This window comes from Nicotiana sylvestris, chromosome 12 (genome assembly GCF_000393655.2).
Source record: "Nicotiana sylvestris chromosome 12, ASM39365v2, whole genome shotgun sequence".
Classification (NCBI taxonomy): domain Eukaryota; kingdom Viridiplantae; phylum Streptophyta; class Magnoliopsida; order Solanales; family Solanaceae; genus Nicotiana; species Nicotiana sylvestris.
In genome coordinates, this window is record NC_091068.1 from 165,609,108 (window position 1) to 165,681,196 (window position 72,089).

The 72,089-nt window shown below is 37.3% G+C and overlaps 5 protein-coding genes, 1 non-coding gene and 1 pseudogene across 16 annotated transcripts; 1 reads left to right on the forward strand and 6 right to left on the reverse strand.

Moving 5' to 3' along the window:
* Positions 1–5,881: 5,881 nt before the first annotated feature.
* Positions 5,882–6,541, reverse strand: LOC104249622 (calmodulin-binding protein 25-like). The gene has a single exon (XM_009806091.2). It carries the CDS (start codon positions 6,539–6,541, stop codon positions 5,882–5,884), a length of 660 nt encoding a protein of 219 aa, XP_009804393.1.
* Positions 6,542–16,239: 9,698 nt separating this feature from the next.
* On the reverse strand, positions 16,240–19,136 carry LOC104249621 (transcription factor IIIA-like). Its single transcript, XM_009806090.2, has 6 exons — positions 18,972–19,136; positions 18,236–18,379; positions 17,483–17,768; positions 17,137–17,372; positions 16,767–16,910; positions 16,240–16,660 (listed from the first exon to the last, which is right to left on the reverse strand). The coding sequence occupies exons 1-6, from the start codon at positions 19,113–19,115 to the stop codon at positions 16,472–16,474; spliced, it is 1,143 nt and encodes a 380-aa protein (XP_009804392.1). The 5' UTR covers positions 19,116–19,136; the 3' UTR covers positions 16,240–16,471.
* Positions 19,137–19,388: 252 nt separating this feature from the next.
* Positions 19,389–19,489, reverse strand: LOC138884503 (U6 spliceosomal RNA). The gene has a single exon (XR_011404684.1). It is a non-coding gene; the product is annotated as a U6 spliceosomal RNA (small nuclear RNA).
* A 742-nt stretch (positions 19,490–20,231) lies between these two features.
* LOC104249619 (mitochondrial import inner membrane translocase subunit TIM22-4-like) lies at positions 20,232–26,847 on the reverse strand (annotated as a pseudogene).
* A 12-nt stretch (positions 26,848–26,859) lies between these two features.
* On the reverse strand, positions 26,860–28,236 carry LOC104249620 (protein ROOT PRIMORDIUM DEFECTIVE 1). Its single transcript, XM_070164810.1, has one exon. The coding sequence runs from the start codon at positions 28,234–28,236 to the stop codon at positions 26,860–26,862; it is 1,377 nt and encodes a 458-aa protein (XP_070020911.1).
* Positions 28,237–30,746: 2,510 nt separating this feature from the next.
* On the forward strand, positions 30,747–32,620 carry LOC104249618 (large ribosomal subunit protein cL37 alpha-like). Its single transcript, XM_009806085.2, has 2 exons — positions 30,747–30,956; positions 31,795–32,620. The coding sequence occupies exons 1-2, from the start codon at positions 30,770–30,772 to the stop codon at positions 32,133–32,135; spliced, it is 528 nt and encodes a 175-aa protein (XP_009804387.2). The 5' UTR covers positions 30,747–30,769; the 3' UTR covers positions 32,136–32,620.
* A 728-nt stretch (positions 32,621–33,348) lies between these two features.
* On the reverse strand, positions 33,349–42,952 carry LOC104249616 (alpha-L-arabinofuranosidase 1-like). 11 transcript variants are annotated; one of them, XM_009806078.2, is made up of 20 exons: positions 42,597–42,761; positions 41,484–41,621; positions 40,863–41,071; positions 40,471–40,525; positions 39,798–40,009; positions 39,318–39,439; positions 39,060–39,207; positions 38,482–38,551; positions 37,719–37,864; positions 37,545–37,590; positions 37,384–37,436; positions 36,575–36,719; positions 36,285–36,403; positions 36,104–36,175; positions 35,759–35,862; positions 35,385–35,441; positions 35,097–35,295; positions 34,336–34,482; positions 34,061–34,230; positions 33,349–33,917 (listed from the first exon to the last, which is right to left on the reverse strand). In XM_009806078.2, the coding sequence occupies exons 2-19, from the start codon at positions 41,488–41,490 to the stop codon at positions 34,081–34,083; spliced, it is 2,061 nt and encodes a 686-aa protein (XP_009804380.1). In that variant the 5' UTR covers positions 41,491–41,621; positions 42,597–42,761; the 3' UTR covers positions 33,349–33,917; positions 34,061–34,080. The 11 variants fall into 11 exon arrangements, with proteins under 11 accessions (XP_009804380.1, XP_009804378.1, XP_070021670.1 ...); XM_009806076.2 differs by having other exon boundaries at positions 33,896–34,230; XM_070165569.1 differs by having other exon boundaries at positions 33,896–34,230; positions 40,863–41,080.
* Positions 42,953–72,089: the final 29,137 nt, after the last annotated feature.

Below are 72,089 nucleotides of genomic sequence, written 5' to 3' on the forward strand. Positions count from 1 at the left end.
AGTCATACGGATCCTTCCTAGGTGTTAGCCTGATAGGAGGAACCTGCTTTGATACCAAATATTAGTTTATATGAGTCCACCAAACTATAGAGTACGTGGTCCTCTATGAGTTTTTACTGAGAATGCTAATGAAATTATAAGTAAATAAGACACGGGATTTTAACGTGGAAAAATCCCAATTCAAGGGGACAAAAACCACTACCTACACTTGTAGGCTTTCAATAATCACTAACTTGTAAACATACTATTACAAGCCACTTTGTAATGACTCAATTACAAAGATTTCAACTCAACTAACTTGTGATACTCTTACCACAAGCCACTTTGTCACTCACTAATTACAAAGACTTTAACTTATGATTAACTCTAGTCACAACACAAACTCAGAAAGTTTATGGTTTTACAAAGGGGTTCCTAATCAACGCTTCTAGCTAAGAAATTTAGGAATTACAATAAGAACAATCACAAAGTTACAACTCAACTAAGGACAACAAAATACTAGATTTAGGAATTGGTCTGTAGTAGCGTTTAACTTTGTTCTTCAAGCTCTTGAGAATTAAGTTCACTGTTTTGCAAAAAGCTTGAATGCTTGAAGTAAAAATTTCAAGTGTTCAAGTGATTTTTTGTTATAATGATTTTGTTAATACACCTTGATGACATCACTTGAATGATGTAAGCACTTGGATGGTCAAAGGACAAGTGATCGCTGGAAACAGTGCAGTGCAGGCAAAAATAGTGCAGGCAGTCGCATCGCTTTCCAGTTGTGCCCAATTGACTTTGTACTGTTGTGAGGAAACCACAAGGGTATCAGGTCCTTTGTTTGGTACTCTATCTCCTGAAACTATAGTAGTTCACATTTAGCTGGAGTCCGTTGATTTGTAATGTAGACCAAGTGTGTCAGGTTCCTTATCTGGTTCTTGAGAGTAAGTTTGTTGAATCATCAAAACATAAGACTAAGACATTGAAAATCCATCAATTCCGATATGATTGGGTTTTCTAATTGCTTGATATATACCTCTATATGCTTCATACGACGTTGTTAGCTTTCCTCTAACTCTTACTTGTTACTTGGCCCTTATTTGCCTTAATTGAAGTGATTGTCCTCCTTATTGTTTTGTTATTTCTTAATTGTAAATTCCTCTATGACTACGTGCATATATGCTATGTGTACAAATTGTTGTGGTTGCCAGTGTAGTTATCACGTACCTTATATGTCTTGTTATTTTTCCAAAGGTTATTGTGCTTATTGGTTTTTCTGTGATTCTCTTGTTGTCGTATACTCATACTCTGGGTGGTAGAAATCTTTGTGATTGGATTGTTAAATTGTTGTTGTTATTGATTTTAAACTATGTCTGGTTGTTGATATGTTGCAGAGGAATAAGGGAGAATCGATGTTGCCTGGTGGGATCGGGTTGCACGCCGCAACAAGGAGTAATAAGGATAGACAGGTGGGATCGGGTTGCACGCAGCAACAGGAGGAATGATGGTGATATATATTGAGAAGTAATAAAGGTGGACAGGTGGGATTGGGTTGCACGCCAGAACAAGGAGTAATAAGGGTGAATGATCATGTTGTTACTGATATGGTGATATATATACTATTTACTTTTATTGTAATTATTACGGAGGAATAGGGGAGGATTGATGGGATCAGGATGCGCGCCGCATCAATATGCTTATGTATTCCTCTTTGACTGTACAAGTTATTCTGTGGTTTTACATTTCATTTAGGATTCGGTTATAGCTGAATACTGAGAAGACCCTGGTTCATTAATTTAAGACTTGACAATTTGTATTTCGGGTTTCACTGCGTTGTGAGGATCGGGTTATTGGCATTGAGTTGTTGACTTGCCGTTGTTCCTTGAATTCTTCCCTTGAAACTATTATTCTAGTGAATTAATTTTTAAAGTAAATTTACTACGTTGAATCATTTCCTCTTATCCTGTTAAGTTATTAGTAATATCATGATTTAAAATAAAGGAAATAGTACTATGCTGCTATATATGACTTTTAAATTTAAACTCGCCATGTATATATACACCTTCCAATAATTCAAATTTCTATAAATGTTATGTTTTATTTCCATTAGTTTCTCAATTAAATTTTCTTAACCCGGAGATACTGAATCTTACTTAAAAAGGAATTTCTACTAAGTTTTAATTTATTTAATCCTATATTAAAGGTAATAATTCATTTGATGTTGGATTTTATTTGAAAAGGGTATTTTCTTTTTTAAAATAATTTCTAAAAATAACTTCATCTTTTCTTGTTGATTTCCAAATTAGTTTAGAAGTTGTAATCTACTTGATGTGATATAAATGAGACATTTTGAACATCTTAATTGAGTAGCATGAGGATGACGTTGTGCAAAGTGAGATAGAAATATGTGGGCACACGATGTCGTGTGTGCTAAAGGCTTGGAAATTGAGGTTATGATATGAGACATCGAGTTTTCAGATGGTTGGAATTGTGCATCAGAATGGATGTGATTGATTGAGTTAACATCGCCTTCCTTATTTGAGTACATTTTAATTGTATGTGTCCCAGCTGTGTTGGTGTTAATTTACTTGGCTATCTTACATTACCATTCGTGTTCCCTTTTATTGTCTCTGCTATTTGTAGTTTGATTTCTCCGTGTTATCGGTATTATTTTGTTGCATTTACCATTGTCAGTTTATTACTATATCATATTTAATTTATTAGACCAGTAGGTGTCTTGATTGTCCCTCGTCACTACCCCACCGAGGTTAGTCTTGATACTTACTAGGCACCACTGTGGTATGCTCATTCTACACTTCTGTATATTTTTTGTACAGGTATTTGATCGGTAGTAGCTGTGCGGATCGTCGCGGTGGAGACTCAAGGTAAACCTGTTGCTGTGTTCGCAGGCCTCGGAGTCACCTTCGTTTGTACTTATTTCCATTTGTTCCTTTTGTTCTGGAATAGTGACGTATTTATTTTGTATAACTACTCCTAGAAAGGATTATGACTTGTACTACCGGTTTTGGGAATTGTAATTTGTTCAAAGTTATCTAATTTGAAGTTAGAGAATATCAATATTATTTCTGTAAATGCTAGGTTTACCTAGTTTAGAGACTAAGTGCCATCACGACACCTTCGGAGGGATTTTGGGTCGTGACACTGAAATAAACCCATAATTAAAATATGTAGTACCAAAAATTTCCTCCAAAAAATAGACTATTTTGACTTTTTATATTCTTCCGGTGAGTTCTTTGAGTTAAAGGGGTTATCGTTATCATTCAAAAGATGAACGTAGTATTGTTTCCCAACCCTTAAGGGTCGTTTGGTTGAATACAAGTTATATTGCGATTAGTTATATCAGGGTTAGTTATAAAGAAATTAGTTATCTTGATATTATTTCATATTTGATTGTTTAGTATGTTGTATAAATTTTAAGATTGTCAATTTTACTGCTTTATCTTGTGATAACTTATTACATGATTAATAACCAAACAAAGGAGAAGAAGACACTAAATTTTTATCCTAAGATTATTTTTACTTATCCATCATACCATGACGTCTCTTGGAGGTCAAGAGGGTAAAGTGTATTTAACATTTTTTGTAAAACTAACAATTTTTTCCTTGTTGTTGATATTTACTCGTTCCTATACTTCCTCTCGGGGCGAGGGTCTTTCGGCTTCTCGACCTCCCCTGGGTTCTATAGTTCTGCATATACATTACTCTCCTCAGACCTCACTTGTGGGATTCCGTTGGATTGTTGTTATAAACCTAACAATTTTGCAAATATTAAAACTAATGTATTTTGCCATTTTACTTAAAATTAAATCCTAAAATAAATGTAGCATCATGCGGTGATAAGCTTGACGTCACGATTGACAGATTACAAAAGTGGAAAAAAGCTACAGTAAACGTCGTTATTAATAATTGGATTGTAATTGACAAAGACTAAAGTAAGTCGACACGTCACTGTTCTGCTAAAAGACACTCATTTTAGTCATAGGTCAACAACGCCCAACACTTCATATTTAAGACTTAAATTCAAGATTTTTAATTAAGGGTTAAGAAGTATTTATCACTTTACAACAACATTCCCTCTCATTTATTTTCCAAGTAAAAGTCTGTTTTATTTCAAATTTCATTAATAACACTAGTGCTTTCTATTTTACGTTATTAAATTTTATTACATATGAAGTTTGGGATATTAAATTTATTTATGTCATATATGAGGCAAAAGAAGCACCTAATGCTATTTATTTTCCTTAAAATAGAAATATGCAAATGTAAGTATCTAAAGTCTCTTTAAAAATGTGTCAGCAGCACTTCATGCCTATGTCACTTATATTTATAAATTGCATTTATTGGTATTAATAATATTTCTTGGTGCGACTTCAGAGAATATGCTCTATGACCAAGTCTAACAGTTCTAGACAATATACTCGAATTTCAAGTGAAAATAATAATATATAAAACAATTAAATATTAATCTAATAAAAGATTAAAGATACAGTAACACAAAGCAAAGACCAAAGTCAGCCGCAGAGACCTAACATATTAACATGTCAGAGTATTATTTCTTCTCAATTTGCAGTAACCTTTTGACTTGGGTAAGTAAGAATTTTCACCAATATTTCTTTCTTAATTATTAAGATTAATGTTTAATACCACCAAATGATATAGTGCAGCGGATGGGATTATTCTTCTCTTAACAAGAAATCTCAAGCTCGAGCCCTAAGTATGTAAAATCTTTGGTAGGGAGCGCTTCTCCCCAATGAGGCCCTATGTAGCGCGAATCCGGATATAATCGTGCTTCAATGCGAGTTTCGAACATCGGGTGGGAAACCAAAAAAAAGATTAAAATTTAATCATTAAACTATTCTAGAGCTGATAATTTAAAATGAAATTTACTAAGACTCCAGTCTATTTCTGAAAAAAGTATAATCTAGTGGTAATAGTTATTTGATAATATCATAAGATTATACTATGGGAAATTATTTTCAAGATCAGATCATCAGATGGGGCTAACGCGTTTTGTTGTCTGCATCTAAATTGAACTTTATTATGGATTACACCACAAGTTGGGCAGCTTTAGTGGGTCCTCTTGAACCTTTACATTACAATAAATAGGGTTTTGATTTTCAAGAATTTGAATTTTTGTAATTGTACATAGCTTTCTACTCCGTCAATTTTACTTTATATGATAATTTTCTAATCGGTTAAGAAAAATGACATTCTCATATTTAAAAGCTCTTATAAGTTTGAATTTATTCATTTTACCTATAAAATGTGCTCTTATAATCATAAAGACTAGTACATCATGCAACAACAACGACCCAGTATAATCCTACAAGTGGGGTCTGGGGAGGGTAATATGTACGCAGACCTTACCCCTACCCGAAGGATAGAGAGACAGGGGCATATACAAAAGCTTTTTTTCTCACCAAAAAGAAAATACTCCCTCCGTTTCAATTTATGTAAACTCATTTGACTGGACACGGAATTTAAGAAAAGAGAGAAGACCAAAAAGGAAATAGGTTCACATAAATTGAAATGGGAGTATATGTGAAGATGAACAAGCTACCCATCAGACCTGTCTATATAAGTGTCAAAAAACTTAATTTTAATTCCATGTGTAGTTAATTGTGTCATTTGAATTGGCTTAGATTGTGTCATTTTACATTTAAGATATCGACATTGAACCATGAAAATGGAAGGATGTGACATTATGATGGGAACATCATACATGAAAATAATTCCTTCATCTCCTTAAATCAAAAAGATTTCAAAAAAGAAAAAAAAGGAGATTAGCTTAAACTATGAACAAGATGTTTCCCATTTTACCCTTCCCTTACTTCTCCTAATCTAAACCCTTGGGTGAAATTACAAAAAAGGGCCTGGTACATCACACTACATTGCTTTCCATGAAAGACTCAAGGGTTGGAAACCCAGAAAAAGAGCCAAAATCAAAGCCACATGAACCACCGTCAACCACCACATCAGACGGCGGAGTAGGGGCGGCGACTGACCCGATTGCTGAAGTGGGGTCCACTATCTGCTGTTGTTGAGTGACGTGGTCCAATAAGAAAGCTGACGTGTCAAGAGTTGGCAAAAAACAGCTACCATGTTGTAGCCGGTTAACAACACGCTGAGGTTCAGGTTTCAGAACATGAGCGACCGCCAGCTGCCCGTTCCCGCCGAACTGAACACCAGTCACCTGCTGCACCATATCCCGGAAATTATCCACGTCAGCAGTTATATACGTCGTCGTATTGCGCCTTGAAGCACGTGACTTCCTCTTTGATATCTTCCCGCTTACCCCAACTTTACTCCGCCGGTTCGAACCGGTTGTCTCGTTTTCAGACCCGCCCGAAACGGTCCGTCCTGATCCGGTCGAAGTCTGAACCGGGGCCGTCTCCGGCGTTTGGGTGGACAGAGATTTTTGGAGCAATTTGGTTAACGTACTTTCAGTTTCTCTGGAAAATACGTCGGAAAACCAAGAATCAGCAAAAGCTGAACGAAAAGCCCATGGCTCCATAGTCATTAAATTATCAGATGCGGCCATTTTTCAAGATTTTCAGTACAGAAAATTTCCAAAATTAACTAAAACTAGTAGGGCTAAAGCTATAAAGATTCCAACTTTGAGTAATAAAACTTGTTCTAAAGCATTTTCTTTAGGGTAGATCGACTGGGTTAGGAGTTGCAGAGTGAAGTCAAAAAAAGCAGAAGATATGAACAAGTATGAAAGGAGGAGGTAGTAATGGTTGAAGAGAGGGTATATATAACGGGGAGCTTAGAGCAGGAAGGAAGAAACCGCGTTTTTTGGGGACACGTGTCAGCTTATGTGTACGGACAGTAATGACTCGAAAGAGTACAGACAAACTTGGGTTATCATTTTATTTTGACGGTCGAGGAGAAAAAAGGTCCATTTTTCTAATACTAGTAGTATGATTTAAAATTGAAAAACTGTCTTAACTTACTTTGTTACCGGGAAAAAGTTTTAATTTTTTCTAAATATTAATAGAGGTCCAACTTAAAAATAGTTTTAAACTTCAATCATAAGTTAAGGAGTAAATATAAACTTTTTTCTTTGAAAATTTTTGACACGTAGATCTTACACATTTCACGTTGGAGTTACATTAATAGTAAGGATAAAAAAAAAAGGAATTTGCTTATGAACTGGTTGGAGTCTAACATATAATAAAATTAAGCAATTTTGAATAATAAAAAGATAAATTTTGACATTTTTTCCTAAATAAATTTAGAGAATGAAAGTTTAGTCACTTAATTTTATTTCCTTTTGTTCTAGTACCTTTACTTAGGTCTTATTTGAGTCTTTAATTTAATTTACAAAAGAACTTCAATCCATTAACATACGTAAGATGTTGCAGCAGGGGAGGCAATCGTATAGTGGTGCTTTGATTTTGATTAATGGTAGGATTAAAGTCTTTTTGGGATGGATAAGTACTAACTTTTTCTCAATTAAATCTTTTTATTTTAATCTTAGTAGTGCTTGGATTAGTCAGTTTTATCAATTAAGTCAGTAATAATAAGTATCTTCCACTTAAAAGCCACATAAATTGGCTTTTCTATTAATGGCCATTGATGACTGCTTAAGAATTACTACAATTGTTGAAGGAAAAGGGGCAGCCAAAAAAGTCATAAAATGTCAAAAAAGAATAGGAAAGAAAAGCTTATATTAAAATGACATAAGACACAAGTTTTTTCATGGAGTGTCTAACATGTAATTAGATTTTTAGTATGTAGTGATTATTTTATTATCAGTTTATCGAGGACATGATCCTTGATTGGACAGTGTGAAGATCAAGAATTACGATAGGAGGGTAGTGGATAGTCAAGCATTCTTATTTTCCATACCAGGCCAGTAGTGCTAATATGCATTCTCTTATTTTCCTATTCTTAGTTTTTGGTACTACGTGTTATTTTTTTCTCTTCGGTCATCTTACTATTTGGTTTTCGTATTTCTTTTTCATTAATATTGTGATTATGCTTTTCTTGAGTCAGGAATCTATTGAAAACATCTCTATCTTGACAAGGATAGAAGTAAGGTCTGTCTACATACTACCATCTCTGGACCCACTATATAGGATTAGTTATTGTTGTAGTGACGTGACATTTTGACAAGTTAATGAACCTGATAGAGCAATTGATGTTCAATTTATTATATTCATCATATATTATTGTTCCATTTATAATTAATTCGATAAAATGTTTTATGTGCACACCTGTTAATGAGTTGTACTCTATAAATATAGATATGCATTTAAGTTAGACTATGACGTATTAAATATGTATATATTTTTTTTTGCCCAATGAAACACTTTCATATAAATTGAAAGGAATGACAAATTGACTTATTAAAATAAAAATAGCATGGAAATATGTTGTAGTGGTCACAATTGAGGGAACACACAAGAGAATTAGGTAAGGAAGTCAAATAATCAAATATATAAAGTACAGCCCTCAAGCTGTTGAAAATGACAACTAAAACCAATGAGCTAAAAAAGTAAAAAGGGCAAAAGATAAAAAAGCAATCCTACCATAGATTAGATAGATATAAATTGAATTACTATAATAGGGCCAAAGACACATCTCTAGAAGGTTAAAATTCAAATATATAAACATAAAAACTTTAAAAATTAAAGACTAACTTAGAGGGTCCCACTTATGACGCCATGCAGACGAGATCATTGCGTTTGGATTATGTCACTTAAAATATTTTGTAGCTCGGCATAATTGAGCGGTTTTTATACCGTTGCCGCCCAATAAATGCATTTTAATTTGGTCCGCTTTGTGTTTGTGTTGCCAAGTGGACAAAACAAAAATAAAAATGATTTTGAGATTATTAGTTTTTAAGACATTTGGTAAATGAAATATTAATTTCAACTAGTAATATATTCCTGTTAAATTTCAATTATAACATAAAACTAACTAATCAAATGCAATCGTACATTACTAGTGTATTATAAACTGCTGCTACTCGACTATACAAGGGCCCAAACCTAGGAAGCCAAAAGTACTTTTTTCCCTCAAAAAAGTAATTTTTTAAAAATTTAAGCTGTTTGACCAAGATAAAGAAGTACTTTTGGCCATCAGCAAAAGCAGTTTTTCTGCTTTTGGGAAGAAGCAGAAAATTCTAGCTTCTTCCAAGAAGCAGAAGCAAAAAATTAATTTATTTAAGACAAAATTATCCTCACCCTAAAATTTATACTTTTCAAATTATTCCTTACTAATTTAAGTTTTTTTTCATATTTGTTTCTGATTTTTATCATTCTCTTAAATTTAAAGATATCATATACATGAATCATATTGCAACTTTCCAAATTCTTTATTGAATTTTTTTTTTTTGGTATAATGTCTTGTAACTTTTTAAATTATCTTCTTCTTTCTTCACACTAAAGCAAATTATCCACCTTCTTCTTTGGATTATCAATTTTCTTCCAACAAATAATCATTTATAATTTTTTCTGTTATAGGCTATTAGTTCTCGAATCTTTAAAACAGTTATCAAATCTAATTTGTGCAAATTACCTACAAATAGGTAATAAATTTACAATTTCATCGAATAATCTATCTATATATTATTAAAAGATGAAGAAAAATATTCACATTAAGCCAAGTGGCAGTTTCACAATAGGCCGCTAGGCAATTTACGACAAAGTTGGTTATGTTAGGTAATAATTAGTTTCTAATTTAAATTCAAAAAAAAATTAAATTATACATTATGTGTTGCTAATAATTAGTTACTCTTTAAAATTATTTTTATTTTACACTCAATGCCACATTTCAAGTTTGTCACTCAGAATCATCTACTTACAACTTACAACTACCATGACTATATATAATTTTATCCGACAATATTCTTCTACCAATAAGGAATTCAACTATTATGCTAATGAAGACATTACTACAAAGACTGAGAAAGGAGATGGGTCTTCTGTGTAGCACCCCGGAAAATTTCGAAGTACTTAAGTGCTATTAAGAAAGTTGATGTGTGCTAATTACATTATTTGCTTGCGGATGAGGACTATTAATATGATGGATATTAATTGAATATAATAATAAGTGTACGAGGTATATTATAAGTGATGTGGGGTCTAAGGATAGCCCTAAGTCCAAGTCAAATTAGAAATTACATAGTAGACTAAAGTTCCAAATAAGTACGCACAAGACCTAATTTTGGACGAGCATATCTACATATATATAAAGAGTTATGTGATTGACAGCCTATCAAATGAAAGGTCTTTGAGTCTAGTCTAACGCTTCAAACCGTTTGTCATTTAGATATTCCTACAAGAAGTTATGACCAAATTACCAAAGGCTGGCATAGGAGCCTGCGGATGCGACGCGTCCGAAAGAAAGGCTGGCAATGAAGTGCTGCCATAGCATCCAGATCGCTTCCGAAGCCCAGAAATCTGGGCCTATAAATACCAAGTCGGGGGAGAGAGTATTTTAAGTGTTGGGGGTTAGGGTTCTTGAGGTGAAGGGACGATTTTGAGCTCAAATCAAGTCCAAATCAACCGAGGTAAGTTTTTAATGATGTTTTGAGTTGATATTACTCAATATACATGAGTTCTAATATCCAAATTCTAAATTTCATTATCAAATCTTCAAGAACATAAAAATCACCAAAGTTGTAATTTTTCAAGATTGATCTACTAGAGGTAATTCCAATGCTTCAAACTCGTTTATTATGGGTAGTTAGAAGTATTTGAAGTATTTGTTACAAGTTTTATTGGTTGAAAGATTGGATTGTAAAAATCTAGTTCATGACATGAATAGTACTTTTAAGAAAATAAGAGAGAAGATGAATGGTGAATCTTGGGGATGAAATTGATTGAATACAATGAACCTATGGAATTATTGTTAGCAAAATATGGAAGTGATCAACTAAACAATCATCCGAATTATATATGGTGCAAGTTTTGATTATGGAAGATAATGAATAGTAACTTGGTGGCACTGGACAATAAATGTAGTAACATTAATGACTTCGAATGCGTATTAGAATATAAGGATGAAGTTGAATGGTATAGCTTACAAATTTTTTTGGCGATTTGAGTTGTTGGAGGCTTGTAGCCACTTTATGAGACATATATGGATATTGCTTAATATCTTAGGTCATATTTTGATGTAATTAGGATATCGACTTGTTGGTGATGTTGAGCTTTTTAATCAACATTGGAATGATGGAAGAGGATTGAAAGCTTGTGAATATTAATAAAGAGAAAGCGGAGTAAGTTGATTAAAACTTACTCTTCTTGAGAGACTTTCTCTAAAAGCATGTTTCAAGTTAATACTTAAGTTGTTTACAAATGTACTTTCGTGCTTGTGGAGACAAACAAGTACGGATGTCTCTATATACTAATACTATGTTGCATATGTAGTGTCATGTCGTTTTGTAAGATTTTATTTTAAATCTTGTTGGCAAGATGACACTCAAGGTAAATGTTATAAGTTTTTATCAAAACTTACGTATTGACAAGAATATACATATTTGAGTGCCAGAGATAAGATTTCATGGAAAGTGTTTCTTTTGGAGTTTGATGTTAAATTGCTAAAGGCTTTAGCATGAAAAAGGTTGTTTATTAAAGTTTTGTTCAAATGATTTGGAGTTTCTATAAATGCTTGATTTGATTAAAAAATAGATCATTTGAAGCTACTATGCTATGAATTTATTTTTGAAGTATCAAATATTTTGGGAGTTACTTGTGTTCATCGAGATTGATTTCGGATATATTGTGTTCGTCGTCATGAAACTACACGTGTCGGTGTAGGCGTAGATGGTCATTTTGTGGTATAGACTACGGCAGAGTGCTCTCCCTCGAGAGAGTACTATTTTGTGCTATTATTAGCATGGTTGAGTCGATTCGTATGGCACGACGATGAGACGACCTGAGCAAGTAGGGTATATGATACTTGCCGCTAGGTACATAACCTAGTTGACTTTATTATGTCGGTAATGGTATGGTACTCCCAGTTAAAGGTAAGGATGATTTTCTTATGTTTAGGCCTAAGGAGCCGAAAGCGATTTCGATGACTTAAAGCATATGAAATGATTTTGTACGATTTATCCAAAATCTTGGATTGATGTAAATGATTTAAAAGTTTATATTGCGAGTTATATTTCACTTGATTGTTGTTTAAAATAACAAGGGTCATGAATTGATAAAATTTCTTATCGTTTTATATCAAATATTGCATTAATTTTTTATAAAGTTTGTCCCAAGAACTTAAGTAGAGAAAGTTTATGACACTTATTTAGTATCGTTGTGGTGTACTCAGCTCTTAGGGGCTCCTCTCCAAAGCCCTGCTCACTTTACATGTTTCAGGATTATGTATGATGCATGACATGCGGTCAGGCCAGGATGACTCTCTTTCCAAGGTATTATGAAACACCACCTTTATTTCGTGGTAGCTATCATGTTCTTCCTTATTTTATTTTGTTGGAATTTCTCCAACTATTGGTTCTATTCTTTGTTATAGAGGCTCCATAGATGGTTGTGAAAGGTTGTAGTAACGGGGTTGTACATGACATTCATGAAAGTATATTTATTTTACTTACTCTTATTGTTATTATCATGAAAGGGCGTCATTTGTGATTTTGAATTGGAAAATATTTTATCATTTAACTTGAAAATATATATGGTTTTCGAGGAGCTTCCACAGTTAAATTGGTTTTCATGCATATGATTTGGGTGCATCATATGGGTTGGTTCGCTCGGGTCTGGTAGTGTACCGGGTGTCGGTCACATAGATTTGGGTTGTGACATTCTGATATTCCTTTAGAAATGCAAGGCAAGTCGACTACTAATATGGAGGCATTATGTGATAGAAACAGAGATAGAATTGTTGGAAAATATTATCATGTGTGAGTGATTTTACTTATTATTTCATGGTAGATTATAAGTATATAGTAATTTGTGGAATAGACTACTAATTCATGCGAAATGATATATTTGATTATTCAAATCATTGTGTAATAATAAGTAATTATACTAGATAATATTATATACTTTGGTATAACTATATATGAAAAAAATGAGTTAAATCTTTATTATGTTTGTTTACTTTATATTTTATATTTTAGTTAAGTAAAATAAAAAATAATAAAAGTCTCTTACAATAAATATTTAAGTTCATTTTTCTCTTTAAAATAATTATAAGACCTTGATACTATCCTTTTTGGTAATTTGATACTCAAAGGCACTTTTTAGAAAGATTTGCCAAACACAATTTGTTTACTAAATGTTGCAAAAAGTACTTCTTAAGTGAATTGGCCAAACACAAAATGTTTTTTTTTCAAAAGTACTTCTGGAAAAAAATACTTTTTAAAATAAGCAGATTTTGGCAGTTTGGCCAAACGGGCTCTAGGTATTAGAAATTTTGATTTGGCTTCAGGTATTACTTCATTTCACTAAGCTTCAAATATACTCATCTTTTTTTTTTTCTTTTTTTCTTTTTTTTTTTTTTGTAATTTGAAGACTCTATAATCTAGTCTACTTATGCAGCTTTGTGCTGCATAGGTCAATATATTAACTATTTTTTTTTTTTTTTTTGAAATTCTGGATTTGCTAAGTCAAGTTTTTGAAGTCCCTATTTTGCATTTGTTGCAAATTATAGAATCAACTTCAAAGGTCAAGCTTGCATAAGAACAATGCAAATTTGTGATGCATTTGTTGATGAAAGGATGTACAATAACATCTTATATTCAAATATGTTTTTTATTACCACCGGAGCGTATAGACACAGTACAACTTTTAGTATATGATTGTTCAAATGTGTTTTTGTTTAGGATTTTGAGCATATTGACTCAATAATTTCAGTGATGTATTCATTGGCTTTAAAGAAATACAAAAACGCAGTTAACCAACGCGATTTATTGAACTTACAAATTCACAACGCTTTATCGGATAGAAAATGGATAAGCCGGGTTATGATGTGAGAAGGTCCAGCAAAGGGGTGGAGCATAAACCGCATTTGTTGGATTCGATTTATAAGTCGCAGATGATTAGTACGATTGTAAGTCGTACTTGACAAACATGATTAAAATTCATATTTGATGAACGTGATTTACAGGTAGCATTTAGAAAATGCCTTTTGAGGGGAATACGTTCATGCAATAAATACATTTGATGAATATAAACCGCACTTGAAGAACGCTGGACTTGTAAATTGCTATAGATGGAAAGCGACCCTTTCAAAGCGAAATAATAGCTCTTCTAGTTTATTGTGCTTGATCTACATCTTACCTAACTCGATGTTCATAAATGGGAATCACTAAATGCGACTCACAAATTACTCTTTGAATGCGACTTATAAATTGCATTTAAAAATTAAATTTATAAAACGCAATAATTAAATGCTATTTATAATTACAGTTGTGAAACCGGGTTTATAAATCGAGCATGAATGCATTGTATAAATCGCAATTGCTGAATAAGTAGCAATTGGTAAATGCAATTTATAAATAGCATTTAAATGAGATTTATAACGTGATTTATAAGTCAGCAATTATGAATGTGTGCCGAAACGGGGTAAAAATTGCACGGGGCGCCCTATTTGGTCGCCCTCATTTAACCTATACCTATTGTTTTTTAAACTTTTAACTTGTACCCACTTTTTAAATAACTTCAACCCCCTTTCTCCTCCTCCTTCTCCTCCTTCGTTTTCTTCTTCTTTCTTCTGCTGCTGTTGGTGCAGATTATTTTTTAGGTAAAATTTCTTTTAAACTATTGGTGCATAGAAGTTAAACGTTCTTTTGTACCTTTATATGATTAAAAAAGAAATTATTTTCCATAGTTCCTTTTGTGAGTGGAAACTATCAAGATACCATTGTTAAGTGACGACGTCTTTGCATTTTAATCGTATTACGGAGTTTATTATTTGTTCTTGCAATCAGGGATGATTAATTTGCATTTATTTACTTCTTCTTTTTTGGGTTGTTTTGATAAATATTATTAAGGTGAAAGCTGTTTCTTATAAAGCTAAATTGAGTATGTTAGCACATAAAAATTCCTGAGCCCAGTACTAAGATTTTACCCTAAAGATTTTAACAAACTGGCAAGTTGTTTGATGGATGGATCCCCAGCTTATTTGAGCAGATCCTATTCTAAAGCTAGCTTCCAAATAAAGTTCGACAGTTACAAACAAGAACTTCAGCTCGCCAGTTACAAAAACAAAAACTTCAGCTCTAGAGCTGAAGTTCGCTAGTCACAAACAAAAACTTTAGCTCTAGAGCTGAAGTTCGACAGTTACAAAACAAAAACTTCAGTTGTAAAGCTGAAGCTTACAAACAAAAAGCCAGTTACAAACAAAAACTTCAGCTCTAGAGCTGAAGTTCGACAGTTACAAAACAAAAACTTCAGCTCTAGAGCTGAACTTCAGGCCCGGCTACTAGAATGCTTAAGTTTTGCGTGATTGTCTTTGCTACTTCAGCCTCGTATGCTGAAGTTATGCGAAAAAGCAGGTACGCTTGCAATTTTTTTTGCAAAGTGGGCACAAGTTAAAACGTGACACAAAAAGCGGGTATAGATGCAAATGCGGGTTCCTACTTATTCCAGCAAAGGGCGCTTTTGCTCCAATAAGGTTATTAAGAAAAGAAAGTTCCAACGCGAGAGAGATGGCTCTCCATATTGTGTATATACTGTTAAGGGCTAGAATATTTTTCCTTGGTAAAATAGTTGCTGTGACTCGAAAACGTAATTACTGAAGAAACGTGATATTGGCTTTACTAGTACTATTGCACTGTGGCGCATTATAGGTTGGAAGAGTTAGTAGCAATCTATGCGAAGAGCTAACCAAATGTCTAGGTAAAACGTCCCACCTAAGGTATAGCAGTAACTGTATTAAACGTACTAGCAATGACTTTTGAGGAATTATTGATTCAAAACTTTCTATCGCTACACCCGCCTCAGCTTGAGAGCTCCTTTCTACATCAAGATAAACGTTTTTTGAGAAATGAATTACATTCTCCATTTCCTTTTATAAAAGATATGTTACACTTCTGCTTTTCCTTTCATAACGAATGAACATATTTTTGCAACAGAAAGCTCCTTCAGTTTTAACGTCCCCATTTAGTCACTTCTATAGAAATTGACATATCGTGTTAATTACCATTAGCTTCTAAAAGTATTTTGGGTACAATTAGATTTATTTATATCAACAGTTTTTATCAACCTTCATGTTTAATCAAACACCCAGATCAAATGAAACAAAGAGAATGGAAGATTTGCGCAAGAGTAAAAAATTAAGATAATACTTATCCATTAGATTATAGAACAAGCATTGTGCTAAATTTAACTTATGGACAGCATATACTTTTTTCTAGTAAAAACTTATCGACAGCATATACATTAGCTATCTGCTAAGAAACTGTCCAGGAGACGCTCAGAGTTCATCCTCTGATTCTACTGAGAGTAACCATGAGATTTCTGGCCCATGATTTAACGCGCATCTGGCCAAAGAAACAGACTCATAGCTCTTCATCTGATTCTGCTGAGAGTAACCATGAGAGATATTCTGATCCTTGATAGAACACGGGATCTGTACCACAGGGTGGTGTAATCCTTTTCCGCATAATTGCCTCGAAAACAGGAAGCTTCCTCTTCCTACCACCTCTTGGTCTAGAACGGAATTGCTCGTCAGCCTCTACAAAATCACCCTACACAAGACAATCAAAACGCCTCAAGTCACTCTCGTGAATATTAGAAGCAAACTGGCCTGAGTGACAGTGTTGTGCTTTCAAGCAACAAATGCACTCTACTTACTGGAGTATAAACATGGCAGCCTGATTTCTCATGTCTATCTCTCACATGCTTGAAGGCAAATCTCATACCACAACCAGCAATGCCACATGAGAATGGTTTATCCCCCAGGTGCACAGCTTTGACATGCTGAATAAGATTGGATTTCTGTTTTTCAAGCAACAAATATTTCAGTGAGAAGACTATCACTCTGATGCACTTAACTTGACGCAGTGCAGGCTTGGTTGAGGTTAAAAAGTTGTTGGTTTTCTGTATATGACTTTTTGCCTCACAGGAGTTATAAGTCACTGCTATTGCTTTCTAAATTCATCACTACTGTTCCTTTTGACAGAAAGGAGCTTTATTTACATATAAGAAAATGCAGCAGTCTTACAGTGGAGAAAGTGTGCTGACAATCCTGGAATTCACATTTTATTCTCTCCGATGTAGACTCTTCTTCATGCGTCCGGAGATGCCGCTTAATATTCTTCTTCAATTGCTTGGTTCCACATATTTCACACACAATATGCTGGTGGCAACTCTCTATGTGTTCCTTGAGGCATTTCTCATTAGTGAAATGTTTCATACAGCCTGGCTCTAAACAAAGTGCCTCCATCGTCTCCAACTTAACTGCATGGATACATGGCAGATTATGGTGTCATTATTGGAAGTTTTCAAAACCAGAAACATATAAAATATTAGTACTCTACAGATAATTAGAATGTTGAAGTTTGACTTGCCATGAGAATCTTCATGCTTCTTCAATTTGGATGCAAATTTAAACCCCTTCCCACAACGAGGTTCTGAACAGACATACTGCTTTGGAAGATTGGCCTCAGGGGAGGCACGCTGGTCATGCATCTCTTTGACATGCCGAGTCATATTGCCTTGAATACTAAATGCGCGTTTGCAACCATCAACGGGACACTCAAACAACTTCCCTTGGTGCTGCAAGAGATGTCTCGTCAAGTGATCCTTTCTGCGGTAGCTGGACTGGCAGTTATCTATATGGCATACAAATGGCCTCTGTTCATGCAAAAGATGAAGAAAACATTTTAAGAATGTTTCAGTCTGTGGAGGTCCTTGACCAACGTCCACATATGCTAATGGAGAAAAAAGATAAGCTTTTTATATTTGGGAGGAGGGGGGACTGGGATGAGTCTCTAACCACCAAGATTATAAGGCGTGATTGAGGCTCACTTGATGGAGCTTCTCAGGAGGTCCCCCTTCCTGATACTGATCCAGTCAAGGAAAGATACCTGCCTCTTGCATTTTGGAGTTCTTTTTTTTTTTGGGATCCAATGCTTCACACCTTCACATAATTCCACAGTGTTTCTCAAATTACCTCAATCTGCAAAGTCGTTAAATATCAAATGTATACAAAGACAATATATCAGAAAATATGAAGGCATATTATAACCTCAAAACTGAACTCCCAGTAAATAAATAAGAGCTCATCAACATCACAAACGAAGAAAACACACAAAAGATACCTCGAGTGAATGACTCTGCATATGCTGCTTCAAATGAGCAGGCTTCTGAAAGCTCGCACCACATTCTTCACAAATATTCATTTTTGGGCCTTCCTTTCTCTTTACATCTTCATTTGCCTCATCTTTCCGCCTCTCCATTTCATCCTATTTAAAAAAAACAAGACCCATTTCAATTTCCCTTCCTCTGACCAACCACATCAGCATCTTTCTAAATACACAACTAAAGTTAAGCTCAATCACAAGAAAATCTTCAATTTTGAGTTCACCTATGATTCCGCTGTCCCAATTTATATTACACAACACGCATTAAGGACTCGTTTTGTTTGATGAATAGGTAAAATCAATACACAAAAAACTCTGCTACTAAAATAGCACTTGGTTTCCGATAAAACGAAAAAGAGCACCTAAAAAGACAATAATACTAGTATAACAGTATTGAAATCCAAACATAATTATTTAATGTATTATTATTTGACGCATAACAATCTACGAAATTATAATAATCCTTACATAAGTAGTCAGTGAACCAGAACGACCCTTATTGCATTTCACATTTTATTTCTGGCTATCGAAGCTTCTAATAATTACTGATTGTTAACTTTAGAATACAAGAGAGCTCAAAAAAAATAACCATAACAGTAGATCTATTTGTTGCATTTATGAACAAGTAATACTAGATGGATGCAAAGCAAAACATAAATCCAAAATTAAAAAGAGGAAAGGAAAACAAACGTACATGATGATTGGAGAGGATATGAGAGGAGATGAGGGACTTTTTGGAGCGGCAAATCCCACAAAATTCACAATAATATCGTCTTATGTCTCTGAATATTACTTCTCTCTTCTCTTCTCCCATTTCGCCCAATATCTTCACTGCCATAAAACCCTAGTTCAGGTTGACTGCAACTTCTCCTTCTTTTATAGTTACCGAAAACTTGAAAATTGTTTAAATTCCCCTCCAACTTCTGAAATGTGATACTTCCCCCCACCTCAAGTTTCACCGCTAATCAATATTATTAAGGGAACTTATATAAGGAAAAATATTCACATTTTTGGTAATGAAACAAAAAAAGTTTAAAAATTAAAAGAAATACAATCTTCCTAACCACATCTTTTTTTCTCAATAAACGATATTTGGATACTTTTTTTCCTTCAAAATTTGGACAATTTCTTGATTTGTGTGTCATTCTTGCGCAGAGGTCATACTAATCTTCTCTGTATCATTCCAATTTTATCGGATGTCCTTGAAGGGACATTTTTTGAACACTTAAAAAAATTATTCAGTTTTGGAAAAATCTTTTTTTTTATTAAAGAATATTTTATAAAATAAATTTAAAAAAAGAAACGCATTCGAGACACATCTCTTGTTTTTCTTTAATCAAAAAATAAATAAACTCTTAGCGAACAATTTTTCAATTGAATCATGTGGTGTAAAACTTATAACTTTCAGGCCTTGATCTTTTTAATTGAAGCAGTGAATTCTTTATTTTTTTAATGGTTAGAGCTAATCTAAATATATATTTTTTACATGCTTTGTTATAATAATAATTGTGTGAAGCTTTGAGGTTTCCGGTGAAACCAAAAATGGGGTGGATGGCTAGGAAATAGTTCGCAATGCCATCTTATAACTCTATTGAATAGAGTATTAGAACGAGACCATTAGAAAGTCAACTATAGTCAAACTTTTAATTTCGACCGCTATAATAAAGTGATATTATAGAAAATATATATTATAACATAACACAAAAAATTAATTCCAAAAGAAACTTGACTGTTATATTGAAATGTTATTATACAGGATGACACCCCTTCTGTCTGCTTTATGTCACCATTCTATGGAGTGTACGAAAATGTTCGATGCTTATTTTTGTTGTGTAACATCATCTTACATTAGAAGAAGCTTGTGTTATTCTACAAGTCTTCTCTTAAAAAACAACCATAGATGCATAGTATTTATACCCGTTTAATTTGGTTTAGAAATTTACTTTCGTAAACGTTCTTTAAAAATTGAAAACAACTGTATTCGCATTTAAAAAAGTAGACTTTGTTCTTTGAAAATCAAACCGAAATGCTTTCTAATGACTCAAAACAATCCAAAGAGTTTTAACGAAAAACTAACATGACTTTCCAAAAGTATTTTCTCGAAAGATAATTCAACCAAACAACTCTTTTCAGAAGATCGAGGAACAGATGCAACGACATCAATATCAATGTCATCGTCTTTGTTTTATGAGAAAGGTACATCAACAGCAACGCCTTAGCTCCAAACTAGTTGGGACTGGCCACAATTGTTTCAACCAATGCACTCTTCTTGAATTTTTGGATGCACTCTCGCTTTAAGTAGCCGATACCTCTTTGGGAAAAAGTTTGCAATAAACATTTGATTTTGTCTTTCTTCTTTGTATGGTGTGAGTTACATTTCTGATGACATGACCCTGAAATTTCTTCTTTTGCTTTTTGGTCTGAAACTACTACCCTGCTCGTCTCTATATGAGTCTCACTATCCATGTCGCTCTATCTAAACCAAAACTATATGAATCCAGTAACAGATGCAAGATATGAAAATATATCAAGTCAAGATTTCGTTTGTATATATTTTGCATGGTCAAAGTAACAAATGTTACCTCTAGCAGATAATGCGCCTCCTGTTACACACCCTGCTACTGCTGTATTTGTCATGTCATGCTTTGCTCGTGCCTTTTAACATAATACAAGAAAATGATTACTTATAGCATTTGAGTGTTAGATGAAAAGTACCCGACTCTAATTGTGAGAATGATTTCCAACTTCTTTTCGTTTTTACCAAAATTTAACAGGAAAATTGTAAAAGGGGCACATAGAACCCCATATGGTTATCATCTTCAAGGTCAAATTTACCTTCTCAACGACACATTCAGCAGCAGAGAAAACCATACCCATACAGCAAAAGTTTTGCAGGAACTCCAACTCCTTCGACCCATCTGCTTTGCTTGGTATACAAGTTGTTGCCTCGTAGTCATTTCCTCTTGCATTATTGGTTTATCCAGCGCCCCTAGAACAGACCCATGAACAACCCTAATCCCCCTCCTACAAAACGGAAACCATGCCTCAACAAATGAGCCTAAGAAGTAACCTCACAGCAAAGTCCAAAGCATACACAGAGATATTCCATTTAAGTTACCAGAAAGAATTACCAAATTAGATACAAAGAGAAGCTTTGGAACCAGATTTTGTTCACAAACAACAACAGTTGATAGAGCTTGTAAGCTAACTGGAATGAAGCTCACTTATCCTCTACTACAGGACTACAAGAGAATAACAGTCATTGCAACACGATTAAGATTAAAGACTCTTGTATTACTTTGGCACTTGCAACATAATTATGACATAAAACATAGAAATAGTGTCATCCAATTTTTTCGACATAGACAAGAATTGTCATCCATTATGTTAAGGTATTGCAAGAATGACAATTTGGTCTATCCATTTAAAATAACAATGAACAATAAACAAAAATACCAGCTAATACGTCTCAATCCCAAACAAGTTGAGTCTATATGAATCCTTGTCGACTATGTTATTCCATTTAAACTCATCTCGCTCCAATATTATACAAATATTCTAAATGTATAATCTCTAAAAGGCTAAACCACTCCTAGAATATATTCTCAACTAATATGTATGCACGGGCGGAGCTAGGAGCCGACGCATGGTTTTAGCCAAACCTAGTAGCTTAGTCCAAACTTTGTATTTATATTAAAAATCACTAAATATATACAAAATTAAATTCAGAATCCAGTTACTAACACGTTATGTTGCTATCCTAGAATTTAAAACCCATAAAGTTCAAATCTTGGCTCCGCCTCTGTATTTCTTCTAGTGTGCCCTATATTTTGCTAAGTCTGAATGTCTCCTAGAAATTGTAGGTCAGACAACTTCATTCCATGTGATTTTAATTCTATGTCGTCCTCTTTTAATAATTAATACCTTCACTAGCCATGATTTACACCTACATACTGGTGCATCTGGTGGTCGACGCATGACATGACCAAAAAACTGAACAATATGACACAAAAATTAAATCAAACTAGGAGTGTAATTAAAACATACCCATGACTCCACTAGCAACACTACACACAACACAGTTGTTCCAAATGTCTTGTCCTCTTATTTCCTCCACCGTAGGCATCGAATTGGCTCAATCCGAGGCTTCTGAGCTTGATTGTGCCTCATTTGATTCAATTGCTCGATCACTCATTGCAGCTCTGATAAAATGAAACTGCAATTAATTTAAGACAAATAGATTGAAAAAAGAAAATGTTGCATTGAAAAATTTGAATTTCAAATGATCTTAGGTAAAGAGGAGGCTTGTGGTTGGGCGGCAACCGGCGGCTTTTGTAGGTTTAGTTTCATCATTTATGGCGGGTTACTTTACACAGGTCAGATTCAAAATGGGTTCCCGGGTTTGGAGTCATAACCCGAATATAAATGGGCTTTAAGAGCATATTGGACCGGTGTTGGATCACAGTTTTGATCAGCAATTAAAACCAGAAGTGGAGCCTTAAATTTTCCTTTTCTGTTATTTTCCCATACTTTTAAAGCTTCCCCGGCTAAGGGAAAATACTCTTGGTCCACCATGACAACAGCAGCTGCACTATGGCTCAAAAGAAAAGTAATTGTTTGCGCATTTAGTTGGACATTAACAGCATTTAAAACAGCGCCAGCCATTGGAATTCCAAAATGAGCTTCATACAAAGCGGGGATGTTTGGGGCAATAACTGCAACCTGCCAATGAAGCGGAAAAAATAAGGATGAATAGGGGCATCCACAGGGATACAAGAAATGCATTTCATCAAGAGGATAACAATATTGATGTCCACAACTAACTAATTAAAAGTTTGGGCATTTTTGTTCACTTAATATGGAGAGAAAAAGTGCAACAGGCAACAGAACAAATAAAAGTTGGTGTACATATTACTTAATCGCCTCTTCTTAAATTGAGGATCCAAAGACCCATATATATGTATATATATATATATATATATATATATATTAGCTTCTTGTTTCATCTAACTATCTTTATTCATCTTTTTTTAATTTTAAAAGCCATTAAATAGATTAAAACATGTAGGTTGAGAAGCAGAACCATGCATTATTATATCCTAACATGACGCCATAAATGAAATTGGCAAGCGCATTACAAGAGGAAAAATATGGGAAAGGTACTGCAAAGAATGAAACTCTCGGGATTGTTAGGCAGAAAACTAATTAACATTCCACATACTTATATCGAGAAAACAAAGATCCTCTAGTAAACTCAAAGTTAATATCATTTCTGCTGTCTGATTTGTCACCAGATAGCAGGAATGTTTTCGATGTATACATAGTTTATGCTGTATAATACCAGTAGATGAAAATCTGTGAACCTATCCTTGCTAGCTTAGTTTATTATAGTCTACAACATACTAATTTTTAATTGCCACTTCCTACTTATATGGAGCCCAATTACGTTCTCTCTTCTTCTACCTCTCATGTTCACTCTCTCTCTCAGGCTCACACACATGCAAGCATGCATGCACACCATGTTTCACACTTTCAACCAAGAATCAGACTGAGCCTATTATATATTAGATTCATCTTTCTTTATTCCTTGTTATTGCAGAATCTGCTTGTGGATGACAGCGTAATGGATTGCCTCATGAGAATAGCACAGATCTTACCTATCTATACAAAATCTACTACTTTGATGGTTAGTTCAAGTTATCTTTTGCAGGAAAAGCAAAGAGATTTATAACTGAAGATTTTCATGGGACAGAATGCATAAAACCACTCTGGTTAAGCAGTTCACTGAAATACCAAAATGACATGCAGTGGATAACTCTAACACAATGTTCTAAGGCTAACCGAACAACAATTGCACCAGTAAAAGAGCTAAAGAGCAGATGAAGCCAAAACTAGTTTGAAGAAAACACAGATAATGTAGTGGTACAGTGAGATCAACTGATCAAGTGCCGCGATGCTCTCTCTAATACCAATGCATAATCACTTTAAGGCGCATATTGCATCTCTGAGACACTAAGACTCGCATCAAAGAAAGATAATTTCTTCAGCTAGATTTCGGCTAAAATATAGGGTTCCAAGCACTACTCTTTTAAAATAGATCTCATTAAATGCAGCAGTAGCCTAGAAATGCAATAACACTTGGAAACAGGACAGTGAGATTAAATAAAGTTGGATTATTTCTAAAAGGAAATGACTTCCACCTGTGACAAAAGTCAATTTCCCCATTTCGGTGAAAACATTTTTCTGGAGAAAAAGATTATCCAATATTCAAGGTAACCAGAAAACATTTGCCGACATACCAAACACACTAAGGGAAAAAACAGCCGATGGCTTTACAAGGATCAGATAGTTGACATCAGTTATACGAAAGATCATACTGGTCACATGACAACAACTTTACCAGTTACACAATGGTTCCCCTTCACTGACTATCTTACTAGACAAAAATGTCTTAAACGTGTCTAAATTAATGCTAGATTTTCCCAGTTCTGGGATCAGATTCGCAAACTCAAGGAAGTGAGCAGAGGGCAAATATGAGGTATGAAGTGAGCTGCATGTTTACAACATTGCCCAATATCATTATATCGATATCTTACAGTTGGGGTAAAAAGAATGTGACTATATATATGTAGGTTGGTGTAACTTCCAACTTTCAGGCTGAGAAAAGATCCGAATTGTCTAATTACTCACTAGGATTAGTGATATCTATCCAAGAACTTCTCAATCAGGACCGAAAATGTAGCAAAGCCAGCACAACCTGCACATGCAGCTTTTGGTCCACCTGAAACGAATGCGATTGTATTATAAATTAAAAGAAACTATTAATAGAAAGTATAAGAGAACTAGCACAGTCCAATTACTCGCTTCATCAGGCGCAGAAAAGCTGTAATTCAAACTAACCGACATAGGCTTAATTCTACAAGCAAACTTAGCATCTACTATCATCAAAAGTCAAAAGACAAGCCATAACCAAAGGAGAGAGAGAGAGAGAGAGAGAGAGAGAGAGAGACGACTCCAATTAGAACCCGGGTAGGATAAATTGTCAACTATCTATGCCCCATCTGGGTTAGTATACTTCATATTCCCGGCTAGATTAAGAGAATGCATTAATCTGCAATAAACCCCTCACTCTGGGAACTTGGGTTATGCTGGGAGTCATAAGAGACGAAAAAGGTAGTTATGTGGGTCTCGACATCAAGGTACACCCCAGAAAAGCCCATTTCATGAATGGGATCTCCCAAACTTGAAATCTGGGTAGATAGTATCTTGATAGTTGAAGGATGAAGTTTCTGTTGGACGTTACCTGATGCTCCGGATCAAATGGAATATAAAATACTTGAACTATGATTCTCACTTCGACTATAGGTTATCCTCTAAGAAAACTAAAGTAATCAGAACTCTTTTCCTTAACATCCTTTGAAAGCAGTCCCAATAACCCCCCCCCCCTTTCTTCACCACATATAAATAATGAATTAAGACAAGAATAAGAAACTGGTAGCAGCACTACTACACATAAGAATATGTGTCGCTCCATCTGTATTTGATGTTAAATATCTGTCTCCCACTAAGTAAGATTACTTCATCAAAAATATCCTCACTTTATGTAGCTCCATGTTCTAAGTTAGTTGCTACTTTGAAGAATTACATAGTCATCCAACATATCGCCGGTCCATTCCTCACCATGGACCACTCATGCTTCACTGAAAATGCCATATGTCAACGAGCCTTAGCAGGGCCAAAACTTCAACCTTTCCTTTCTGGTTCAGAAATCAACAGGCACAAAGGTTCATTTGAGTACTAGAGTAGTCTTTTGTAGGACAGATTCAATTCTACAGACAATAATACACTAGTAATGACAAATTTCAATGTCCTCCACTGGAACAAGGGAAAGAAACATGCATTACTGCAAATATATCAAACCTGACACCTTTCTATGCTGCGACACTGTTTCTCCACACTTACCTTTTGAATATGATCTTCAATTATCCCTTAATTATACAAGTCACGAGCATCAAAAAAGTAGTTACAATCTAGTAAACACTGAGCAGCTGGAAATTTATTAAATTGACTTTGGTTCAGTTCTCTAGTTGGCAATCAATAATCAAGCTACCAAAACAAACATATTCCTAAGACAGCTCTACAGAACTAAGTGCCTTACCACAAGGACTATCCTATCTTTCCTTTTTCATAATCGAATAGTCTGAATTGGAAGGAGAAAATTCAAATAACTAAATCTGGTAGATACGGAACTGCAATATGCAATTATCAGATTGAACAGAGTGAGGAAACTGAGTCATAATGCTAGAGATGGAAGAATAATGTTTTGAGCACAAAGCACACCAACAGAAACAACAAAGGTTCCGGGCAAGTCATACTGAGGCTCTGTACAACGGAATAAACTTTCTGAACAATGACAGCAGGAAGCACAAATATGACCGTGTATCCATTTTTTTATAACTCAACTGCCCTTTCATTAATTGTCAGTTTGCAGAAAAATCCAGATTAGAAGACTCACCGAGATCATTATTACTGATTTCCATCTCAGAAAGCCCAATCAGCTCTGCCTCAGATAAGTAACCATTCTAGTTCAAATTGTCATCGCTGTCATGATCAGAAAAACTCTCGAGAATTGGAATAACAAAGTCACCCTCTCTGCTTTCCCATCCATTTTCATCATCTGTCACGTCTCTAATATCATCCGTCAGTTCCCTTTCCGTTCTCAACTCTCCCGTATGACGGTTCCCCAACAAGAGAAGCTCCAATACCTTTCTTCTCAAATCATAAATTGGGTTCAACTCAATCAAACACCCTTTATTATATGCTTCTCTAAGGAAAACAATTTCAGTATTCCCTTTAGTGGATATGTAAAATATCCCAGGATGCTTCAACAACAACTCACGAATATTAACTTCAATGCCGAGGTCCTTCTTATAATGTGCCAACCTTTCGAGGGGCACCAACTTCTCAACAGTCAAGCTCAAAATTTCATGAATAATCGCCACAACTCGCTTCTCATACCGCTCAACCCCTCCAAAACTATGCTTTCCAACTCCCTTTGACCTCGATATCAACTCATCACATCCTAAAGATTGTCCCAAGGGTTCAGATTTTAGTCCATTCAAGTGATACGTGAGTTCTCTTTCGTAAGGCTTAACATAAGGAAGCCTTTGCCAATTTTTCAATTTTTCTCTATAACCTGGTTCTATCTTAAACCCGGTTGGGAAATGAATAGGAAATGCATATTTGACCTCAAATTCACTCAACCATTTCTCAGTATACTCCTTTTGCCTCCAAGATTCAACCTTTGCCACCCCAAAACTCTCATCTGCTCCATTTCTATTAATTAATTCAACAATTTCCAAATCCACCATCCTAAAAACTTCATCATACTTTATTACAACTGAGTCCCTGAAGTTTTCAGGCAAACCCAATTCAGTCCTCATTAGTCTAAGTGCATGCAAATGTATAGTACCATTAACAGACATCATTAAAATCTTCTTTATTCTCATCACATTTTCATGTTCATTTTGTGATATGAAATCTTCTTCTTGCTTAAGCAAAATGACAAATTTCTCCCTAAACCTGCAGCATAAATTACGCTTAATATGATGTGTAAACACCTCAAAAATATGGGGGTATTTCCGGAGAAGATCACCGGCGGTGATGGTGTTAATGCCGGCATGTGGGGCCCACTTGGAAAGTGACTGAACTGAGACATAACGACCGCGTTTTTTAGCAGATACGACGTCGTAGAGGTTGAGGATGAGTTTAAGTCTCCGGTATTGAGCTGTGAGTTTATCGAGATTCGGGTCTCGGGTCCGGTTTTCCAGTCGGGTTTGGGCTGTGTTTGCTGGTTTCTTCCACCGGGTTTGGGTTGTGGAATTGAAAGGGCCGAATGAAAGTGGAGTTTTTGATGATATCTTCGCCGGATTCTTCCACCTGAGTTGTAGAATTCTCATTTCTCAGTCAGACGACGGTGGCCAGTGCTGGGGCGGGGATGGCCGTGAAGGGTGGTGACTTTTAAATCGGAATTTGGTTTGGGAATATTATGAAGAAGGGAAATTGAAATTTCGAAAGAGAAAAAATTGGGGCATAACACTTCCGAAATTTGTTTATAGGGGTGTTACATTAGGGAGTTTGTAGATTTTATACAACAACAACAACAACCACGGTTGAGAGGCTAATATATACGCAGACTTTATCCCTACCCCTCCCCGAGAGGCAGAAAAGCTGTTTCCATGAGACCCTCGGCTCAAAAAGGTAACAAGAGACCATATATTAGTATCATCAATATAATCATAATAAAATAAATCCAATATAAGAAATATGAAATAAATGAAAAATACAATAATAACTAGCAGATAAAGCTCTACATCAGTAGATAACCACTAGCATCCTAGAATTAAATCCTAACTGGCTAGTCTCACTTCGGTGCACCGTATAAATATTCACAATTTCCCCCTAACCTACAACTTTAATGTTCGACCTCCACAATTTCCTGACAAGGGCAATGTCCTCAGTAATCCTAATAATAGTATAGACTCACAAATACATTGTTTTAGTTATATGTATATATTCAACTGCAACCAAATAGTAAATTTAAACATAGTCGACCTCCTCACTTAAAATAAAATTTATATAAAGATCATTTTTCCTTCCTACTCTTAATAGTAAACTAAAGTGAATTTTAGATTATAAAAATAAATATATTATGAAACATATCATTTTGTTGGTCAAGTTTTCTAACGTATATTATTATAGAAAAGTGTGTGAATAATAGAAGCATGTCATTATTTATTAGCTTATTTTTGTAGCTTAGTTTTAGATTTTAGAAACTTTTTTTTCCAGAATATACACATTTTAGCTCAACAATTTCAATGTTAGTATTGTTTAAGGGAATATCCAAAATATGAAAACGTATTTGTACAACTTAAGCATCAACCATGATGAAAGAATAAACCCGTTAGTAATACATACCATCAATCGCATTTACTCTATGCAATTTATTAAACTTACAATTTACCAATTATATGGTACTAATATATCGGCTCATGTTGTTTTTTTTGAGCCGAGGGTCTCCTGGAAACAGTCTCTCTACCCTTCGGGGTAGGGGTAAGGTCTGCGTACATATTACCCTCCCAGACCCCACTTGTGAGATTATACTGGATCGTTGTTTGTTGTTGTTGTTGTTGAACTCTACAACACCCGAGCTTTTTAAAATAAAATAAAATAAACTATGGAAGGAAGGAAGGGTCGGGTTATTGGGTTGATGTGGATCTAGAAAGGGAATGGTTTATAAGTTGCATTGTCGGGAGGCGATGAGAGCATTTATCAATTTATAAATTGAATTAGCTGGAGCGAACTCCTAAACGCGTTGAATGCTTCTTATAAATTGCGTTTAGTCAATACGACTTATAAATCACAATTAGTCAATGTGAATTATAAACCACAGTTACTCATTGAGACTTATAAATCGTGATTCGTGAATGTGACTTCCACCTTCTTTGTATTGATTTTTGTGGGAAATCAGGTCGAAAGGAGCGAAGGGAAAGTGGCCGTCTTGACCGACCTACTTCCGAAATGTCCTTGCTTGGGTCAGTTCTTCGGGGGCACGTCTTTTGATAACTTGATCTAGGGTTACCTTTGTTAGAACTCATTTGGATATGTTTGTTTTAAGTGACTTTTAAGCCAAAATAACTTTTAAGCCATAAGTTAGAAATTCTAATTTTTGGCTTTTGATTTTTTTTGTCATTAAACGAGTGTTTAAAAGCACTTTTGTACTTTATCCAAACATTACAAAATAACTTAAAAGTTATTTTAGCTTAAAAGCACTTAAAACAAGCTAATCCAAACGTGCTCTTTGTCTTTTTGCTTTTTGATGGGTTATAATTTGGAGTTAACACTAAGCAGTCGTTTGGTAGGAGGTATTAGAAAAAATAATGCAAGCATTAGCTCTATGCATTACTAATACCTTGTTTGGTACCTTTTTTCAACTTGTGTATAACTAATACTTGTATTAGTTATATATCATACTTGACATTATCCTATGCATAAGTAATGCATAGAAAATGATGGCATTAGTAATAGCAAGGCTTTAATGCATGCATTAGCATGGTTAAAGACAAAATTGTCCTTAAAGTCCTTTAAAACTAGAGAATATGGAGGGCATTTTTGTAAGCAACTATTTTTAAAAAAAATTATGCAATGCATTATAATTTTAATATATCATACCAAACAATAGATAAGAAATAATATTTGCATAATTAATACTTGCATTACTAATACACATTATTCAGCACTATTATTATACATCCTACCAACGACCCCTAACAATTAAGACTGCCACTTATAAATCCCCAATCATTGAATGTGTCTTATAATTCTCAATGTTGAACGCGACTTATAAATTGCAATTATTGAACGTTGCTTATAAATAATGGTAGGTGTAAACTGTAAAACAAGTGAATGCGACTTATAAGTCGTAATCACTGCATGCGATTATCTGGGAGGAACGTTTTTCTTCTTATTCCAGCAAAAGCCCATTTTGCTCCAATGGTTATTCAGAAAAGAAATTCCAAAGCGGAAGAGATGGCCCTACTGTTCAATACCCCGCCTACTACTACTCCCTCCTCTCATGCATCCTCTAATTCTTCAACTTTTGCTGCTACTTCTTACCCATGTATGTTTCTATCAATCTTTAATTTCTCTGTGTGGTGATTTTTAGTTCTCAGTTGGTTCTAGAGAAAGTATTGTGAGATTCTAAATTCTAGGTGTTTTCTTCTGCTTGTGTTTTATTGAGTTCGCTACTACTCCCTTTCTTGAGCTTTTGAATTGAGTGTAGAAGAGGAGTTATTATGTTATTTTGCTCTTCTTTCTCTGAAATTTAGTTGTTTCCTAGCAAAGTTTGTAACTTTTGGATGAGTTACTGTATTTCGAGTCTTTACCTAAAGTATTCGTATTGTGTTTTTCTTTTTGTTGGGGGTTTGGGGGTTTGGGGGGGGGGGGGTGTTAGCTGATCAAGACCTATCCTTGGGTGGGGTGGGGTGGGTGGTGTGGGGTGAGGGGTAGCTGATCAAGACCTATCCTTTGTGAATGCTGCCACGCCCATGTCGGAGGATCCGACATACACCCGCAATATTTTCGGAGAGTCCGAGCAATATAGTGTTAATGTATCTTTTTTGTGATTGTAGTTGCTGTTTGTTCATCATTTATTAACATGAAATATTTGATCTTCATTATAATGCTTATGCAACTGTATTTTGCTCCTCCACGAATTAGTAGTTATATTTGATAATATGAATTTGGTAACTGGGGCTTTGGCTAAGTAGCTTAAGAACATTAGAGCAATGTTAAAATAAGGGCGTGATATTGAGGAGCTTGTTTTCTAGTAGTAATATATACTGGATCCACAAATATGAGAGAATGACATAAAGTTAAAGCCTGTTCACTATCTTCCTCTTTGCTGTTCATGTTATAAGCCATAAGAAGTTCTAACATTGTAATCCGTTCTGCATTAGTCTTCAGGTTTTGCAACGATCCCATTGCTTTGCAACCAAAGTCATATGTCAATTACTATATTCAAGCACCCTTTATTCTCAAAGGAAGAAGTGCCTTGATTGCTAAGGCAGCTACTGATATTGATAGCGCGGGTTCTGATAATACAGAGAGTGATGAAGAAAGCAAGCTTGTTGGTAACCTGCCATTGGAGTCTAAGCTTCAGCTGAAGCTTGAGCAGAAGATGAAGATGAAGTTGGCAAAGAATATCCGATTAAGAAGGAAGAAACTTGTTAGGAAGCGACGCTTAAGGAAGAAAGGGCGATGGCCACCTTCAAAGTTGAAAAAGAACAAGAATGTTTAGTCTTTACCTCAAGATGTTTGCAGGTTTCTGCTCTCTAGATTTCCTTCTATTATCGCAATTCACCTTTTTGTAGCCTTAAAATCATTTCAATTTGTTGATAGAGTTTTAAGGATTAAACCTTTTGTTCCAGATTAATTTCTTAATTTTTACAGTCTAGATGGTATTTATAGGGAAGGCTCTTTTATTCCTTTCGATGTTGATACCGGTGGTTCTCCATGGAAAGAATGCCTTGACATCTGGACAGTCACAACAATTAGTTGTTGCATTCTGTGCTATCTGAACTTTTCTTTGTTTGCGTTTGCTCACTTTCTTGAGTTCTTCTGGAGGCCAAGGCAGGGGATATAGATGTTTGCTTTAGAGGTTATCAAAGTGAAAACAATTCCCTTTGATATCATTGGTTTTGACATCAATTGGGTTGTTGCCTCTTGTTCGTATTTTTCCAGTGTTTAGGTTCTTGAATAAGAAATGCTAGCTGTAAACTTGTATCTCTGCTCTTTTATAAGTGATCCAATTTCACTCTTATCGCTAAATTAGAGGACAAAATTATATAGCTGTCCTTCAGTATCGCAAAGACCCTACTGACTCTACAGCATCGAAGTCATTTTGTACACCTCACAGGCCAGGAGATTGGTGCTAATTGACACCTTTAATGAACGAATGGAAAAATGGACTGGATTTGTATGATACATTTCAGTAGTTTGTGTATGTTTTGAGGAAGCTCTATGTTCTTTAAGTGGAGTTGGGAACTGAAACTACCATTTTGACAAGAGTCCCTAGACTGATGATAGGCTTGCTTGGTGGATTGACTCCAGAGTTCCAAATACAGTAGTTTGATATCTTACTTTAGGATATATCTTTACCTACATGTATTTGTTTGAAAGGAAAGTGGCATAGCGGTGTATTCTTGTATAGGTTAAGCTAAAAGTTGAGTTGCATAAGTTATCAACTAATCAAAGAATAATCAGAAAACAAACTTGTTTTTGGTAAGTAGTGATAAATACTGATATTGAAAATGAGGTCAGCTACTCATATATATACCAAGGCAAGCTAGGAGGGGAGAGAGGTATATCAAAGGTTTGGTTGTAATGACAAGATACCAAGGATTTTTTTTTTTTTTTTTTTTGCAATCCGCTAGGCAAGCGCCTAGGGCTAGTTTTTTTTTATTTATTAATAAATGAAAATAAAAGTACAACAATTAGGAACAGTACAAATAAGGGGGACAATAGCACCGGTATTGTTACCTATATGCCTTGGCTATATAATCACTCCTCTGCGCCTCACATTGCGTTAAGATGACAGCCTAATGTAGAGGATTCATGGTGTAGCTGCCGGCAATGTCTCACGAGGGCATATAATCTCATAGCCGTGTGGATATTTTTCCAAAGGCATAGGACCAAGGCAACTCAAACCGGGTTAAACCTTACCTTACTAATCCTATTGACATACATCAGAATTTGCCAATTTTACTGTACATTTTGCCAGCAGATATAGCAAAGCAATTAAGAAACTATGTTTCCCCCTTATAACTTTCAACAACTCTTCATCCTGAAAAACAGCACTCGTGATCATTTATGCAGATAGGCTGCCAATATCACACCCTTTTGGGGTGCGGCCCTTCCCCGGACCCTGCATGAATGCGGGATACTTTGTGCACCAGGCTGCCTTTTTTGCCTGACAAAAGGGCACGAGTTGATAGAAAACAAAGATGCTCAGACGATCTTTTCTTATCAATCATTCATCTAGAAGTAGCAGAGACAGAATTGCACAATTGCTTCGTTTTATCTGAAAAGGATAGAGGTGCCAACTGTTTCAAAGAAGTTCTACAACAAACGCCTTAAAAGTGTAACAGAAAAGCGACTAAATGGAAACATCAAGAACTAAAGATACATGAAAATTAGATGAAAATGATATTATTCATTACTGACATTTTCAATGATGCATAGTTTTAGAATGAAGATTCAAGGCCAGAAGCAGTTGTTGTTGTCCTAATGCTGATGGATTTTCTTAACAAATCAAACGAAGTGAAAGAATACGGTGAAAGTACAACATCCATGTTCTCGCTAACTTGTTTGACCAAAGTTTCAACTGGTGACACCTGTAGATAATAAGATTATAAGATTTCAAGGAAAGCAGTCACCAAACTAAAGGGAATAAAACTCTGTTTTGATCAAGTCAAGTATGAAATGGAACATGTTTGTACCTTCTTAGGATCTTCAAAAGAATTCTCATCCATCACATTGGTAGATGTTAATGTAGTTTTTGTTGCCCCAAAGGACTGCAACGAGTTCTGCTCCAATCCACTGATAGAGATTTTAAGAGCAACTGTGCTGCTCCCAAAGTTCACAACCTGGAAATATTATCTTTGACAAATGAGTCGTGTGAAAAAAACGACAAATGAATCATGAAATAACAAATTTAGACTAGGTTGTGTAGCTGCAAAATGAACAACTTTTGATTGTAGCAAGTATGAATGAACTCAGACTGAACACCATATAAATCTATCCTCACTAAAGCAAACCAATGTATGATATTAGAATTCCAAGTACTTATAACCTATGAAATAAGAGTGGTCTTAGTTTGTTTGACACATATAGTTTGTTCACAGCAGAGTCGGATCCAGGATTTAATGTTTATAGGTTCCTGCAACGACTTTGAGTAAATTTTTAATAGTGACTAGGTTCACATTCAAATATTTAAAGATAATTAGTAAATTTTTCGAACACATTGACACTGTTGGGACAAAAGCTATGAGTTCACGTGAACCCGTAGGTTGCAAGGTGGATCCGCCCCTGGTTCACAGAGTGATACATGAAGTTTGAATATAGATAATGTAAGTCTTTAGAGGCGCTAATGATAACAGTCTATATGAAATTATACAACACTAGCTTACTTTTAGCAGTTCAAGAGAAGAAATTATCCAAACCCTTAAATAATCATCAATCAGATCGATAAATTCTCCACCTTTATTCTTAAGTACTCGTTGTCATCAATCTCATTTCGCCAGGTTATGGCAGATGCTATTAGTGAATCTGAAGAATTAGCTTGAAGTGTTGAACTTAGAAGAGTTGCGCCGTTTGACTCTTTGAAAAGGTGTTGCATCCAATAACTAGGGGTTCCATATGCCTGTGAAGAAGTGAAAACAATCGCATCTGCTTTCCACCTAAGTAAAAGAGCATTATTTTACAGAGATGATCCAATTTTGAAGAAAATGAGAAGAAGAAGAGTAAGAGCAGAAGAAATCAAACATACATCCAGTCATTGTTATTAGCGAATAGGGGTGCATAGCTTGCCATTTCAACTGCATCACTGCATGAGAATAAATAATAGGTTATCATCGAGCTAGTGGCAGAGGCAGGATCTCCACGAAGGGGGTTCAAAATTTTTTTTTTGTAACTAGTGGGAATTGAACCCATGACCTTATGTAGATTTTAAACCCCCTTGACCACTAAACTACACTTTTGGATTGTGTTAAGGGTGTTCAAAACTTAATATATAGAGATAAAAAACAGATTTTGCCTTATATATACAGTGTAATTTTTCGGCGAAGGGTGTTCGCCCCCCTAAATCCGCCCCTCGAGCATAGAAATCAGTAGTTGATATATATTCCCAAAAATGGCAGGTACCTGTTCTTTTCTACCCCAATGAGGAAACCAGCTTCAGCCAATGCTGCTAAAAGACTACCTTTTCCAGCATCATTTCCGTGCACAGCATACTCACTTATAAAAGCCTATAGAAATAAACACTATACATAAGCACCACTAACAACAACAGCAGCAACAAACCCAGTATAGCCCCACAAGTGGAGTTTTGGGAAGGGTAGTGTGTACGCAGACCTTACCCCTACCTAGAAGGTAGAAAGGTTGTTTCCTATAGACCAAGGAAAGATGAAGAGAAAGCAGTAGTAGAACTATACATAAGCACCATTTAAAACAAAATGCAGTAATCATCAAAGGAACACTTAACCCTACCTTCGGTCCATTGCGTGGTGCGTCATCGAAATGGTTGGCAAGAGAGAACACAGTACTTGCATTGTCATAAATCTAACCACAGAAACAACACAACATTAAAAGCTAGACATAAGGTAAACAAAGTTAGCTCCCACTGTACCTGCTTTGCGAAATATGGACTTAAACGACATCAAAATCTTACGTGAAAATCATATAAATCAGCTGGATGATCCAATGCTTTGGCAGAAGCATCACAGTTAGAGATTATCTTAATATCTGGGTAGGCTTCTTTGATTGCTGAATAGAACTTGAGGTAATTTCCTGAATCATATTACAAGGATTTCAGGTCTTGACTCAATCGTCAAAATTCTTGGGAGGCCATGAAACATGCGCGACTATAAAGTGATGTCCCAGCTACAAAGTTATAGGGCATACTATTCTTTATGTATATCATGAAAATGTGATCTGCTAAATACAGTAAGGTCTGCATACCTCGGTACTGTGTCTTATCACAATCCTCGTTTCCAATAGCAACATATCTCAAATCAAAGGGCTCTGGATGTCCCATTGCAGCTCGAATCGAACCCCATTTTGAGTCAGAACCACCTCTTGCAAATTCAAGACCATCTAAGATTTCCTGAACATCGACAACATATGCTTATAAAACATAAAAGAGTGCTCAATATGCAATATCCACATACTTTTTTCACATATGTGGGTCATGAGAAATTGAGTTTAAAGTCCATGAGTTGCTTCTAGACCTCTTTATGGTTTACAGTTGCTTCTGTTACAACCATTAAAACCCTTAAAGTTTGACTTTCACCTGTTACATAAATTGTTCAACTTAATGAAACACAGGCTGAGTAGCGCAACATTTCAATTCCAAGGATTATAGTCATCAAAAATGTGGTGAGATTTGGTAAAAAATAGAGATTTCAACAACAACAAAAAACCCAGTGAAATCTCACAAGTGGGGTCCGGGGAGGGTAATGTGTACGCTGACCTTACCCTACCTTATGAAGGTAGAGAGGTTCTTTCCGATAGACCCTTGGCTCAAGAGATTTCATGGCTGACAAAAGAGGAAACTAAAATGGAAAAAGAAAGATCATATTTAATTTAAAAAGTCTCATACCAATATGCCTCTATCTTTTAGTAAATCTTTGGGAGTCTTGATAAGTTGTATGTCTAGAACTTTTAGCATCAAATTGAACTTTATTATAGAATACATGCCTTTTAAGTTTTAAATCAGATTTTAGCAAGTAATGTCCATATCATTTGTATAAGAAAATTCGGAAACCTACTTGCACGAGAGGTAAGACATGGAAAGTGTCAACTTGATCATTGTGGCTGATTCCTGAGAATAATACACGTATAGAGAAGAAGAAAAAAAGCTAATTAATTGCATGAAGAAAACACAGAATAAAAGAAAAGAGTAGTGCATCTTAGAATGTGGAGGTGATACCGTTGTTGAAAACCCAGATTGGCAATGCATCCAAATCCTCTGCAAGCTGCAGAAAAAAAGGACTCGAGTTATCACATGCATAAGCATACCATATTCATGTTAAGAGTGTTCGTGTGTACTTGGCCAGGTTTTTAAGTCCATTTGAATCAAATTCAGGAGAGCACAGAACGTTACCTGAAGAAACTCGAAATGACCAAGCCCATCATCAGTCCAGTAATTCCACACATCACCTAAATGCCCAGGCCTCTCTTCCCATGGTCCAATAGTTTCTTTCCACCGGAATGCATTTCTTAACCAGCCGCCTTCAACAAAACAGCCTCCTGCAGACATATATGGTGATAAGTTTATCCACACTGAACAACATCATCAAATACCTCAACCTTGTAAATTAAGACACAGATGGAGTTAAAACACTTATACGATCACTAAATATTTTTGGGAAGTATGAAGTCGGAAGCATGAACTGTCCCAAATGACTGCACTACCAAATGACAGATAGACTCCTCAACTTCTCATAATTGTTTCATCATAGCATAGAAGATTTCTTTTATCGATAAGAAGAATTAGATTACTTGATCTCCAGTTGGCTTGAGCATAATCAACGGAAAGTATCCTTAGGGCATTGTAGATTTCTTATTTTCACGCATGTTAGCATAAGTTTTTTCATTAATGAATACATTTAACTTCATTATAGGAACACTGTGAGCATAATTTCCAGTTACATTCAATTACTTTAAGGAGTAACTGATCACTCGTGGCTTTTAAGGCATCCCTTTGAGTATCATTCCTTTTTATGATAATGTGTATAACAATATTCTTTCTCATCAAGAGGGAAGTGAGTACAGAAGCCTAAATAACTAAGAGGTAGAAAATACTAACTCTGAGTTAATTGCAAATAAACCATATAACGCCTTGCTCCATCAGCTGGTAATGTTACCTGGAAATCTGATGAATGCTGGTTTCAAGGCTTTAAGCATTCCAAAAAGGTCTTTCCGGAAGCCATGCCCCTGCACCAAGAAAATTGCCAAAATTACATTTATGACACGATTTGGGGAGCTTTGGCGTAACTGGTAAAGTTGCCACCATGTGACCAGGAGATCACGGGTTCGAGCTGTGAAAACAGCTTCTTGCAAAAATGTAGGGTAAGGCTGCGTACGATCGCCCCTTGTGGTCGGGCCTTTCCCTGGATCCTGCGCATAGCAGGAGCTTAGTGCACTGGGCTGCCTACATTTATGACACGAATACAACAACAAGAAAGCAAATAATTGAACCACAACATGCTCACTGACATAGAAGGATCAATTAAGTAATGGTATTTATAGCGAAAAACAAGGGCAACTAATAGTTGCAATAATTTGTAAATTTATTCAGGTTAAGTTGACAACTACTGGATGTTCTTGGTTAAATGGTTAGCACGCCTTCTAATTTTCTTAATTTAAACCTAATAAAATTCAACTCCTTAAAAGTTAAATCCTTCTCCGAAAAGTTAGCAATAAGTTCCTAAATATACATTACCTTGTACGTGTCCATAGGCATCAATGATACTTGATCAAACCATATAACACCCTTTGTAGCTGATCTCAGTTCGAGTCTTGAATTGGGATCTGTTCCTTCCGCTTCCAACAAAACCTCCACCTTTGTCCAATTTGATACATTTGCAGCTCTGCAAGAACATTAAAGAATGAACTGTAAGCAAGATCTGAACTTTGTTGAAACATTGGTATGAAAAATTGGAAAACATAGACAACTATATATGTGGCATATGATACTTACACTACGACAACAGTAGCCAGCTTCTTTAATCCATTTGAACCGGTTAAACCTACTGATAAATTAATAGACTCTTGTGAACGCACATAAAACACCAGTTTGTATCTCTTTCCCTGTTCAATATTCTGCATAAAAGCATAAAAATAAGAAAAACAAGCAACAAGGACACAACAAACTCATGAGTATATAAATATAGAACCGCTAAACTCTAATGGTCGTTACTTGGTTTTGTTTTATGGATCATAATCTGAATAAACCACCAAATCACAAAAAGCAAAGTAGCAATAGCACACCGAAAATCTAATTTACCATATAATTTTAGTGGAAATTAACATGAGAGACTTGAAAATACATATGAAGCAAGTTTGTTGTGCTTTTGCTATTTGCCAGAATAGTGAACATTTTTATGGTGAATATCTGCGAGAGGAACTTAGAGACCTGTAAAGAACATTAAGCCAAGATAAAGAAAAGATGGTAAAGTACCATGCCCCAGAATCCCGGGTTGTAGACACCAACTCCTCCATCTGGACAGAGTTTGGCACCTTTACTGTCACAAAGCACCTGTACTCGAAGTGCAACTTTATTCCGATCAAAGCATGATGAAAGCTCAGTTGATACGATCACAGAAGACTCATCGCCAATGATAGACCAAGGTTCAATGCTAGATGGAAAATTATGGCCTCCAGATTCAAAACCTGAAAGTAGTTTTTGAAGAAAACTAAAATTTAAAATCGAAGACAAGACGATTTAAGAGGCAAAGCCTATGACTGTACATGACTGGAAATCAATTGATAATTTTAAGGGCCTTATTGTTATACCCAACAAAGTCTTGTTATCAATCAAAAAGCAGAACTGTTGAACCATAGTACCATACTGGAACATATAAACTCTCCAATTTAACATTTCATGTACAAATATATTTCAAAGAAAAAGTAATTATGACGATGGAAGAGAGAAAAAATCATATATTAATGTGTCTGAGTTTCTATTTGACCAAGAGTAAATGTCATTGTCTTCATATTTTCCACCTATAAATCCTGCTCCTTTTTGTTTTAAAATGAAAGATAGGTATAAGCATTCACTCCAAGTGAAAACATGTCTTTATTCAATTTACAGGCTTTTCCTTTTCTAGATCAACCAAAAAACTGAAGCTCACCTCTGTTGCTGATAAGTTCAGCCCACAATCCACCAGCACCAGCATGATTGATCTCCTGAAACAAAATACCTAAGGTGTCATATATTATTCAATTGAAAGTATCTAATCATCACGGTAAATGCATCCCATTTGATTTTCCAAGAGTCTGGTAATAGTTTCCAACTTATGCCAATAAAATAAAGTAGGAAGGACTTCCAGCCAGATAGTTGGAGAAATGTGAATAGGTATTTCAGTTTATATTACTTTTTTGCCTTTTTTTCTTTCCGTAGTTCAAGAACTCTGAACCCTGAACCTTAAAAGTTAAAACAGGAGTAGCTTAATGCAATGCATGAAATAATTTTATTCCAAGGTACAATTTCATTAAGCGGAATGTTATAATTCCATAAACTCACCTCAAAGAATATTCCAAACAGAGTATCCGGCATTTTCCTCGCTGATGCTTCAGATGCATTTACTAACAGTAGCGCTGTTTCGTTTGCATCAATCCCACTTGCAGAGCATTGGTATTGGACGGATATTCCAAATAGAACTAAAAGGAGAATACAACAAAGGGAGCGGCTTGAATCCATATCCTTCTCACACCATTCAATGTTCCTGGAGCCTATTTAAGCTTTAACAAAGATGCTAATTCAGTTAGATTGTGATCAATCAAAAGAACAAAACTAGTAAGGTCATTAAATTTTGCAACGATCTGATGTTGTCGAGAGATAGGACCACTAAGATGATAGTTCAAACAAATAACAATAAGTGTCAGCCTGTCACACTTTTCTGCTTGTTACGAACAGTATTAGTGGAAAAGAAAGAATACAACTGAAAAAACTCATAAATACAGATAAGAAAAAGATAGATTGTTTCAGTGTGGACAGAGTGGTAAGGCTAATTCACCAACTTACATAGCATCTTAAGTTACTAGTCAAGCGTTGACAGAAGGGCAGCTCGGTGCACTAAGCTACAGCTATGAGAGGGGTCCGGGGAAGGGCCGGACCACAAAGGTCTATTGGACGCAGCCTTACCCAGCATTTCTGAAGAGGCTGTTTCCACGGCTCGAACCCGTGACCTCCCGATCACATGGCAGCAGCTTTACCAATTACGCCAAGGCTCCCCTTCATAAAACCAGTAAGCTGTATTCATCAGGATGTCACTCCAGTAAGCTGTATTCATCAGGAGATATAAATCTATAATAGCTCAAAATCCAAAGAATCGGTAGCATATTCAAGTATCCAACTTACAAAGAGAGTTGTATTGGACAGATAACTAGTTAAATGTCTTGCTCTTTTAAGTAATTATTAGTATATCTTTTTACTAACTCTCACTTGTCCCTTTCCCAAAATCTCAAAAATCATAAGTGAGGACCAGTATGGCCTCGGACCATATTTAAAACTAGATAAAGGAAGAAAAGAATGGAAAAAAAAGAATAAAATAAGTCTTTCCCTTTTGACTCAAGTATCGACTCATCCAGTCAATGAAGATAGAAAAGCTTTAAATTTTCTTTACTTCTCACTTTTCCAGTAAAATCAACCAAATGAACGATGTGGTGCAGCGGATGGGCTGCTCTATCAGAGGTGTTGGATTCTAGCCCTGGGTATGGAAAAATCCTTGGTAGGGAGCGCTTTACCCCGAATGGAGCCCTACGGGGTGCGAATCCGGATATAGTCGGCCTCCAATGCGGGTACCGGTCACCGGGGGTGGGAAACCAAAAAAAAAAAAAAGACAAAGGAAAACTACTTTTCTTTCCCTTTCTCCTCCATTTCTCCTTTCTTCTCTTTATTTAAGTAAAATTTACAAGCTGAATTACAAGGAGAGACACAGGCAAAACACAAAACAAGCATTTGACTAGCCACAATTTGATAAAACAACTAAGTAGATGTCTGCTTGAGTAAAAGAAGGGGGTGAGGATTCGGGGCAACTACAAGATACCGACAAATTAATCAGTTAAGCAATATATTAAGCTAGAAAAACATCAAAAGACTGCGATATTACAATCAATTGACAAGAATTGCTGAATCCATGTGAGAAAGCAGCAAATATAATAATTTAAGTACTATTAATTGCAAGAAAACAATTACTGTATGTAATAAACACAAAAGGCAAAAACAACATTTGTTTCAAGCTCACTCATTTTTCACCTGGAAATGCCACAAACCCCACAATGCAGTCTTCTTGATTTAGTAATTTAGTGGGAAGAACACTCTTCTGGGGGGGGGGGGATTTTTAGTTAGTTATGCAGTGATCTCACTCTTGTGCATGTGTGATTAAGTGTTATATGTACAGATTCAAGATTTCTGTATACATGCATTGTGTGTGTGTATATATATATATATAGATTGAAGTGGGGCATAACATATAAGAATTGTTGCTTGAAGTATGTAAACTATGGAGAGGCAGAAGAAACAAAGCAAGTCGTGACATCATTACCTTTGCTTTCACGTAAACAAGCATCTTTGTTCCCTTGTAGTGGCAAATGTTTTTTCAGGACTGACTAATGTCACCATTCCCTTGAGAGTACCTTTTCCATTGACCCCACAAGGGCCCCACACTCTGCAAATTGCTGATTATTTGATTATCTGTTTGCTAAAAATTTCTTGTTACACCCTCTCCGCCCTTATACATTTGTCTCGTACACTTCCTCGATTCACTTTTACTTGTCCATTATTGCTCACCCCTTAAGAAATACTACTTTCGTTTCAATTTAGATAAAGTAGTTTGGATTTGAACCGATGACCTTACAAAGGTTTTGAACCTTCTTGACCACTAAGCTATGCTTTTGTTTTGAACCTCCTTGACCACTAAGTTATGCTTTTGGGCTGTATCAAGGTTATTCAAAACATAATATATAGAGGTAAAAAATAGATTTTGCCTCGTATATACAATGTAATTTTTCGGTGAAGGGGGTTCGGGTGAATCCCCTTCCGCCCCCTAAATCCGCTCCTGAAAAATGGGTAAAATAAAGAGTTTAAAGTTGAATTATTTCCAATTGTAGAAATGTGTCATTCTTTTTGCAACGGGCTAATAAGGAAAGTGTATCATCTAAATTGAAATATAGGTAGTAATAAATTGCATAATTTACCGTGATACCCATATTAATTGGTACATAGTCGTAATGGATTTGAAAAATAATTTGGAATGAGTAACTAATGCTAAGGGCAAAACAGGAAAAATAAATTATTTTTCTTTTGATATGCGAAAAGTGACAAGTAAAAAAATAAAAATTTATTTTTAGAATACTTGACAGTAGTATTTATCTAAACTTTATGTTTTCCAAAAAATATTTTCTAAAAAAAACTCAATCAAGCTCCCTTTTTTTCAATAGGCATAGGCATTTACAAACAAATTTAGCTCGTCGGATTAACAGGAACATAATTTAAATATTGGCCTCAAAAACTATCATACGGTGAATTTTTTATTCGGACTCGCATTGCATAGTCCACACACCGGTGAGGAGGTGTGAGCGACTGGCTGTAGTGGGCACGCGGAGAGATAGAGGACGACCTAAGAAGTATTGGGGAGAGGTGATCAGACAGGACATGACGCGACTTAGGATTACTGAGGACATGGCCCTTGACAGGGAATTATGGAGGTCGAGTATTAAGGTTGTAGGTTAGGGGAGAGTTGTGAATATTTCTACAGCACAATAGAGTGAGACTAGCCAGTTAGGAGTTAGAATAAGAATGTCATTGGTCGTCTATTGATGCAGGGCTTTACCTGCTAGTTTTACTATACCAGCCATCTTTTTCGTATTTCGTATTCTGTATTTCATATCTCTTGTATTGCTGTTATTTTATTATGCATTTTTATGGTACTAATATATCGGCTCCTGTTGCTTTTTGAGCCGAGGGTCTCCTGGAAACAGCCTCTCTACCCTTCGGGGTAGGGGTAAGGTCTGCGTACATATTACCCTCCCCAAACCCCACTTGTGGGATTATACTGGGTCGTTGTTGTTGTTGTTGTATTGCATAGTCCACTAAGAGAGATAAAGAGGGTGTTTGGCTAAGCTTATAAGCTGGTCAAACTGGCTTTATAAGCAGTTTTTGGCTTATCTACGTGTTTGGTAAAATTAAAAGTGTTTATAAGCCAAAAACTCTTATAAGCACTTTAGGTTTGACCAAAATATTTACTATTCTATCCATAAAATACTTCTTTTTAAAGCAAAACTCTTCGTATACCCAGTTCTTCAGCTGCTTATAATTAATTTCAGCACTTTTATCCAAACACGTAACTGCTTATTTTTTAAACCAACTTCAGCACTTAAAAGTGCTTTTCAGCACGTAATGCTTATCAGCACGTAATGCTTATCAGCTACTCTAAATCAAGTAAGCCAAACGGGCAAGAAATTCTCAATTTTTACTAGAACACGAAATCTCTAGTTAGAGGTTGCGAGATTTCAACAACCATCCTATTACACCCCTTAGTGTAACTATTATTTGATTTTAAATAAGTTAAAATCTGTTAGAAATATAATTTAATTCCAAATTGGTTAAGATTGATCATTTGAATCTTCTTTACTCATTTTGCTTTTTTTAGATCAACAAATTTAAATGACTAAATAAAGAGAAATAAAATCGTAACAAACTTAAATGACTAATGAAGAAAATTGCAATGCATGAGGCAAAATAACTACCGTTTATTAATGGGAAAGGAAATACAAATATGAGAATAGGACCACATGGATATTCTATAATTTGTTATGAGAATATCAGAACTTTAGAGGCAAAACGGGATCGAATAACCAGTATACAAAAATTCATGATAAAGCGTAAAAGTAAGATTGTCAAGCTAAGGGCCATGTCTATTTGTGGGTGTGTTTGGTACGAAGAAAAATATTTTTCAGAAAATGTTTTCGATTTTTTCATGTTTTGTTGGTTTAATGATTTTGGAAAATAGATGACAAGACTCAAGAGCGACCAAAAATAATTTCTTATCTACAACGGTTTACTTTTTATGTCCGTTGAACTTCAGAACTTTGATATAGACGAAATAAAAGCGTTAATTCACTCCAAAAATTAGCCTATAAAATTTGAGATTTCATTCGGCATATAAATGCAATAACAATCTATTTGTAATCAACAAGGGACTCAATACTTATCTAGCAAATAAAATTTTGACCTTATTAGTTAAATCAAATGTGTAACGGGTTAAATTACAACAATAACAACAACAACAAACTCGGTATAATTTCACAAGTGCGGTCTGGAGACGGTAATGCGTATGCAGACGTTACCCCTACCTTGAAGGCAGAGAGACTATTTTCAAAAGACCCTCAACTAAAGAAAAAATAAAAAGAAAACAATAACAATAGGCAGTAACAACAACAAAATATTAAGAAATAAGCATAATGAACAACAAATAGTAATAGAAATTTGTAACACATTAAATTGAATATGAAATAATTATCAATGTAAAAGTACTTTTCACAATAAAATAGATTACGCTAACTAGGGGATACAATTTTTTAAGAACTTTACAATAAATTACTTCAACACTAATCGATAGATTGGAGGATCAGAGTCTATTTTTTAGGATCACTGCAATTAGCTTATATCTCCACATGGTGTTTATCGATCTAGAGAAAGCGTGCGACAGGGTTTATAGGGAGGTCCTATGAAGATGCCTAGAGGTTAAAGGGGTCCCGGTTGACTACATTAGGTGATTAAAGACATGTATGATGGATCTAAGACTCGGGTTAGGACAGTAGGAGGCGACTCCGGCCATTTTCCGATTGTTAAGGGATTGAACCAAGGGTCTGCGTTCAGCCCTTTCCTATTTGCCCTGGTGATGGATGCCATAACGCATCATATTCAAGGGGAGGTACCATGGTGCATGCTATTTGCGGATGACATAGTCCTAATTGACGAGACATGACACGGAGTCAACGAGAGGCTAGAGGTTTGGAGACATGCCCTTGAGTCTAAAGGTTTCAGGCTGAGCAGGACGAAGACGGAATACCTCGAGTGCAAATTTGGGACCGAGCCGACGGAAGCAGGAGTGGAAGTGAGGCTCGACTCGCAAGTCATCCCTAAGAGGGGTAGTTTCAAGTACCTTGGGTCAGTTATTCAGGGGACCGGGGAGATCGATGAGGATGTCACACATCGTATAGGGGTGGGGTGGATGAAGTGGAGGTTAGCAACGGGAGTCTTGTGTGACAAGAAAGTGCCACCGTTACTAAAAGGTAAGTTTTATAGAGCAGTGGTTAGGCCTGCTATGTTGTATGGGACCGAGTGTTGGCCGGTTAAAAATTCACACATCCAGAAGATGAAAGTAGCAGAGATGAGGATGCTGAGGTGGATGTGCGGGCATACAAGGATGGACAAGATTAGGAATGAAGATATTCGAGAGAAGGTGGGCGTGGCCCCCATGGAGGACAAGATGCGGGAAGCAAGACTCAGATGGTTCGGGCACATTCAGAGGAGGAGCACTGATGCACCAGTGAGGAGGTGTGAGCGACTGGCGGTGGTGGGCACGGGGAGAGGCAGAGGGAGGCCTAAGAAGTATTGGGGGGAGGTGATCAGGCAGGACATGGCACGACTTAGGATTTCCGAGGACATGACCCTTGACAGGGAATTGTGGAGGTCGAGCATTAAGGTTGTAGGTTAGAGGGTAGTTTGTGAATATTAATACATCGCACTAGAGTGAGACTAACCATTTAAGAGTTAGTCTTAGGATGCTACTGATCAGCTACTGATGCAGCGCTATATCTGTTGGATATTAGTATACCTTACATCCTTTTCTCCATCATTTTCGTACTTTCTATATTTCTTATATTGTTATTATTTTTATTTTATGTTATGTATTATATGTTTTATTATGAGCCTATTGATAGTACTAATATATTGTCTCTTGTTGCTCTCTTGAGCCGAGGGTCTCCTGGAAACAGCCTCTCTGCCCCTTGGGATAGGGGTAAGGTCTGCGTACATATTACTCTCCCCAGACCCCACTTGTGGGATTATACTGGGATGTTGTTGTTGTTGTTGTTGTATTGTTGTTTAGTTTATACTTCTTTATTAGTTGATGGATAAGACTCTTTTACTCCTTTTACTATTGATTTTGAGAGTTTTTCGTGGAAAAAAATATTTTTACATATAGATAGTCAATCAATTATATTAGTAGTTATTTAGTTGTGCAATCTGTGCTATCTGGAACTTCTTTTGGTTCGCTTTTGCACTTTCTTGAGTTCTTTTGGACGCTAAAGCGCATTAAGAAAACCTGCTTTGCTGGAAAAACGTTCTTGTAACACATAAATCGGATTTATCAAAGACTTATAAATCGATTTCATCAAATGCGACTTATAAATCGCATTCATTCTTTTAAATCGGACTTAGAAGCCACAATCATCTTCCAAATCAAATGCGACATATAAATTGCATTTACTAATCGGAACCTATTGTCATTACCCCAAACAAGATCCGGTCGTGATGACGCCTCTCGTGAAGACAAGGCCAGCCGACACAATTCCAAAATTCATTTTTAACAATTTAATTAGTCAATTTAAGTCATTTATAAGAATAAACCCCCAACAAGTATAAATTTAGTGAAATAGAACAAGTGCGGAAATAGATACAGCACGACATCGGGGGTGTCACAAGTCACGAGCAACTACATCTCTGTCTCAATACAATAAAGTCTAAACAAAACTGAAAGACCATACTAACTAAAGCTAGGGAAGATAGGAGGGAGAAGAACAGGGCTGCGAACGCCATGCAGCTGCCTTGTCGACTCCGAAATCCTGCTGAATGGACAATCAATGCTCACTATCGTGACCCGCAACTCCTGGATCTGCACACATGGTACAGGGAGTAATGTGAGTACGCCAACTCAGTAAGTAATAAAAGTAAATGAAAGCTGAGCAGAAAGAAAATACATAATTTCACGTCATAGCACTACAACAAATATTGTATATTTCTAAAAAAAACAGTACAAAAACCATTTTCTCATAAAATAACTCAGTTTCAGTAAAATCATTTCCTTTTAAAACATCTTTCAATAGTTTCAAACGAGTGATGAAAATAGTGAGAAAATGGTAGAAACATAAACAGCTCCTCGGGCAAAACATGTACCATAAACCGCCTTTCGGGCATAATATGAACAAAACCAGCCCCTCGAGCTACCGCACAATCACTCGTAATCAGCCCCTCGGGCATAACATGAATAAAGAACCGCCCCTCGGGCAACAACATGAAACAACAACAGCCCCTCGGACTATATCATATCACTCTCACTGGGTACCCGCGCTCACTGGGGGTGTACAGACTCCTGGAGGGGTCCCTTACGGCCCAAGCGCAATAACAAGCCATCTCGTGGCATAATCAAATAGGCTCTTGGCCTCATATCAACAAGTCACCTCGTGGCGTAACAAATCAGGCCATCAGCCTCAAAATCATGAATCAGTATAACACTGTTGCGGCGCGCAGCCCGATCCCATAATATCATCACAACACAGGCCCTCGGCCTCACTCAGTCAGAAATCTCTCATGCCACTCGGACAACAGTAAAACATGATGCCCATCCCAAAATATCATATAAAATATCAAAACGGAGTAAATATGGCTGAGTTATGAAAACAGTAGAATACAACATGACTGAGTACAAATATGAAGTCAAAACAATGAGGAATAGTAGTAAAAATCCCCTAAGGGTCCAAAACAGTTGGCACAAGGCCCAAATATGGCATTCAACCCAAAACATGATAATACTTTCCAAAACACAATGATATCAAATAGTTTTCAATCAAATACGCGGTTTAACAGTCATACGGGACGGACTAAGTCATAATCCCCAACGGTGCACGACCTCACGTTCATCATCTAGTGTGTGTGTCACCTCAAAGTAGCACAACGATGTAAAATCCGGGGTTTCATACCCTCAGAAAAATATTTACAATCGTTACTTACCTCAATTCGAGCAAAATCCTACTCTGAAATGTCTTTGTCGCTCAAATCGGCCTCCAAATGTCCCGAATCTAGTCACAATTAACTCGATTCATTCAATTCATATTATAGGAATTAATTCCATATGAAAATACTAATTTTCCAACAAAATCCAAAATTAACCCAAAAATCGCCCATGGGACCCACGTCTCGGAATACGACAAAAGTCATGGAATATGAACCCCCATCCAACCATATAAATTTTACCAAAATCCGACATCGGATTGGCTTTCAAGTCTTAAAAATTCATCTTTATGGAATTTTAGAAAATTCCTCCATTTCTCTTCAAATATCAATAATCTAACGCCAAAAATGAAGATTTATTCATGAAATATAATAACAAGGGAGTCAAGAACACTTACCCCAAGTTTTGTGGTGAACTTTGCCTCTGAAAATTGCCCAAACTGAGCTTGGGAGTCCAAAAATGAAAGAAAACTCGGGATGTTCGTTATGCATTGTCCAGAATTTTTTGCAGTACTGTTCACGTGTGTTACTATTCCCGGATACTATTTACAGATACCGTACATGCTACTGTACATGGATATTGTTCACGCAGGTGTGGTCACTGTTCATACGTGCGAAAAATGCAGAAACTGCCCAGTAAATTTCAGTAGATAAATACAAGTCCGAATTGATTCGTTAACCTTCCGAAATCCACTCGAGGCCCTTGGGACCTCAACAAAATATACCAACAAGTCCTAAAATATCATACAAACTTAGTCAAAACCTCAAATCACATCATAAAATGCTAAAACCGTGCATCACACCCCAATTCAAGCCTAATGAATCTAAGAACGTCCAACTTCTATATTCGATGCAAAAACCTATCAAATCAAGTCCGAATGACTTCAGATTTTACATACAAGTCATAAATGACATAACAAAGCTATGAAAATTTTCATAACTGGATTCCAATCCCGATATCAAAAAGTGAACTCTCGGTTAAACTTTTTCAAAAATCTGCTACTTTTCAACTTTCGCCAAAATGTGCTGAATTGTCCTACGGACATCCAAATCCAAATCCGAACACTCTCCTAAGTCCAAAATCACCATATGAAACTATTGGAATCATCAAAATTCCATTCCGGGGTCGTTTGCTCAAAAGTCAAATCTCCGGTCAAACTTAAGAAATCTTTAGCCTTAGATTTCTAGATTTCGTTAAATGGCGATAATTTGATCTAGGGACCTCCGAATTCAATTTCGTGCATATGACCAAGTCCCAAATCACGATACGGAACTACCGAAATGGTCAAAACTTGGATTCGAGTTAGTTCGCTCAAAATGTTGACCGAAGTCAACTAAGTTGAGTTTTAAAGCTCTAATTCACAATTTAATCCATTTTTCACATAAAACCTTCCAGAAAATTATATGGACTGCGCACGCAAGTCGAGGAATTATTGATACCGCTTTTCAAGATCTTAAAATACTGAGATAATTATTTAATTTAAAGATGACATTTTGGGTCATCACATTCTCCACCTCTAAAACAAATGTTCGTCCTCGAACGTACTAAGAATTATTCTCAGGTTGCCAAATTGACGATTTTACTTTTACACAAATATTCGCGGTTGATACCATATTACCGCATTCAACATAAGTCTGACAATACCATTTCAATTGAGATTATTTCCTTTATCCATATTTGTAAACTTGAAGACCAAATTTCTTACACTCTAACCATTTTCAGAAGGTCCGATTTTCATGTCAACACATGATATTAGTCTCGACTGGCTATAGCAACTCGTGCCTACGCACCCATCAAATATGGGGTATTACATTTTCCCCCACTTAGGGTCATTCGTCCTCAAATGAGAATTAGAGTCCGTCCTCATATACATAATGTAACTTATCTCTTTCTTTTCACATCTCAATATCCCAAATTTTTCTAACTCCCAAATTTTTCAGAAATTTTGGCAGAGTCTCCCCTGTATTGGGCCTATCCACCTATCAGAGTAACACCAAAACAACTCCTAACAATATGTCCGCAACCCAACAAAGCACCACAAGGTATATATCAATAACACTAACATCCGCATTACAAGCACGCCATTATCACAATGATATCTTGTCATAAAACGCATCATATGTATGACCATAACCATATCTCTAGTCTTAATAGTTGTTCATAATAGATTACAACATTGTCAATTAACCTAATGTTAATAAAATCTTGTTTCAAACCTCCAGTTTACTAACAACGAGGCACGAAGATCTCATAATTACTTATCTGAATTAACGAGTAACAATTTACATCCCCCGGACACTCACCTCGTAGTCTAAAACTCATTAATTACAATACAAACCCGACAAATTATGTACAAAGATATTCATACAAGAATTTTCCCCCCAGATAAGTCTAATAGGCATGACTCCCTATAAGTACTATAGTACAAATTTTAATTTCACAAAGGGAGCATGTAAACACATATTTTTTTCACCACAAGGACCTCATCCTTATATAACATCCACCGCAGCTTGTAGCCCGATTTAAATATTTCACATTATATAAAACACGAGGATCTTATCCTCAACTCTGTACCACAAGTAATATGCACATCGTGCCAAATTAGAACATTCCATTTTCTTCTTTTGAATAATTTTCCGTTTAACCAAATCACAACACATAATGATAGACATAGCTATCTCCATCGAATCTCCCAACGGGAGTATTCACATAAGTAGATTTCAGAATTACGAAGTTCACTCATAAGTGGAGCACAATAGGAGGACTTGTCTCGATACTCAGAACCAAATCAAGTAAAAAAATTGTTACTTTATAATAATTCGAGACCGTACTTGTAGCGACACCATCTGATGTTGCGACCTCAGGCATACCATAGAAAAATATATCAAAGGGCTGGGTCTCCACATCTAGGAGTCTCACCTCCACCTCTAACACCCTGACCCCTACCTCTGTCTGGGCATTTAAGTGGAGTAGTAACTGCAATGGGGCGCGTAGCCTGAGTGCTTTTTAAACATTATGTTTCTCCCAAGTCTAGGAAAATCTTCCCATGATGTGCGTAATACTACCACATTCATAACAACTAGTATACGTACCCGCGCGATGCGTGGATTGTTTCAAAGGAAAAAATGATATAGTACAAATATGTCTTTATTTCAGACTAAATTTAGCGAACACATTCTAAAGAATTAAATCAAAAAACAAATATATGAATTTCATAGGATTGTATGCGAGGGACCACCAATATTTATTCACTAAAACATGATTAGTAGAGAAGGTTGGATAACTATAAGAAGCCAAAGCTAAAGTAGATTTTTCAAAATTTACTTCAAGTGCATATACACATCGCCCATATTTGCAGGGATAGTAAACAATGATACAAAATCTCAACCAATATACACATCGGCAGAAACATTTGCCTCAGAAGAATGTTCTTTGCATGTTCATGTAGTAACTACCATAAAAATAAAGCAGAGAATTAGCATATACTCGTCAACCATCACAACAAATGTTAGACAGTACATATAATCGAGAAACCCAGTTCTTACCTCATAGGATAGGTGATGTATGTCCAAACACATATCTCTGTGCTGATCAATGGAGGGATTATTAACTTCAAGGTAGACTGTGATGTATATATATATTATAGATTAAATTTATCCACCGCAATCAAAACAATTAAAACAAAAAACAAAAAGAAAAATTTGATCGGGTAGTCTCTATAACTCTTTTTGGCCAGCCACCAAATCTATTTATTCATGTGACTTTTCATTTTATCCCTTATATGCTATCTATTTATTCAAAGCAAGAAACCCTTAATTAAATAGTGAAATTATATCAATGCCATTCTACCTTGATTATAAGAATAAAAAATAAAAATTAACACCTATTGTTTAATAAACTTTCAAAAGGTTACGATTAGCACGAGATTTTTAACATGGAATTTTCTTATCTGATATGTTCACAACTATTCCATGTTCATGTTGCTTCTACATACTCTGCACCATCATATGCCACTGACAAGATTGTTGCTTCCTCAAACGAAATATGAAAAGTAAATATAAAATATAGCGGTATTTGTTACCCCTTTTGGTTTAGGAGATTAGGGGTAGGGGGGTTAAATCGCTTTCATATTGTTGTTTAAGAATAACTCAAGAAAAGAATATCTGTAAATCTTTTCTAACAGTTGCAATTTTTACAGGTTTTCTGGGAATGTAAACATGAGAGACGGGAGAGGAGCGGAGTCACAAAGCTACCTGTTCTTGAAAATGCACTGGCTAGATTTAGTTGTACTTGGTTTCCACATAAATATACACTGTGAAATTAATTTGACAATACTACTTTATGTTATTCATTATAAGTTAAACTAGCAAAGATTTTATATTTCCAAATTCAAGGAAGCGCAGAGTAACTTTGTCACGACCCAATCCCCGAACTCGGTCGTGATGGCGCCTCTCGTGAAGACAAGGCCAGCCAGACCAAAACGGAACACCTCTTTTAAACAGTTAATCATCATATACAGTAATAACATATAATATAATATTCATAAATTGCGAAATTTAACGATAATAACAACAGGAACCATCCCGACACAGCCCAAACCGGGGTGTCACAAGTCATGAGCTACTACAGAATCTGCTATAGGTCTACAAAGTACGGAATCCGATGCAACAGTCTGAAGAAAACATAAATGATAGAGGATAAGAGAGACAAGGGGCTGCGGACGTCAACAGCTACCTCGTAACTCCAAATCACTGCCTAGCCTGGAAGGAATCAGCGCTCATGTGCGGACTCTGCTATACCTGAATCTGCACACACGGTGCAGGGAGTAATGTGAGTACTCCGACTCAGTGAGTAATAATTACAAATAATGGCTGAAAGTATGAAAACTTTCAGCCACGTAAAGGCACAAAGCAATTCCATATCAAGCAGTAAAATCACTTAAAACAGTAAATCAGTGAAGAAATCAAATGATATTCCTTTTTAAAACAAGTAAAACAGGTAATTTAACAGGTAAATAACAAGTAGAAATCCGCCCCTCGGGCATAGTATCAATCGCTCAACATAGTATCAGCTCCTCGGGCTCACTCTCAGTACAGTATCAGCCCCTCGGGCTACCTCACAATCACTCAGCATAATGGTCAACCATTGTTACCTGACCAAATTGCATCATACAGTGTCATTGTTACCACTGTTTCAAATCACATGGGTACCCGCGCTCACTGTGGGTGCGCAGACTCCGAAGGGGCCCCTTACGGCCCAAGCACTATATCAAGCCACCTCGTGGCATCATCACTCAGCATATCCTCACATCACTCAAGCCACCGCATGGCATAAATAGTATCTCAGGCCCTCGGCCTCATATCACTCAGCATATCCTCACATATGGCCCTCGGTCTCACTCAGTTCGGAAATCATCATAAGCCCCTTGGGCATTAGTAAAACAGTAGTTCTCAGCCCAAAACATGATGTAGAAATATCATTTAAGTTTCAAATCTGAGTAAAAGTGGCTGAGTTTGTAAAACAGTAGATATCAACAGGACTGAGTTCAAATAATAAGTCAAGCAGTAAGGAAACAGTGATAAAAATCCCCGAAGGGTCCCAAATATGGCAATCAACCCAAATCATGATGATAACAAATGAATTCCAGTCAAATATTCAGTAAAGTCATCAATCGGGATGGACCAAGTCACAATCCCCAGTAGTGAAAGACCCCACGATCATCATCCAACGCGTATCTTGCCTCAATATAGCACTATGATGTGCAAATCCGGGGTTTCAAACCCTCAGGACATCATTTACAACCATTACTCACCTCGAACTGGCTAATCCTCTAGACCGCGACACCTTTGCCCCTCGAATTGGCCTCCACGCGCGTCGAATCTATCCAAAATCAGAACGAATACGTCACAATATGCTAAGGGAACAAAGCCCAAGCGAAAACATTTGAAAAATATCAAAAATCCCGAAATTAGCAAAACCCGAGCCACGGGCCCACATCTCGAAATCGGGTAAAATTTACATTTTCAGAATCCTCATACCCTCACGAGTCTAACCATACCAAAATTATCCAATTCCGATGCCATTTGGTCCTTCAAATCATCATTTTACATTTTTGAAAGGTTTCACAATTTTCTTCCCAAATTCCATCTCAAATCACGAATTAAATGATGAATTCAGTGATAGATTCATGTATTCTAGCCAAATCTGAGTTTAAATCACTTACTCCGATGAATTTCTTGAAAAACCTTCGAAATATCGCCAAAATCCGAGCTCTCTGGGTCAAGATATTAAATAAAACACAAAACCTCGTATTTATAGGTAACCCTCAGGTTTTAACTACTGCGGGCCGCGCAAGCCAGTGCGGTCCGCGTAAAGGCAATCGCGGCCGCACATGCCTCCCTCTGCAGTGACAGGCTTTAGTATTTTGGCCATAACATTTTCTAAAGATGTTCAAATTGTGATATCTTTACCTTTATGGAAACTAGACACGAAGAACTACAATTTTCGTTTTTGAATCACCTCACAATTCCTTGTAGATCAAACGATATGAGCTTCCGAAGTAGGACCAGCGGGAAGGTTCTTCACCGCGGCCACGCCCACTTTTGTGCGGTCCGCACAGTACTTACCGTGGGAGCACTCATTTTTGTGCGGACCGCATGAGTGAGTTCCGGGGCCTGCAACCCCTGTAGACCTGCTACATCTATGATTTTGCACTAAAACATCCCGGAACCTACTCGAAACTTCAAACCAATTGTACCAACACATCTCATGACATCGTTCAAACTTGCTCAAAACTTCGGAACACTCATAACAACATCAAATCACCAATTTAACATAGGATTCAAGCCTAAGAACTCCAAGAACTCTTAGATGATGATGTCGATCAAAAGGTCTATCAAATCTCATCCGAATGACCTGAAATTTTGCACACACATCCCAAATGACACAATGAAGCTACTGCAACTTTCAGAATTCCATTCCGACCCCTATATCAAAATCTCTCCTATCAACCGGAATTTGCCAAAATATCAATTTCGCCAATTCAAGCCTAAATCTTCTCTACAACTCCAAAACTCATTCCGATCACGCTCCTAAGTCACAAATCACCTCCCGAAGCTATCCGAACCATTGGAACTCACTTCCGAGCCTTCTAACACATAAGTCAACATCCGATTGAATTTTTCCAACTTAAGCCTTCTTAAAAGAGACTAAGTGTCTCATTTCTTACCAAATCCTCTCTGAACTCGAACTAATCAACTCGATCACATAAAACACGGATAACGAAGCGCAAAGAAGCTAAAATGGGGGAAATGGAGCGGTAACTCATGAGACGACTGGCCGGGTCATCACATCCTCCCCAACTTAAACAAACGTTCGTCCTCGAACGAGTTAAGAAACATACCTGAAGCCTCAAATAGATGAGGATATTTGCTCCGTATCTCCCGCTCGGTCTTCCAGGTAGCCTCCTCCACGGGCCGACCTCTCCACTGCACCTTCACTGAAGCTATATCCTTTGACCTCAACTTCCGAACCTGGCGACCCAAAATAGCTACTGGCTCCACATCAAAGGTCAAATCATCATCCAACCGAACCGTGCTGTAGTCCAAAACATGAGACGGATCCCCACTATACTTCCGGAGCATAGAAACATGAAATACTGGATATAAACTCGACAGGCTGGGTGGCAAAGCAAGCTCATAACCACCTCCCCAATCCTCCGAAGCACCCAAAAGGCCCAATGAACCGAGGACTCAACTTGCCTTTCTTCCCAAATCTCATAACACCCTTCATGGGCGAAACCTTCAGCAAGACCTTCTCACCGACCATGTAGGACACATCTCGAACCTTCTGGTCCGCATAACTCTTCTGACGCGACTGCGCTGTACGAAGCCTCTCCTGAATCACCTTCACCTTCTCTAAGGCATCCCGAACCAAATCTATCCCCAATAGTCTAGCCTCGCCGGGCTCGAACAAACCAACTGGAGACCTACACCGCCTCCCGTACAAAGCCTCATATGGAGCCATCTGAATACTCGACTGGTAGCTGTTGTTGTAAGCAAACTCTGCAAGTGGTAGAAACTTATCCCATGAACCTCCAAAGTCAATAACACAAGCACGCAACATGTCCTCCAATATCTGAATAGTACGCTCGGATTGTCCGTCCGTTTGAGGATGAAATGTTGTGCTCAACTCTACCTGAGTACCCAACTCTCTCTGCACGGCTCTCCAAAACTACGAAGTAAACCGAGTACCTCTATCTAAGATGATGGAAACAGGAACGCCATGCAACCGAACAATCTCCCGGATATAAATCCCTGCCAACCGCTCTGAAGAATAGGTAGTACACACAGGAATGAAGTGCGCAGACTTGGTCAGCCGATCCACAATCACCCAAATAGCATCGAACTTCTTCAAAGTCCGAGGAAGTCCAACCACAAAGTCCATAGTGATTCTCTCCCACTTCCACTCGGGAATAACCATCTGCTGAAACAAGCCACCCGGTCTCTGATGCTCATATTTCACCTGCTGACAATTGAGACACCGAGATACAAATCCCACGATATCCTTCTTCATTCTTCTCCACCAATAGTGCTGCCTCAAATCCTGATATATCTTCGCGGCACCCGGATGAATGGAATACCGCGAGCTATGGGCCTTCTCCAGAATCAACTCTCTAAGCCCATCCACATTGGGCACACAAATCCGGCCATGCATCCTCAACACACCATCATCACCGACGGTCACATCTCTGGCATCATCATGCTGGAATCTATTCCTAAGGACAAGCAAATACGGATCATCATACTGGCGCTCTTTGATGCGATCATATAAAGAAGACCGAGAAACCACACAAGCCAACACCCGACTGGGCTCCGAAATATCCAACCTCACGAACCGATTGTCCAAGGCCTGAACATCAACCATAAGAGGTCTCTCCCTAACTGGAATATATGCCAAACTCCCCATACTCACTGCCTTTCGGCTCAAAGCATCGGCCACCACATTGGCCTTTCTCGGATGGTACAATATAGTGATATCATAATCCTTAAGCAACTCCAACCATCTTCGCTGCCTCAAATTAAGATCATTTGCTTGAACAAATGCTTAATACTACGATGATCGGTGAACACCTCACAAGATACGCCATACAAGTAGTGCCTCCAAATCTTCATTGCGTGAACTATGGCAGCCAACTCCAAATCATGAACGGGGTAGTTCTTCTCATGAGGCTTCAACTGACGAGAAGCATAAGCAATAACTCTACACTTTTGCATCAATACACAACCAATCCCAACTCTTGAAGCATCACAATACACAGTATATGAACCTGAAGATGATGGCAAAACCAACACTGGAGCTGTGGTCAAGGCTGTCTTGAGCTTCTGGAAGCTCTCCTCACACTCGTCCGACCATACTAATGGAGCACCCTTCTGAGTCAAATTGGTCAAGGGCGATGCAATGGATGAAAATCCCTGAATAAACCGGCGATAATAGCCTGCTAACCCAAGAAAGCTACGAATCTCTGTGGTTGAGGATGGTTTGGGCCAACTCTGAACCGCCTCTATCTTCTTCAGATCAACCTGTATACCCTCACTGGACACCACGTGCCACAAGAAAGCCACTGAACTGAGCCAAAACTCACACTTGGAGAATTTTGCATAGAGCTTCTCCTCCCTCAATCTCTACAACACAACCCTCAAATGCTCTGTGTGCTCCTCCTGACTACGCGAGTACACCAGAATATCGTCAATGAATACAATAACGAACGAATCCAGATTAGGCCAAAATACACTGTTCGTTAAATGCATGAATGCTGCTGGGGCATTGGTTAGCCCGAAGGACATAACAAGAAACTTATAATGACCATATCTGGTCTTGAAAGCAGTCTTAAGAATATCTGAATCCCTGATCTTCAACTGGTGATAACCCGAACGGAGATCAATCTTGGAGAACACCCTCGCTCCCTGAAGCTGATCAAATAAATCATCAATGTGAGGCAAAGGATACTTGTTCTTGATTGTTACTTTGTTCAATTGCCTATAATCAATGCACATTCTCATCGTGCCATCCTTCTTCTTCACAAACAAAACCGGTGCACCCCAAGGGGACACACTAGGCCGAATGAACCCCTTATCTAGGAGTTCCTGAAGCTGCTCTTTCAATTCCTTCAACTCTACTGGTGCCATACGATGCGGCGGAATAGAAATGGGCTGAGTGCCAGGCACCAGGTCAATACCAAAATCAATATCCCTGTCCGGTGGCATGCCTGGCACGTCTGCAGGAAAAACATCAGGAAAATCCCTCACAATTGGGACAGAATCAATACTAGGAGTCTCAGCTCCAACATCCCTCACAAATGCTAGATATGAAAGACAACCCTTCCCAACCATACGCTGGGACTTCAAGAAAGAGATCACTCTACTAGGGATGTAATCAGTCACAACACGCCACTCGATCCGTGGTACACCCGGCATAGCCAAAGTGACTGTCTTAGCATGACAGTCTAGAATAGCACAACACGGAGATAGTCAATCCATGCCCAAAATGACATCAAAATCCACCATGCTCAATAACAATAGATCCACTCGGGTCTCCAGACCCCCAATAGTCACCACACATGACTGGTACACACGGTCTACAACAACAGTATCGCCTACTAGGGTAGATACATGAACAGGTAAAACAAGAAACTCACGGGGCGTACCCAAATAATGAGCAAAGTATGATTGACACATAAGAAAAGGTGGAACCGGGATCAAATAATACAGAGGCATCTCTGTGGCAGACTGAAACAATACCTGTAATGACAGCATCTGAAGCAATAGCATCTGACCTGCCAGGAAGTGCATAGAAACGGGCCTGACCGCCCCCTGATCGACCTCCCCCTCTAGGGCGACCCCTATCCATATGACCTTCACCCCTAGCTGGCTGGGCGGGTGGTGAGGTAACTGGAGTAGTAGTCGAGGGCTGACCCCTCTGCTGAGATGAACTAGCCATACGACGAGGACACTGTCTCCACACATGTCCAAACTCTCCACACTCATAATAACTCCTAGGTGCTGGAGAAGGGAACTGAAGGGAACCCCTCGCACAGGAGTGACCAGCTGATGCACCCGGCATAGAAGAACCCTGAGCTGACGGGGCACAAGATAAACTCTGGGCTGGAAGGGCACTGAGTGATGACTGGCCTCGCTGAGATCCATGATGACCATGACCCGAAGATGCCCTGCGATACTCTGGGCGGGCTGACTGAGCATGCCTGAAAGAACGGCCTCTACCATGCTGAAACTGGCCCCTCGAAGAAGCACCACTATAACTGCCAGATCCTCGAGGCCTCTTGGCCTCCCTCTCCTCCCGATCCTGACGGCGAACCGTCTCAATCTCACGAGCGATATCGACCACCTCCTCGAATGTAACACCCAACACCCTCTCTCGGGTCATAAGAATATGGAGGTGATAGTTAAGGCCATCAACAAATCTCTTGATCCTCTCATGACGAGCCAACTAAGAAAACCTCGACTCATACTGTGACACAGTCATATCCCCCTGTCGCAACCACTTAAATTGTCTACGCAGCTCTTCTCTGCGGGACTGCGTCACATACTTCTCCAAGAAGAGAGTGGAGAACTGCTGCCAATTAAGAGGCGTTGCTCTCACCTGCCTACGCCTCTCATACGCCTCCCACCATGTGAAGGCAGCCCCGGTAAACTGAAAGGTGGTAAATGCCATACCACTAGTCTTAAGAATCCCTGCTGTACGGAGCATCCGCTGACACTTATCAAGAAAACTCTAGGCATCCTCGCCCTCGGCACCACTGAATGACGGAGGTTGGAGTCTACCAAACCTCTCAAGACGGCGATGCTCATCATCCGGCATAACTGGCACAACAAACTCCTGAGCTTGTGCAACCGGCTGAGCTGGAGGTGCCCCCGGTGTCTGTAGTCCCTGCACTACCTGCTCAGGTGTGCGAGCATCGGGGGTCTGATTGCCTCCCCCGGCCAGTGAAGTAGCTGCTGCTGTAGTGGCTGAAACTGCCTAAGCCAGGCCAGTGCAAACTGATAAGATCTGTGCCAAAGCCTCCTAAAGACCCGGAACCATGATGGGCACAGCTGGTGCCTGAACTGGTGCTGCTAGAGCATCCATAGCGGGAGCCTGATCCGGAGTCGGGGCAGTCGGTGCATCAGCAGGTGCTGCCCTCGCTACTCTGCCTCTGCCATGTCCACGACCGTGTCCAGGGCCTCTGGTGGCCTCAGTGGGTGTCACTGGTGGTCGTCCACCTCGTCCGGTAGCTCGCGTCCTCACCATTTGTGAGAGAATGGAATATCAGAAGTTTAGTACTCAGACCAACAAGTTCGCACGACAAGAGTTTCAAGAATATGAAGTTTTTCCTAAAGGTTCTACAGCCTCTCGAGGATAAATACAGACGTCTCTGTACCGATCCGCGAGACTCTACTAAACCTGCTCATGACTCGTGAGACCTAAGTAACCTAGGCTCTGATACCAACTTGTCACGACCAAATCCCCGAACCCAGTCGTGATGGCGCCTCTCGTGAAGACAAGGCCAGCCAGACCAAAACGGAACACCTTTTTTAAACAGTTAATCATTATACACAGTAATAACATATAATATAATATTCATAAATTGCGGAATTTAACGATAATAATAGCAGGAACCATCCCGACACAGCCCAAACCGGGGTGTCACAAGTCATGAGCTACTGCAGAATATGCTATAGGTCTACAAAGTATGAAATCCGATACAACAGTCTGAAGAAAACATAAATGATAGAGGATAAGAGAGACAAGGGGTTGCGGACGTCAACAACTACCTCGTAACTCCAAATCACTGCCTAGCCTGGAAGGAATCAACGCTCAGGTGCGGACTCTGCTATACCTGAATCTGTACACACGGTGCAGGGAGTAATGTGAGTACTCCGACTCAGTGAGTAATAATTACAAATAATGGCTGAAAGTATGAAAACACGTAAAGGCACAAAGCAATTCCATATCAAGCAGTAAAATCACTTAAAGCAGTAAATCAGTGAAGAAATCAAATGATATTCCTTTATAAAACAAGTAAAACAGGTAATTTAACAGGTAAATAACAAGTAGAAATCCGTCCCTCGGGCACACTATCAATCGCTCAGCATAGTATCAGCCCTTCGAGCTCACTCTCAGTACAGTATCAGCCCCTTGGGCTACCTCACAATCACTCAGCATAATGGTCAGTCATTGTTACCTGACCAAATTGCATCATACAGTGTCATTGTTACCACTGTTTCAAATCACATGGGTACTCGCGCTCACTGTAGGTGAGCAGACTCCGGAGGGGCCCCTTACGACCCAAGCACTATATCAAGCCACCTTGTGGCATCATCACTCAGCATATCCTCACATCACTCAAGCCACCGCATGGCATAAATAGTATCTTAGGCCCTCGGCCTCATATCACTCAGCATATCCTCACATATAGCCCTCGGCCTCTCTTAGTTCGGAAATCATCATAAGCCCATTGGGCATTAGTAAAACAGTAGTTCTCACCCCAAAACATGATGAAGAAATATCATTTAAGTTTCAAATCTGAGTAAAAGTGGCTGAGTTTGTAAAACAGTAGATATCAACAGGACTGAATTCAAATAATAAGTCAAGCAGTAAGGAAACAGTGATAAAAATCCCCGAAGGGTTAAAATACTTGGCACGAAGCCCAAATATGGCAATCAGCCCAAATCATGATGATAACAAATGAATTTCAGTTAAATATTCAGTCTTCAATCAGGATGGATCAAGTCACAATCCCCAGTAGTGAAAGACCCCACGCTCATCATCCAACGCGTATCTTGCCTCAATATAGCACTATGATGTGCAAATCCGGGGTTTCAAACCCTCAGGACATCATTTACAACCATTACTCACCTCGAACTGGCTAATCCTCTAGCTCGCGACAACTTTTCCCCTCGAATTGGCCTCCACGCACATTGAATCTATCCAAAATCAGAACGAATACGTCACAATATGCTAAGGGAACAAAGCCCAAGCGAAAACATTCGAAAAATATCAAAAATCCCGAAATTAGCAAAACCCGAGCCCCGGGCCCACATCTCAAAATCGGGTAAATTTTACATTTTCAGAATCCTCATACCCTCACGAGTCTAACCATACCAAAATTATCCAATTCCGATGCTATTTCGTCCTTCAAATCATCATTTTACATTTTTGAAAGGTTTCACAATTTTCCTCCCAAATTCCATCTCAAATCACTAATTAAATGATGAATTCAGTGATAGATTCATGTATTCTAGCTAAATCTGAGTTAAAATCACTTACCCCGATGGATTTCTTGAAAAATCTTCGAAAAATCGCTAAAATTCGAGCTCTCTAGGTCAAGATATTAAATAAAACCCAAAACCTCGTATTTATAGGTACCCCTCAGGTTTCAGCTACCGCGGGCCGCACCAAAACGATCGCGGGCCGCGCAAGCCAGTGCGGTCCGCGTAAAGGTAATCGCGGCCGCACATGCCTCCCTCTGTAGTGACAGGCTTTAGTATTTTTGCTATACCTTTTGCTACAGATATCTAAATTGTGATATCTTTACCTTTATGGAAACTAGACACGAAGGGCTACAACCTTCGTTTTTAAATCACCTCAAAATTCCTTGTAGATCAAAAGATATGAGCTTATGAAGTAGGACCAGCGGGAAGGTTCTTCACCGCGGCCGCACCCACTTTTGTGCGGTCCGCGCGACGCCTACCGCGGCCGCGCCCATTTTTGTGCGGTCCGCATAGCACTCACCGCGGGCGCATTCATTTTTGTGCGGACCGCGTGAGTGAGTTTCGGGGCCTGCAACCCCTGTAGACCTGCTACAGCTATGATTTTTGCACTAAAACATCCCGGAACCTACCCGGAACTCCCGGAACTTCAAACCAATTGTACCAACACATCTCATGACATCGTTCAAACTTGCTCAAAACTTCGGAACGCTCATAACAACATCAAATCACCAATTTAACATAGGATTCAAGCCTAAGATTTCCAAGAACTCTTAGATGATGCTCTCGATCAAAAGGTCTATCGAATCTCGTTCGAATGACTTGAAATTTTGCACACACATTCCAAATGACACAATAAAGCTACTGCAATTCTCAGAATTCCATTCCGACTCCTATATCAAAATCTCTCCTATCAATCGGAATTTGCCAAAATATCAATTTCGCCAATTCAAGCCTAAATCTTCTCTACAACTCCAAAACCCATTCCAATCGCGCTCCTAAGTCACAAATCACCTCCCAAAGCTAACCGAACCATTGGAACTCACTTCCGAGCCTTCTAACATATAAGTCAACATCCGGTTGACTTTTTCCAACTTAAGCCTTCTTAAAAGAGACTAAGTGTTTCATTTCTTACCAAATCCTCTCCGAACTCGAACTAATCAACTCGATCACATAAAACACGGATAACGAAGCGTAAAGAAGCTAAAATAGGGGAAATGGAGCGGTAACTCATGAGACGACTGGCCGGGTCATCACAAACTTCTTGCCAAATTGTCTTCCTCTCCATGTTCTGTTCTGGCTCCCTCCTGGTCATATGCCACTCACAAGATTGTTGCTTCCTCAAATGAAATATTTTTTGGCTTCACTGCCACTAATTCCTCCTCAACTACTATAAATTCTGTAAATGCCCCCATCTGCTTTATTTTATCAATAGTAAAATATTGAGTACTCCCATATACATCATAACATATTCCAAGTCTTAATACAAAATCTCCTATTTCCATCGCAGTTGTACTTGGTCTCATGGATAACTTAGAGTATCTCAACTCTAAGTTGTTTTTACAAAATAGGGTCCTATCAAGTAATGACAACTGCTAGGTACAAATTATATCCAGTAACCTTGAAATCAATATTGATTGTAACGACTCCAACGCTCTCAACAGACCTAAGAAAATATACCTGCCATGAAAAAATAAATTTCTTCTTTACTTTTTTAGAGTGATGCTGCACTTTATGGAAAGTACTTAAGTCATATAGCTAAAATTTTCTTCAACTAACTTTATGATCCATCCTTGGTGGAAGATGCAAGCTATCAATGGTTTAATGTAAAAATCTATCAACATAATTAAATAGCTCCACACTCACATCTTTTCAAGCCTGCTTGTCGCACATCAAACCTTTACTCTCATATCAATTATAGTTAACTTAATGGATAAATATATCAACCAATAATGGAGAAAAATTCATTGACTACATATTAAACCAATATAGTAGTAAAATGGGTAAAAATAATAACCAACACCACCAAGCAGCCTAATTAAGTAAAAAATCAATGGAGTTTTAAAAATCTATGAAATGTCATATGTATTTAGATAAGGAACAGTTTAGTATCTGAAAGAACCATGGACTGATTCAAATATTTTGTCCATAATAAATAAAATTACCAAACTAACTAAACAGGAAAAGTTCAATATCAGAAAAAATATGAAATGATTCAACCATCTTGTTTATAACTAATAAAACTAATAAACTAACTAATGAGGCAGTTTTTAGATTCTTCAACTGTTACATATGCAAAAACTTATATTGTCTTTTTTTTTAAATACTCTCTTGATCTTATTTATTGATAATTGTGCATTCGAATCTTCTTCAACCACTACTGCAAGATTAATTATACCTATCTTGGCATGTGTATTTGCAATATCGATCAACCCATGATCTTCAGCGAAATCCTACATATTTAAAATATAAAAACTTGATAAAATCAGTAGTTAATATATAGTTCTTATTACTTTATTATTTTATAACCTACAAATCATTTAATTAAAAGAATGGATTATGTCAAATATTAATAATGAGTTATAAAATTACTGTGATTTCGTTATCTTCATGACTGACTTTGTTATTATTGAAATCTGGATCCTATAAAAAAATTGTGTATCATAACTAAAACTTAATTCAATCACAAATAGGAAGATTGTGAAGAATTTGAGTAAAGAAACATACTTTGAATGTCTCTTCACATGGAGAAGAAATGTATTTCTTTATAATTTCCTCGTTATCAGTAAGTGTAACAATATTTGCCTGTAATTTACACCTCATACGTGGATCACATTAAACCACATTATTAGACCAATAAAAAATAATTGAAAAAATAAAAAAATAGGCATTCATAGTCTGTAATTTTCAGAACATACAATACATGAAAGAATACATGATGTTGATATGATATAATCTGAAGGATGAATAGGTTATAAACAATACCTTTTCATCCATCAGAACAATAGTCTTATGCGTGAACATCAACTTAAACTTGTGATCTTTGGTCTTCAGCTTCATATTATTTGGACAAACCACAAAATTTTTCATGATGTACAAACCCATTTCCTTAATTTCTTGTTTGAACCTTTGGATAAAAGACATGCCAATACTTGCGTGAATGCGGTCGCCCTACAAAAACTCAATTAGTTAAAATGACTAAGTTATTTCGTATATGACTGTAATATACTTACGCATATGTAAAAAATGATAAATAGAAAGTGAGTATAAAGTTTTAAACAATACATTTTCATCCATCAGAACAATTTCAATTGAAAAGGGGTTGTCAGGCCTATCGCGATCCAGATTTTTCCAAAGCCTAACAATACGAACCTTTAACTTCTAATTCATTGACTTCCTGTTAATTTCACTAACGAAATTGATTTCAGCCGCCATTATATCCTGAAATAGATAGAGGAATTTGTAAATATAAGTAGAAACTAAAACTGCACAAAAATATCTGTTAAAGGAATACAATTCCATCATGGAATAAAAATTGTTCATGAAATACAAATCATACAAATTACCTTCTGTAGTCTAGAATTGTTGTTTGATATGCACGCGATGGAGAAAGAACAAAACTATATAGTGTAAAAATAGAACTGATTTGATAAAAATGTGAAATCACGTTGCTGGAATCTTGGGCAGAAGAGTTTGTGAGTAAGGAGTTGATATCATGGTGAGACATCGTGGGATTAAGGTGCCGAATTTGGAGGATGAAATTTTTAGGGCAAAAGATAAAAATAGCGTTCTCAATTGTCGTTCTTATTTCAAAATGTATCTATACCTATTTAATAGGAAAAATGTATCTATACCTATTTAATAGGAATGACTTTTTTTTTGGGCAAAAAACATAGAAACTACAGGCTTCTTCTATAGGAATGACTTTTCTTTTCAAACTATATACGTAGAAACTGCTTCTTCTTTTTAAAAAAATATAGAATACGTAATTAATTGTTTTTAAATTATTAATGACTTTTCTTTTCAAACTATATACGTAGAAACTGCTTCTTATTTTAAAAAACTTCTTTTTAAAAAAATATAGAATACCTAATTAATTATTTTTAAATTCAAAATTTAAAAAGAGAAATTAATTTTACCTAACTTTAACTAATTTGTCCTAAAATAGACACATGGCATTTTATATGTGGAACACTTGGCAAATTTGTAGGGTTGGTTTCTTTCCTTTTAAGTAAATATAGATTCCGTTGAGGTTTCAGCTGCTCATACTGAGTATATGCTAGATAACTAGAATAACCATTATATGAACCTCGTGTCGGTAGTGCATTAAAAGAACTTACTGGAGCACCCCGAGTAATTAGATAAATTGACTGGGCTGGCCGGCTAGCCGAGCCCCTGTCATAGTGATTTGTAGTTGTAGAGTAGAATCCGCTGAATCCCTTGAAACCTCGAGACCTCTTGGTCTTCTTAGCTTCCTCTTTTCCTCATCCAGAACACATTCTAACACTTTGGTAATTTCTACCACTAGCCAAAATGGAGCATCAACCAGTAGCTTCCCGGGTTTTACTAAATTTCAAGATCATAATTGAGTCCTTTAATGAGTCTGTGGACTCGCTCTCTAGCTTATGAACCAAAGTAGGAGTATGACGGCTAACTTATTGAACCTGATGACATATTCTGACACTGTTATGGTGACCTCACACAACCGTTCAGACCACATATACCACATATTACAAAGAATCCGGGAGACAAACTCCTTCAAAAACGTTTCTGAGAACTGAGCTGAGTAGGTGGTGTTGCATTGGCTAGTCTGCCCTCTTCATAAGCTTGCCACACACGCCGGCGGATAATTTCTTCTTTTGCTATGTTGACTCAACACTGCTGAGCTAACATATTTATTCATATACTCTTCAATTCTTCTTTGGGGTAACTCTTTCCCCTAATTATGCACAATAATCACAAAAGTATGCCTACATCAAGATAAATCTTGGCACGAACTACATAGTCAAGAAGATCGTCAACCACCGTACTTCCTCTGAAGCACCCCAAAATCTGCAACCTTGACTTCCACACTAAGCGGACCTTCAATAAATTTAAGGTTATTTTTTTTCTAACTCCTTTGATACTGAAGTATTGGATAATTAAAAAGGCAGACATACCGCAAGTCCTAACCTTATCCCCTGCATGTCTCAGGCCTTAAATATGTGTAAATTATTGGGGAGCTTTTCAGTACCATATATATATATATATACATTTCAGGTCAAAACTGATATAACACATGACCATTCGATCCATTCATTGATAGTAGACATCCCCATTTGGCGCGAAGTTATGGGTCATAACGTTCGACAATCCACAATGTTGACATTTGTAACTCATATAAATCAACCAGACGTCAAGGTCCATTGCACCCCTACATGATTCACTGGGTGATCTTCTCAATACGTCCGCATCTTCAAATGGAACTATAACGGGTCTAGTAAATACCTAATCTTTCCACCACCTCTTGGCAGAACCTGTCATCTGAAACACAGTAAAATCAACCTCTATTACTTTCAACTATTCCCATATTCTGAAATACTTCATGGCAACGGTTCAGAAAATACTATGGGTCCTTAGAAGGTGTACCACTGAAATGGACTGGAAATAGCTAGTTAAACTTATCTAATCTCAGCAAAGCGTCAAAAGACAAGGCAGGCCTATCATCGGCCCGTGCCGCAATAACTGGTTGAGCTGCCCCAACTGGATGAGATTAAGCTAAATCCTTCATAAGCTAATGCAACACAACTCATCTAATTCCTCAAACCATTTTCAAATCTCGCATTCATCCTCGTAACAATCAAGCCCACTCTCATAAGCGATCCAAACTCAAATTGCAACACGTATATTTCACTGGTAAAAGAGGACTGCCAACCAACAACATAATGATCACACAAACTTCAGAACATCCCGAAGAAGATAATCCACTTGCTTAACCTCAAACTGGTATCTCTCTATACTCTTCCATAATCATAACTATTACATAATCACTTAAGACCACTCTGAGTCTGAACTCATAACACAACATGAAGATTTACTCCGCTCCACAACTAAACTACACGAGAGTTCCTTCAACACACCCATAGCTCAAGGCCATATGCCAACTCAAGACAGAAGTCAAACACCCAATAATCCTTGCTACCTCCTCAGCAAACTCTTCCCGTCACATTTGAACACATCTCGCAATCAAATCATACTCACCCCTAGTCATCCAGTCACAAATCCCACCAGTAAGGACACAAACAGACATATAAGTCCTAAATGCACGTGCTCACACAATCGTAATCTCAGTACTCAAGCCATAGACAAAACCTGGCCTCAAGTCCTCCAGACTAGCCCAACACCACACACAGAAATCACATCTCGCACCTCATCCAGGGAATCACAAATTGTCGATGCACAGCAGATACCGAGCGCTCATGTGCGCACACGAATGCGTGGAAGGAATTCAAGGAATTACGCTTCAAGTTTAATCAATGTTGCAGGATAAGAATTCAAGAATGTGGAATTTCCTAAAAGGTTCTGCAGCCTCTCGAAGAAAAGTACAGATGTCTCTGTACCGATCCGCAAGACTCTACTACACCTGCTCATGACTCATGAGACCTATGTAACCTAGGCTCTGATACCAACTTGTCACGACCCCAAACAAGACCCGGTTGTGATGGCGCCTCTCGTGAAGACAAGGCCAGCCAACACAATTCCCAAATTCATTTTTAACAATTTAATAAGTCAATTTAAGTCATTTATAAGAATAAACTCCCAACAAGTATAAATTTAGCGAAATAGAACAAGTGCGAAAATAGATACAGTCCGATATCGGGGTGTCACAAGTCTTGAGCAACTACATCTCTATCTCAATACAATAAAGTCTAAACAAGACTGGAAGACCATACTAACTAAAGCTAGGGAAGATATGAGGGAGAAGAACAGGGCTGCGAACGCCATGCAGCTGCATTGTCGACTCTGAAATCCTGCTGAATGGACAATCAATGCTCACTATCGTGACCAATAACTCCTGGATCTGCACACATAGTGCAGGGAGTAATGTGAGTATGCCAACTCAGTAAGTAACAAAACTAAATGAAAGCTGAACAGAAAGAAAACACATAATTTCACGTCATAGCACTACAACAAATAATGTATATTTCTCAAAAAAACAGTACAAAAACCATTTTCTCGTAAAATAACTCAGTTTCAGTAAAATCATTTCCTTTTAAAACATCTTTCAATAGTTTCAAACGAGTGATGAAAATAGTGAGAAAATGGTAGAAACATAAACAACCCATCGAGCAAAACATGTACCATAAACCGCCCATCGGGCATAATATGAACAGAACCAGCCCCTCGGGCTATCTCACAATCACTCGTAATCAGCCCCTCGGGCATAACATGAATAAAGAACCGCCCTTCGGGCAACAACATCAAACAAAAACAGCCCATCGGGCTACATCATATCACTCTCACTAGGTACCCGCGCTCACTGGGTGTGTATAGACTCTTGGAGGGGCCCCTTACGGCTCAAGCGCAATAACAAGCCATCTCGTGGTACAATCAAATAGGCTCTCGGCCTCATATCAATAAGCCACCTCGTGGCCTAACAAATCAGGTCCTCGGCCTCAAAATCATGAATTAGTATAATACTGCTGCGGCGCACAGCCCGATCCCATAATATCCTCACAACACAGGCCCTCGGCCTCACTTAGTCAGAAATATCTCATGCCACTCGGGCAACAGTAAAACATGATGTTCAACCCAAAATATCATTTAAAATATCAAAATGGAGTAAATATGGCTGAGTTATGAAAATAGTAGAATATAGCATGACTGGGTACAAATATGAAGTCAAAATAGTGAGGAATAGTAAAAATCCCCTAAGGGTCCAAAACAGTTGGCACAAGGCCCAAATATGGCATTCAACCCAAAACATGATAATACTTTCCAAAACACAATGATATCAAATAGTTTTCAATCAAATACGCGGTTTAACAGTCATACGGGACGGACTAAGTCACAATCCCCAACGGTGCACGACCCCACACTCGTCATCTAGCGTGTGTGTCACCTCAAAGTAGCACAACGATGTGAAATTCGGGGCTTCATACCCTCAGGACAACATTTACAATCATTACTTACCTCAATCCGAGCAAAATCCTACTCTGAAATGCCTTTGTCGCTCAAATAGGCCTCCAAATGTCCCGAATCTAGTCACAATTAACTCGATTCATTCAATTCATATTATAAGAATTAATTCCATATGAAAATACTAATTTCCAACAAAATCCGAAATTAACCCAAAAATCGCCCGTGGGGCCCACGTCTCGAAATACGACAAAAGTCACGGAATATGAACTCTCATCCAACCACGAGTCCAACCATACAAATTTTACCAAAATCCGACATCGGATTGGCTGTCAAATCTTAAAAATT

Excerpts from the sequence above, each read along its gene's own strand:
- LOC104249622 (XM_009806091.2), bottom strand. The coding sequence starts at position 6,541 with ATGGCCGCATCTGATAATTTAATGACTATGGAGCCATGGGCTTTTCGT.
- LOC104249621 (XM_009806090.2), bottom strand. The coding sequence starts at position 19,115 with ATGGCAGTGAAGATATTGGGCGAAATGGGAGAAGAGAAGAGAGAAGTA. Across the intron at positions 18,380-18,971 it reads ATATCCTCTCCAATCATCAT|GATGAAATGGAGAGGCGGAA; the intron begins GTACGTTTGTTT and ends TTTTTTAAATAG. Across the intron at positions 16,661-16,766 it reads GCTGCCATGTTTATACTCCA|GGTGATTTTGTAGAGGCTGA; the intron begins GTAAGTAGAGTG and ends TGTCTTGTGTAG.
- LOC104249620 (XM_070164810.1), bottom strand. The coding sequence starts at position 28,236 with ATGAGAATTCTACAACTCAGGTGGAAGAATCCGGCGAAGATATCATCA.
- LOC104249618 (XM_009806085.2), top strand. The coding sequence starts at position 30,770 with ATGCGATTATCTGGGAGGAACGTTTTTCTTCTTATTCCAGCAAAAGCC. Across the intron at positions 30,957-31,794 it reads TGCTGCTACTTCTTACCCAT|TCTTCAGGTTTTGCAACGAT; the intron begins GTATGTTTCTAT and ends GTTCTGCATTAG.
- LOC104249616 (XM_009806078.2), bottom strand. Across the intron at positions 37,865-38,481 it reads AGCATTCATCAGATTTCCAG|GAGGCTGTTTTGTTGAAGGC; the intron begins GTAACATTACCA and ends ATATGTCTGCAG. Across the intron at positions 36,720-37,383 it reads ATGTCTTACCTCTCGTGCAA|GAAATCTTAGATGGTCTTGA; the intron begins GTAGGTTTCCGA and ends GTCGATGTTCAG.